Raw genomic sequence first — 71,526 nt, 5'->3', positions numbered from 1 at the left:
TGGGGCTTGAACTCTGGGCCTGGGCACTGTCCCTCAGCTCTTCAGCTCAAGGCGAGCGCTCTACCACTTGAGCTACAGCGCCACTTCCGGTTTTCTGGTGGTTTATTGGAGATAGGAGTCTCACGGTCTCTCCTGCCCGGGCTGGCTTTGAACCACGATCCTCAGATCTCAGCCTCCTGAGTAGCTAGGATTACAGGCATGAGCCACCAGCGCCCAGCTTTGTCTGACTTTTGTATAAACTTTCTACAGGGTTTCTGCAGAAATGGACCAAAAACCACAGGGGAGGGAATTTACAGAATTGAGTGACATGATATATTACAGGGATGTTAAAACCAGGGGGAGGCTGGGTACCAGTGGTTCATGCCTATAATCCTAGTTACTCAGGAAGACTAGATATGAGGATCGAGGTTCAAAGCCAGGCTAGACAGGAAAGTATGTGATACTCTTATTCTAGTTAATCAACAAAATGTTGGGAGTGGAACTGTGGCTCAAGAGGCACAGCACTGGGCTGGGAAGGTGGCTCAGTGGTAGAGTGCTTGCCTTGCATGCCTGAGGCCCTGGGTTCGACTCCTCAGCACCACATAAGCAAAAAGAAAAAAGCCGAAAGTGGCGCTGTGGCTCAAGTGGTAGAGCCCTAGCCTTGAGCTGAAGAGCTGAGGGACAGTGCCCAGGCCCAGAGTTCAGGCCCCACGACTAGACGCTCCCCCCCCCCAAAAAAAAGAGGCACAACACCAACTCTTAGATAATAAAGCTAAGGGAAAGCACCCAGTTCAAGCCCCAGAACTGGCATGAGTGTACACACACACACACACACACACACACACACACAGTAGAAAGAGTAGAGGGGCACTGACAATTTATTGCCTGTCTCATGGCTTTGTCTTAGTCTACCAGGTGGCTGCTGCTGAGCCCAACCCACTATTTTTGCCTTGAGTCCAAATCACATGATTAGGCAATGGAAGCTGTGGTTTTGTGCATCCTTGTGAAGCCAGTACTATAGAATTTGGGAGCCTCTGAACCCTGGAGCTCCCATCAGCTTTGCCTTCTGCAGTGGGTACACTGCAGAGGCTGCTTTAGACTTTACAGAGAGGGTAGGGCTGCTGTCTCTCTGCCCAGAGAGTATTACTCCCGGAGGAATCAAGGGAGGAGCCTCTTCTTCAACCCATTGAGAACTCAGACAACAAAACCAGCCTCTTGGCTGGGAATGTGGCTTAGCAGTAGCATGCATGAAACCCTGGGTTGTACCAAATAAACAGAAAAGCCTGGAAGTGGTGCTGTGGCTCAAGTGGTAGAGTGCTAGCTTTGAGCACAGAGAGGCTCAAGGACAATGCCCAACAAAAAAAACTCCAGCCTGTTTCTTTCCAACAGGCAGCATGGTGATAGAACTAGGCTGTCAAGCCACTTGTAAGCCTAGTGGCCCCACGAAAGTTATCTAGTCATTTAGGCTTCTGTTGCTTTATCTTTTTTTTCTTTCTTTCTTTTTCTGCCAGTCCTGGGGCTTAAACTCAGGGTCTAAGCACCATCCCTAATTCTTTTTGCTCAAGGCTAGCACTCTACCACTTGACAAAACTAACAACTGTAAGAATCTGAATGTTGAACTGTGAGGTCTCATAAAGAGAATCGGAATGCTATTCTCTGACTCTCAGAAAGCTGGGAGCGGTCCAAGAAAGATCCATCTCTCCTACCATTGCAGAGACTCAAGAGTCTGTCCTAACTGATTTAATCAGAACCCAAACTTTCTTGGACCTTGGAGTTAGGTAAAGACCTACACAAACTGTGTTTTTTTTGCTGCTTATCCCCATTTCCTAAGATAAGGAAGTCATTCATCCTAGGATTATTTCACATGCTAATGTCTGTAACTTCAAAGAGATTGCTACCTTGCTTTCTGGCATATTCCCCTGTCTGTTAATCAAGAAGGATCCTGTTAACAAGACCTTGGGCATCTGTTGCTGATGAAACACAGGTCCATTTGGTACCCCAAAACCAGTTTCATGGTCCAGATTCCATCACTGCCTTGATTCCAGTTAAGGCGCTAGTGGTAGTTTACAATAAACAACCAGAAGGCAGTGACTACATTATAGTGTTTAAGAGTAAGATAAAGGATGTAGCTCAGTGGTAGAACACTCGCCTATCAAGCTGAGGCTCTGGATTCAAACCACACACACACACACACACACACACACACACACACGCATGCACACACACATACCTTTTTCTGAACTTCTTTTCCTACTAAAAGAATTGCATAAATATGATTTTGTATGACATTTATAGGTATTTACTCAACATTAGTGAGCAGTATATTTGCTCAGAAAGCTGAACACACCTGAATGTTGGACTTCATTGAAGATAGATAGATAGATATTCCTGGGGATTGAACTCAGGACCTCGTGCTTCCTAAGCAGATACTCTACTATTTGAGTTACATGCCTCAGTCCCCTTTTGCCTTTTTTTTTTGTCAGTCATGGGGCTTGAACTCTGGACGTGGGTGCTGTCCCTGAACTCTTCAACTCAAGGTGAGCACTCTATCACTCGAGCCACAGCACCACTGCTGGTTTTCTGGAGATTAGAATCTTACGGATGTTCCTGCCTGGGCTGAGTTTGAACTGTGATCCTTTGATCTTTGCCTCCTCAGTAGCTAGGATTACAGGTATGAGCCACTGGCACCCAGCCTGTTTTGGTTATTTTTGAGGTAGGGTTTCATGTTATGTCTAGGCTGGTTTAGGCATGATTCTCACACTTGTGATTCCCCATGTCACTGGGTATGACAAGCATGCACACTGTGCTCAGCCATTGAATTTCATGGTAAATGAAATTCATGGGATAACACACATGCATTACCATGCCCAGCCATTAGTTTACATGGACCTTTTATGTTTAGGCTGGCCTCAACTGCCATTTCTCGATCTCTGCCTCCCAAGTAGCTAGAATTATAGGCTTGAGCCATCACATCCAGCTTGAATATACAGTATGTTAAATGTTCAAGGTTAAAAAAAGAGATAATTTTGGAGAGAACCTCTAATGAAAGTTGAAAGAACTAGGAAAAAGTATCTAGTAAAATGGAGCAAATGAACTTGGAAAAGGATGTTGCCACTTATATTTCTGAAAGATTTCATATATAAGAGGATTTTATTGTTCCCTATGTTCATAGGAGAGGAACTTGGTTCAATGCTTAGAAATGAAGGAAGGATATTTCATTCTAATATGGTTATTTCCAGCAGTTGACAAGTGAGCAGGGATGAGTTGTCAGTTATTCAAGCTGTTTAAACATAGTTTATGATGACCACTAGTGGGTGTATTATAGAAGAAAATAAAACATGATATGGATACTTGAGCTACAGAGACCATGATTTATGTGCAGTGATGGTAACATGAAGAAAAAAACAACCAAGCCGGGTGCTGGTGGCTCATGCCTGTAATCCTAACTACTCAGGAGGCTGAGGTCTGAGGTTCATGTTTCAAAGCCAGGCTGGGCAGGAAAGTCCGTGAGACTCTTAACCCCAATAAACCACCAGAAAAACTAGCAGTGGCACTGTGGCTCAAGTGGTAGAATGCTAGCCTTGATCTGAAGAGCTGAGGGATAGCACCTAGGCCCAGAATTCAAGCCCCAGGACCAACACAAAAGAAAAAAGAAAAAAAATAGAAAGAAAGAAACAAAGAAAGGAAGGAAGGAAGGAAGAAGGAAAAGAAAGAAAGAAATGAAGGAAGTAAGGAAGGAAGGAAGAAGGAAAAGAAAGAAAGAAAGAAAGAAAGAAGAAAGACAACCAATAAAACAAACTTTATAGGATAGCAAATGAAAATAACTTTTACAGGTTATAGAATAAGAAAAGTGTGGTGTTGCTGAAGAATCAGGTGTGGGAATACTTGTTACTACCTGCTTTTACTTCTATTAACTTTTTGGTTTGTTTAGTTTGGTTGGGTATAAATGAAAAGAACTTCTTTATTGCAAAGGTCTATTAACTTTAGACTCTAGAACTTATTGGACAAAGGAGTTCTGGTCCCAGAATCAGGAGATGAAGCAGCTATCTACAATTTTAACTTGAAGGTGGTCATTCTGCAGCTCACTTAGGGGATAAAACACTTGTATTTGTTGAGGATAGTAGGCTAAGTAGATGCACAGTCTAGGGGTAAAATAAGAGTACAGTAAGATTTTGATACTTGTTAAGCAAGGCCAAATAGCTTTGTGCTTCCTAGGCAGACAGTCTACCTACCATTTGATCCAGACTCTCAGCCCTTTCTGCTTTTGCTACTTTTTGAATACAGTCATGCCTTTTGCCCAGGCCAACCTGTACCTCAATCCTACTATTTGTGCTTCTTTCCCATCTAGCTAGGAAGACAAGTATGTGCTACTTTTATTGATTGAGATGAGGTCTGGGCTGACATTGAACCACTATCCTCTTGATTTCCACCTCTTGAGTAGAAATACTGTGCCCCACTTCTGGTCAGGCACTGTGCTAGGTAGTATGAAAAGCATAGGTGACAGAAATTATAGAAGAGGGAAGTTAGAGACACAAACCATGGTTAGTGCTTAATAAACAATAGCAATGTTTTAGTGTTAGACAATAACATTACCAGAAGTACCATATAAGCCAGAGGTGGGAATACAAACATCTGAGCCACAAGAATGTGGAAAACACAGGAAGGTCAATCCAAAAAGGAAGAAAAGCAAGCTCTAAGCAGAAAAAGAAAAAAAAAAGACAATCCTTACAGAGTAGCCAGTGGGTCTGGAACAGGAGTAGATGAAAGGTCATAGAGGAACAATGTATGGGAAACTGATCTAGACAGTTTTAGAGACAAGGAGAATGACTCTCTACTGCATTCACAAGAGAAAATGACTGCCTGGCTTTGTAAAACCCAGAAGTATGAGCACAAGCCTGAAAAGTATCCAGTGAAAGGAAGGAAGATGGCAGATTGCTTAGTCACCTGCAAAGAGAAAAGGGCTTACAAAATGAGAGGATTACATTACTTAAGTGAGCATTGATCCGCACACTTGGCAGCAAAGTGGAACTATTTTTCTTTTAAATAATTGAAGCCTGCAGGCTTCCAACTTAGTTTAATATCATAAGTCTGCTACAAATTGATGTGTGTAGTGTTCCAGTACTGAATGAGTAGAACTTAGAGAAGGAATAGGTAAAATTTGCTGTGTTCAACTAAGAGTAAATGAATAAAGGCTCAGATGGCAAATTCACGAGAAACTTCATTTCATGACATTGTATAAGGGAAAAGAAACCCCATAGCTTGACAACCTGTATTATAACATTCTCAAAACTCTACTGTGCAGTCACAATCAGAGGACAGACGTCAAACCTGATGATCCTAAGCCACTTCTTATCATGTGCTCTTTCTATAAAGTAGGCTTAACAAAATCCATGACAAATTTGTAATGGCGGTGGATCATGTTATCCTTAATCGTTCCCTTGATTTAATTAGCATAGAAAATGGCAGGGAGCCAAATGAAATAAAAAGAATATTGAAGCCTTGCCCTGGTGGTTCAGGCCTGTAATCCCAGCTACTTAGGAGGCTGAGATCTGAGGACTGAGGTTTGAAGCGAGCCAGACAGTTTGTGAGATTCTTTTTTTTTTTTTTGCCAGTTGTGGGCCCTGAACTCTGGGCCTGGGTGCTGTCCCTCAACTCTTCAGCTCAAGGCTAGTGCTCTACCACTTTGAGCCACAGTGCCACCTCCAGCTTATTCTGCTTATGTGGCGCTGAGGAATCGAACCCAGGGCCTCATGCATGGAAGGCAAGCGCTCTACCACTGAGCCACCTTCCCAGCCCCTGTGAGATTCTTTTTTTTTTTTTAAATTTAATTTTATTTTATTTGTGAACATACTGTACAGAGGGGTTACAATTACATGGGCAGGATAATGCGTACATTTCTTACCAAGCATTGCAGCCTCCTCCTTTGGTTTACCCTTCACATCCCTTCCCAGCCTCCCCCCTCCCCCCCAATCCCAATCCTTCTCCCCCCCCCCCCCCCCCCCCCCCCCCGCACTGACGTTGTAAAGCTCGTTTTGGACATGACAACTTGTACTTCTCATTGTTGCAACAGGTCCACCTGTATCCTTAAACAACTGGTTTTTCCCCCTATGAGATTCTTATCTCCAATGAAGCACCAAAAAGCCACAAGTGGAGCTAGAGGTCAAATGGTAGTACTCTAGTCTTAAGCACAAAAGCTGAGGGATAATGCCTAAGTCCTAAGTTCAAGCCCCAGGACCAGGAAAGGGGTGGAGGGAGGAAGGGGGAGGGAGGGAGGAAAGGAGAGACAGAATTGAAACTGTAAACATTTACTATAGAATGACATAATAATGATACTGTTTAACAATATTTCTATCCATTGGGAAACAGGGTTTTTATTTTATTGGAAACAACATGGAATAATAACAAAATCATAAGTTTTTCTTAAGTTCTAGACTTGATATATATATATATGTGTGTGTGTGTGTGTGTGTGTATATATATATATATATATATATATAGTTTTATATACCTTAGCTAGTTCTCTCTCCTCTTCCTCATTCTGCTACTGCTGTTGTTCCTTTTCTTTCTTCTCCCCCTTCCTTCTTTTCTTTCTCCTTCCACTTCCTTCTCCCTCAGCAAACTGTGTAGCTGGTAACATAGCATGGTATCACATGGCTTCTTTATCTTCCTTTATTATAAGATAATGTGCTGTTATGATTGCTTCAAGGATTAAATAAAAATTTGAAGCTATTATTATTATTATTATTTGCCGGTCATGGAGCCTGAACTCTGGGCCTGGGTGCTGTCCCTCAGCTCTTCAGCTCAAGGCTAGTGCTCTACCACTCAAGCCATAGCGTCACAGTTTATGTGGTGCTGAGGAATTGAACCCAGGGCTTCATGTATGCAAGGCAAGCTCTACCACTGAGCCACCTTCCCAGCCCTCTGAAGCTATTAATTTTATATCAAGCTTTAAAGTCCATAATTGTTATCTTTAGAAAATATTATGCTACTTACAATATGTCCAAAATAATTTAACAAACCATGTTATATTGGGGGCAAAAAAAAAAAGGATAAAACAAAAAGCAAGTCTGAAATAACTACAAGTTCAATGTCCAGCTCTTTGTATGGACTCATAGCTAATTTCATTTCTTTCCTACAACAATGTTACTCTTCTCAGAAAGTTTGGAAAGCTACTTTTGAGGTTTTCTGACACTGTAACATAGCTTCTATAAAAATCCTTAGTGTTGGAATTCAGGAATCTCTTATTCTCTCTGGTCAGTGTAGGTTTTACTTTTTTTTTTTGTCCTGGGGCAGAACTCTGGGCCTGGGTGCTATCCTCAGCCTTTCAGCTCAAGGTTAGTGCTCTACCACTTGAGCCTATCGACACTTCCGGTTTTCTGGTGGTTAATTGGAGATAAGAGTCTCAAAGACTTTCCTGTCTGGGCTGGCTTTGAACCATGAGTAGCTAGGATTACAGGCTTGAGCCACCAGTGCCCAGCTAGGTTTTACTATTGAAAGAAAGTTCATTCAAACTAAGTTAATGGTTGATCAGGTTGAAGATATTTACAAATAAAGTATGACAAAATAAAGTTTTACTAAGCTTTGATGCTATGACTTAATGACTTAAAGGGTATTTCTACCTTACACTGGCTTTATCTGGATCTACCTCCATGCTATTAAGAAGTATCTATAATTGGAATTCTTGTTTGAGTATAGATGGACACAAATAAACCTTGTCAAAGTTCCAAAAAGAAATGTTTTTAATGTTCCAGAAATATTTGAAATCGTTTTTTGTTTTTTGTGGGTTTTTTTTTGGTCGTGGGGCTTGAACTCTGGGCTTGGGTGCTGTCCCTCAGCTCTTCAGCTCAAGGCGAGCGCTCTACCGCTTGAGCCACAGGGCCACTTTGAAATCGTTTTTGGATAAGTTCTTGTAGCATTGTTGCTTTATAACCATATATCATTTTTTTGAAAGGATGATGTAAATCAAAACTGATAATGAAGACTAATGAGGAGTACGGTATTTTCACAATAAGAAAAAAAAGAAGTTAAAAGAAAAGAAAAAAAGACTAATGAGGAGGGTGAAGCAAAATAAAACTACAGAATATATGTAGAAACCATCTAACTGCAGAGCCTAATTAAAACATTTTTATTAAAATACTGAGTTTATTTCCTGTGTGTGTGTGTATATATATATATATATATATATATATATATTTTTTTTTTTTTTTTTTTTTTTTTTTTGCTTATGTGGTGCTGAGGAATCGACCCAGGGCCTCATGCATGCAAGGCAAGCACTCTACCACTAAGCCACCTTCCCAGCTCCAGCTTTTTTTCTTATGTGGTGCTGAGGAATCGAACCTTGGGCCCCAGGCATGCAAGCAAGTGCTCTACCACTGAGCCACCTTCCCAGCCCCAAGCCCAAAATCTTTCTAGGAATCATATTCTATACCGACCTCAATCCCCTACAGTGATTTATAAATATTACATCATCTGTAAAGAAATGGGAAGATCTGAGAAAAAAATTAATTGAAGTAAATCAAGAGAGACACAACTTTTATGTTTTACCTTATATGTAGAAAGCAGAGTTAGTCAACAAACTTATAATATTTATGTAGCGTTTTGGTGACCATGTACAGATGTGTTAACTAAAACTCTGTGGAGTCAAAGGAGAACTCAGATGCTGCAATTCCTTAGCAAGGCAGAGTCAAAGTTCAATAAAATTAATATCAGCAAAGGGGTCCTAGAAAGGACGGGGTGGGGTCCCAAAGAGAAGGGTAGATAATAAAAGGAAAGGGGAAGAACTAAGTCAAGAATTCAAGCTGGGCGCTGGTGGCCTACTCTGTAATCCTAGCTACTCAGGAGGCTGAGGTTCGAGGTTCAAAGCCAGCTCGGGCAGGAAAGTCCATGAGATTCTTATCTCCAATAAACCACTAGAAAACCGGAAGTGGCGCTGTGGCTCAAGCGGTAGAGCACTGGCCTTGAGCTGAAGAGCGAAGAGACAGTGCCGAAGCCCAGAGTTCAAGCCCACAACCAATCAAAAAAAAAAAATATTCAATGGCTGTCCCTCCCTTGCTCTATTCCAGTTTTTCCCTCCCATTTCCACCCTCAAGTTACCACACCTAGTGTTTAGTGAATTCCACTGCTGCATTTGTTTACTCTTTGTCCCTCCATTTCTGTGTCCTCCTTGCCCTTCCAAAGATAGATAAACAAATAAATAAGACAAAAAGAAAAGACTGGACCCCGGTGGCTCACACTTGTAATCCTAGCTACTTCAGAGGCTGAAATCTGAGGATCACAGTTCAAAGCCAGGCAGGATAGACCGTGAGACTCCAATAAACCACTCAGAAAACCGGAAGTGGTACTTGGGCTCAAGTGGTAGAGCACTAGCCTTGAGCTGAAGAGCTGAGGGACAGTGCCCAGGCCCAGAGTTCCAGCCTCATGACCGACAAAAAAAAAAAAAAAGAAAGGAAAGGAAAAGAACAAAGAAAAAACCTTTTTTCCAGGCTGGGAGGGTGGCTCAGTGGTAGAGCGCTTGCCTTGCATGCATGAGGCCCTGGGTTTGATTCCTCAGCACCACATAAGCAAAAAGAAAGGGAAACAAAAAGCCGGAAGTGGTGCTGTGGTTCAAGTGGTAGAGTGCTAGCCTTGAGCTGAAGAGCCGAGGGACAGTGCCTAGGCTCAGAGTTCAGGCCCCACAACCGGGGGGAAAAAAAAAATTCCATTTCCTGGAGTTCATTTCAATAATTTTTTTAAATGAGATCAGAGGCACATAGGCATTTTACCTTTGTGCTCCCTTCTTTAGTCTCACTGTGTGTGAATTTCTAGAATTCTATATAATTTATCATGACAGGATGTATTTTTAGATCTAGCTTCCATATATGAGAGAAAACATGTGCCCTTTTGATCTCTGAGCTTGGCTTACCTCACTTATCATGATGAGTCTGTTCTTTGAAGAAAGTTGTATGTTGTGATCCTTGAAATGTCATATATTTTACTTTTTTTTCTTTTGTCAGTCATGGGGCTTGAACTCTGGGCCTGGGCGCTGTCCCTCAGCTCTTCAGCTCAAGGCTAGATTTCTACCACTTGAGCCACAGAGCCACTTTCAATATACAATTTTTTTCCCCAGTCCTGGGGTTTGAACTCAGTGCCTGGGCACTGTCCTTGAGCTTCTTTTGTTCAAGGCTAGCACTCTACCACTTGAGCTATAACACCACTTCTATCTTTCTGTTTACATGGTACGGAGGAATTGAACCCAGGGCTTCATGCATGCTTGGCAAGCATTCTACTACTAAGCCACATTCCAAGCCCCAATTTATTATATAGTAAAATAAAAGTCCAGAAAATTGATCAGTTTATTGTTAGGTTTTTAAAAAGAGGTAGCCGAGTAAGAACAGCACCACGCACATGGTATTCAGATAAGGGGTAGGTTTATTCAGTAGACCTGCTGGGACCAGGCAAGGTTGGCACTCCACGCGGCTGGCAAAAGAGAGCGTTATATAGGGTAGGGGCAGGGAAAGGAGTGTCCAGGTAAAGGGAGGTGGGACCAGGTGGGAGAAAGGTGTGGCCACATCAGATTATGATGTGACCTCAGCGGATGCAGATGTGACCTCTTCCAGGTGTCCCGGTTGCCTAGGTAACGCAGGTACTGGGTGAGGTCTGTTCGCCATCCAGGAATGGACCTTACATTTATAAGTTGCTCATTATCAAGGGTCAAGCTCAAAAATCTTTCTATGAATCATATTCTATACTGACCTCAAGCATTTCTTCATTTCTTCTTTTTAAAACATTCATTTCCAAAGAAGAGATCTTATGCCCAGACCAACAAAAAGGTTCCAGGTTAGGCCATGCTTATAGACTACTTCCAGTGACCATCTTTGAGGCTTTTATTTTATTTTTTTATTTTTTGGGTCCGGTCGTGGGTCCTGAACTTTGGGCCTGGCTGTTGTCCCTCAGCTCTTCAGCTCAAGGCTAGCACTCTACTACTTGCCCCACAGCACCACTTCCGGCTTTTTTCTTTTTTTGTGTGGTGCTGAGGAATCGAACCCAGGGCCCCATGCATGCAAGGCAAGCGCTCTACCACTGAGCCACCTTCCCAGCCCCGCATCTTTGTTGCTTTTAATTGGAGTGAAGTGGCCAATTGTATAAGACTCATTGATCTGAAAACTGGTTTGAAGCCAGCCCGGGCAGAGAAAGGTCCCTGAGAGATCGTCATTGCTAATCGACCAGCAAAGTGCTGGAAAACTGGAATTGCGTTGGAGCTCAAAGTGACAGAGTGCTAGCCTTGAGCTGAAGAGCTGAGGGACAGTGCTCAAACACTGAGTTCAAGTCCAACAACTGACCAAGGAAAATGCCAAGGATACTCTTATCCCAGCATGGAGAAAGGCACTCCTGGGACCCTGGCAAATGATGGTGCATCCTGAGGCAGTAAGTCACTGCTCAGATGGCAGAAGTGGTGTCAGATCCTGGAGTCATTTGTGCATGGCCCTTCAAAAATTGGTCAGAGCCAGGAGGTCATGGGAAGATAGTCTGTAAGCATGCCTAATGTCCATGATTATCTACCTTGTAAAAGGACAGGAAATTGCTAGTCTCTGTGATAGTAGTAAAAAGCTAAGGTTGTAAAACATGATGTTGGGGTGAACCAAAACTAACTCCATTTTTAACATCCAGAAGCTTCCCCCCACCCCTGAGAATCAAAATACTGGTCTCTCACAAGCCCCTGGGGTCAGGAAATATGCTGTTTGTTGAGACCCCGAGAAATGTGGGAACTGTTTGGAAAGCCCTGATGATGGTTGTGATAAGGCTGTGGTATCTGAACCCTGTTTGGTTATCAATAGCCCAGACAAGATCTGTAGCCCTGTTTGGTTCACAACAGTAAAACAGGGCAGCCACCTTTGCCCTTCCAGGAAGGAACAGTCTTATCTCTGCCTCCAGGAGTAAGAATATCCACCTGCTTTGAATGGGGACCCCCAAATTCGCGTGCCAATTCAAACCAGAATGGTGGGTTCGTTCAAACAGATACTATGAGATGGACTGGAACCCCATTGGCCACTGACATAAATATGCAATCTTTATGTGTGTGTTACAATCCCGTTGGCCACCTGTGTGTGGCCAGGCTTGACCACATGGATTTTGCCTTTAAAAACTCTAGCTTGTGGGCCATTCGGGGTTGCAGTTTCACCTCCCCAGTCTGTGCTGCGTCCCTGGCTGGTCATCTTTTTACATGAGGCTGTCTCTGAGTGGTGGACTCTTTTCCTCATAACAGTAGGGGATAGTTTAAAATCCCAACTCCCTTGTATTTGCTAAAAGCTGTAATTGGCGGTAACTTTTGGGCTGGCGGCAGCCACCTAAATTCACCTATTCAGGAAAGAAGGTTGTGGATCTGTGTCCTTATTGCGATTTGTCTAAAGGCCTACACTGGTAACTTAGGCATGGTTAGGGTCACTAGAGATCACGTTCCTAAGCCAGCCAGAAAGATGCCTTTGCAAACTAGTATGCTAAACAAGCTACACTGCTATAGCCAGAGAAAAGGTCTGTGCATTTATTAAAAGTTAAATGTTGTATATAAAATCCAGTTTGGAGTAAAATAGTACTCCTAATAACTTCTCATCCTGGCAGCCCCTTGGTAAAATAGGCTAAGGCTATAGGTTCCTGATGAGGTAGTCTCAATGCCCCTGAGTCAGCTTGAAGAAGTTCTCTGGTTATTAAAAAGTTGTCACTGTGGTAGGAAGACCCCTACTCAGGCAGGCAAGCCCACCTAGTCGTCCAGAGTGACAGAGCCCACCGCAACAAAGTTGTTAATAAAGAAGCAACTTTATTGAGAAGGTTCCTATACTGACCAGCCAGGGCCGCAGCACAAGCTCGGGAGCTGATACTGCAACCCCGAGCTGCCCCTATTCTTTGGTTTTTAAAGAAAAAATCCATGAGGTCAAGCCTGGTCACACCCAGGTGACCAATGGGATCATAACATACACAAAGGACCGGGCCACATACAGGTAGCCAATAGGCAGAGTTTACCGTAAGCATGTGCAAAAGGCAGGGTTTACCATAAGCACGTGGTGTCGCCAGTTGAAGCCAGATCACAACCTATCTGTTTTATGGGTCAGTCCTTAACTGAACAATCAAGGTGGGTGAGGTTGTTAAGAGGAGGGGGACCTAGAGGCATTCTTTCCATTCCAAGAACTGGGCTGGTTGGAGCCAAGGTTGAGTTAACCTTGTTTAAAGATTTTTTTTTTCTAAAACCCCTAAAACAAAGGCAAAGCCTGGAAAGAAGCTGTACCAGCTCAAGTCTCCTCTCAGGGCCTACTTAGTCACCTTGGTAAACTACCCAGGAGGAGCCACTGCCTAAACTGCCTTAAAAACCAATGGGGCTCCAGCCTGCAAGAGTCAGTGTACAACCAGGCAGGAAGTGGGAAATTTCACTAAAGCCAGACCTTAGGTTAAGCTTCTTTAAGCAGTTTGTGCAGAAATGGCAGGTACCTCAGCAGGAGGTGTGACAATCTACGGGAGCCACTAGGAGCCATCGCTGCTGCTGTACAGCCCATCTCTTCTAATCTGAAGATTCCTGTTTGAGTGAAGCTCAAAATGGCCTGGCAGCACCTGGAGGAGACTACATTATCATCTTGACCACCTCCACTGTGGTCAAAGTGGACCGGACTCCTTGCCTGACTCCATCCCCTGCAGCTGATACCTGGCGAAAGACTGTTTGGATCTGCCTAACCTAAGACTTTGGTTGCAGGACATTCTTTTGTGGGTCATAGATTTGTAAAGCATAACCTGCCTGACATGGGAAAACAGTGCAAAGTCCCCTGACTGTATGGCTACCAACTATATGGAGCCAACTTTTAACTGCTGGAGACTCCATAAATTACAGGAGTAAACAGCCTAGGCAAAAATCCAGTCCTTTTTACAGAGAAATCAATGATTTGACTTCATGTACGTAAGAAAAAAAGGAGGGAATGAAGTAAGGAGGCCAGGTCTGGCTGGCACCATATTGGCCACATGTGGAAGGTAGGGTCTGGCATCTTGTCTTCACGCTGTGGGGAAGGACCCCCCCCCCCCAATCACCTGCCTTCCAGGTAATGGGCATGCCCAGACCCCTGGAGGCAGGGGCAGGCACTTGGCTGATAGGTTACTGAATCTGTCAGTCCAGTGCCTGGGACTGGGAATTTCCTGAGGATCTGCCCCCTGTGCTGACCTATTTAAGCCCAGACCAGCCTAGCTGCCAGGACTCCATGCCAAGTGTGTCTCTGTGATCGTGTCCTGTGTCCTGTTTCCTGGCTCGTCTCCAGTCATCATGGAGTCCCAATTCAGCTCTCCATTGAAGCTGAATTGGCTTGTTGGTTTTGTTTTTGTTCTTTTTCTTTCCTTTTTTTTTTTTTTTTTGTCAGTCATGGGGCTTGAACTCTGGGCCTGGTAGCTGTCTCTCAGCTTTTCAGCTCAAGGCGAGTGCTATACCACTTGAGCCACAGCGCCACTTCCGGTTTTCTAGTAGTTTATTGGAGATAAGATTCTCACGGAGTTTCCTGCCCGGCTGGTTTGAACCAAGATCCTCAGATCTCAGCCTCCTGAGTAGCTAGGATTACAGGCATGAGCCACCGCGCCCGCTCTTTTTTTCCTCTTTAACATGTTTCCTAGCTGTGTTATGTATATTTGCATGCTGCAGGCCTTTGTAACAACTGGCGGAAAGTCTCCAATATTCTATATTTTAAAATGTGGCTTCTGGGATGATTTAGGTGCCCGATGTGGGGCTCAAACCCACAACCCTGAGATTAAGAGTCTCATGCTCTACCCACTGATGAGAGTGCTAGCCTTGAACAAAAGAAGCTCAGAGACAGTGCTCCGGCCCTGAGTTCAAACCCTAGGACTGGCAAAGAAAAAAAAATCAATTAGTTGAACCCTTTCCTTTTCCAAATAGGAAAATAAAGCCCAGAACAGAATGATTTGTTCAAGGACCCAGAAAGAGGTATTTGCCAGAGCCAGCCAAGAATAGAGCTCTTTAGACTCCCAAGCCAGTGCTCGTCCTTCCTAAAAGCCTAGAAAAACACAAAGCTACATTGGGCTTCTTGCCAAGCCCCTGCAGAAGGTCACATAGCCCAGCAGCTCTCAGAGTTCCTTGTCTGTTCCTAGCCTGAACTTTGAGTGACAAATGAAGAAAAGAAGAAAGGGAGAAAATGTGCAGAAGAGTCCAATGTATAACCTTCAGATTTTTCCCTTTGCAATTGGCTTGTTATGTATATGTAATGTGTGTTTTAAATAAATGGTGTCCTAGAGCTGACCTCGCTGCTGCCTGTCATAGCTGCCAACATTAAGACTGAACCCCTCACCCAATTAGGAGGAAATTGCCAGAAGGAATTTGTAGGGATGAAAAATTGTTAGCATTGACCACAGAAACCTCATTTTGATGCAGATCAAAAACAGCTGCTTCTCACCTCTAAGTCATTTATCAATCAGCCACCAAACCTGAATTTTGTCACAATTCTAGCCTCTCTGAATCTACCCCTTTCTCTGCTTGAGCAAACATCTGTCCTGAATGAGAACACTGCTATGACCAATTGCTAGAAGAGGACAGGTGTTGCGGATGCCTCAGCAAGACCTGGGAATGTGTGTCTGGTAGGCAGAAAGTGAACCACACCATGTGGGAATGGACAAAGTTTATTAAAACATCATATGCTGGGGCTGGGAAGGTGGCTCAGTGGTAGAGCGCTTGCCTTGCATGCCTAAAGCCCTGGGTTTGATTCCTCAGCACCACATAAGAAAAAAAGCCAGAAGTGGCGCTGTGGCTCAAGTGGTAGAGTGCTAGCCTTGAGCTGAAGAGCTGAGGGACAGCGCCCAGGCCCAGAGTTCAGGGCCCACGACGGGACCAAAAAAAAAAACCATCATATGCTTATGTAGCATACGGGCCTAGAAAGTAAATCTGCAGTCCTGGGACAGAAAATTAACCTTAAACAATTTCTGGGGAATGCAAATTATGAGTGTTAATCTTTAATCAGTGAGCAAGAAGAGTTGTTAACAAAGGTGGAGAAGTTCCTTGTGATTAAAGAGAAAGCAAGCAAGGTGCAGGTGGGCTCCATTAAACACAAGAGGAATCTTGAGGCATTGTTCTATAGAATTATTTGGAGGAGCGCACCAAGGTCGTGGCTGGGCACCCAGACCTTCATCCAGATAGGGAAAGAGCTTCCTCTTTCCATCCTGGAGGCTGCAGCTGAGGACCCCGACCTTTGCCAGGATTATGGGGGAATTTTCTCCTCTTTCACCAGCAAACATAAGCCTCACACAGCACACCAGTCCTCAGGTGGGGTCATGTGAGTCTGTGTCTCCAACAGATAGGATGGAAGGTAATTTATTAGTGTTGCTAAGATGCATGTGAGAAGGGCAGATCTTCAAGGTCAATTGAAGCAGTTTACTCTGTGCAAGGAAAAGTCAAGGAAATTCACAGAAGCAATTTGAGCCTGGTTTTGTGTGTTATTTATTGCCGTGTAACATTTATTCCTACTTTGGCTATTAGTTGTCTAATACTGTATAACAAATTCCTTTAATATTTATTGGCTTTTAAGAAAAGAAATATGCATTCTCCAATGATTTCTGTGGTGTTTATCTAGGTATCTCTAAGACTTTGGAAAAGCGAGTTTCTCCAGGGTGAAAGATTTAAGAAACAGTAAGATTAATACATTTGTATACAATTGCATACCACTCAATGTATTTACTTCTGAGTTTGTAAGCTAAATCTAGCTTCTATATATAAGGGAAAACATGGATCATTTGTCATTTCTGAGCCTGACTTATTTCACCTGGCATCTGGTCTGACTTCATACCTTAGCTAAGTTCAGCAAAATAAAATACCAGGAAGCAGGGTTAGGGCGGGGTCAAGGGGAAAGGACTAGACAATGAAGAGGAGAATAGGGGAGAATATAGACAAGAATCCACTGTATATCCTACAAAATTAAGAGTTGCTGGGCACCAGTGGTTCACACCTGTGATCCTAGCTACTCAGGAGGCTGAGATCTGAGGATCATGGTTCAAAGCCAGCCTGGGCAGGGAAGTCCTCGAGACTCATATCCAATAAACCACTAGAAAATGAAGTGGTGCTGTGGCTCAAGTGGTAGAAGGCTTGCCTTGAGCTGAAGAGCTGAGGGACAGTGCCCAGACCCAGAGTTCAAGAGCTACAACTGGGGGGAAAAAAAAGTTAACAAGAGTGAAGGAAGGGTTGGATGGGGGGGGGGGGGATGGGTGAAACTGTTGAAAGGGGTGACACAGATCAAGATATGTGTTCATAAACTTATTTGTTAAATGACAACTCTTTTGTACAAATTTAAAGATAATTTCAGACAAAGAAAAGGCGAGGAGCAAGAATAAGAATGACCATGATCAACTCCACTGATTTTTGGCAATCTCATTTCAGAAGTAATATTGTATCACTTTTGCTACATAGACTTTAGAATGTTTCACTTTATGATGATGTGAAAGGATACCCATAAAAGCTTTCTGTTTTTCTCCTTCAGTACAGTGTTCTATATAGTATGTCCTGAGTTTATCAGGACATAATTTCACCATAATTGTAAGTCAAGTGGCATCTGTATGCATTTGTGTGTGTGTGTGTGTGTGTGTGTGTGTGTCTGTATGGGGTTTTGATCTCAGAGTCTTGCACTTGCTTGGCAAGAGCTCTACCACATGAGCCTCAAGTGGGGTTAGTTTTCTGATAATATCTTTCTACTCTAGGACCAGCCTTAGGCCACAATCCTCCTACCTAAAGCTTCCTGCCTCACTACAATGATAGACATGCACCATCACACTGGCTTCTTCTGTTGAGATGAGATCTTGCTAACTTTTTGGCTCAAACTATGTTGCTTCAGAGCTCCACTTCCCACATAGCTGGAATTACAGATTTGAGTCAACACATCTGTGTTTTTTAAAAATCAGAAGCAAGTCATTAAGTTTAGTCCACATACAAGGGTGTAAACAGCAAGAGATAGCATCTCTATATTAGAGACTCCCTATCAAATTTTGCCAAAAAGGATTGAGTTTTTAAAAAGGAGATATTCTAGGTATAGAACAGATATTAGGAAGATCTGACTGATGGTTATAGCCAGAAATCTGAATAGGGTTGAGGTAACTGGAAAGGTTGACTTTTCACCAATTGAACTGAGATGACATGCCTTGCCTTCCTCCCTCTCCCCTACCCCTCTCTTTCTTTATCTTTTCTTTTTTGGTGGCATTAGAATTTAAACTCAAGCCGGGTGCTGGTGGCTCACGCCTGTAATCCTAGCTACTCAGGAGGCTGAGATCTGAGGATCGCGGTTCAAAGCCAGCCCGGGCAGGAGAGACCGTGAGACTCCGATCTCCAATAAACCACCAGAAAACCAGAAGTGGCGCTGTAGCTCAAGTGGTAGAGCGCTCGCCTTGAGCTGAAGAGCTGAGGGACAGCGCCCAGGCCCAGAGTTCAAGTCCCACAGCCGACCAAAAAAAAAAAAGAATTTAAATTCAAGGACTTGAGCTTACTGGGAAGGTGCTCTACCACTTGAGCCAGGCACCCAGTCCTTCATAGGTTTGTTACTTTTCAAACAGTTTCACTTTTCGTTTGTCCAAATAGGCACTAACTGCCATCATCTGGATTTATGAGTTTACATTTAATGCAGAGTTTACATTTAATGCATGTATCACAGAATCCAGCTTTTTATTGGTTGAGAATGGTCTTGTGAATTGTACTGGTTGCAAACTGTCCAATCATTGCTTCCTGAGAAGCTAAGATTACATGGGCAAGCCACCATTCTCAACTAAACTGGGTATTCAAGACTAGGAAAAACAAAATCACCTTTAATCCTGAGGATTTTTGTCTCTGTTCTCTCATTCAACTATAAGACTTAGAAGAAGCAGGGCGTCAGTGGCTCATACTGTAATCCTAGCTATTTAGAAGGCTGAGATCTGAGGAACATATTCAAAGCCAGTCTGGGCAGGAATGTCTGTGGTTTGTGAGACCCTTATCTCCAATTAACCAGCACAAAGGTGGAAACTGGGAATGGGAGGGAAAAACTGGAAGAGAGAAAGGGAAGGGGTGACATTATCCAAAAAGAAATGTACTCTTGGGCTGGGAAGGTGGCTCAGTGGTAGAGTGCTTGCCTTGCATGCATGAGCCCTGGGTTCGATTCCTCAGCACCACATAAACAGAAAAAGCCAGAAGTGGTGCTGTGGCTCAAGTGGTAGAGCGCTAGCCTTGAGCTGAAGAGCTCTGGGACAGCGCCCAGGCCTAGAGTTCAGGTCCATGACTGGCAAAAAAAAATAAAGAAAAAAAGAAATGTACTCTTTACCTAACTTAAACTGTAACCCCTTTGTATATCACCTTTACAATAACAACAAAAAAAAGTTTTAAGAATTTTTTTAAGAAGGCAGGAGAGGTGTGGTTCAAGTGGTAGAGCACCGGCCTGGGGAGAAAAAGGTAAGGTAGGCACTGGTGGCTCACACCTATAATCCTAGCTACTCAGGAGGCTGAGATCTGAGGATTGAGGTTTGAAGCCACCTCGGGTAGGAAAGTCCATGAGACTCTTATCTCCAATTAATCATCAGAAAACCAGAAGTGGAGCTACGGTTCAAACTGGTATAGTGCTAGTAGCTTTGTGCAGAAAAACTCAGGAACAGCATCCAGACCTTGACTTCAAGCTCCATGATGGGAAAAAAGCAAGCTAAGGTATAGCACCCAGGCTTGAGTTCAAGCCTTAGTGTCTGCATACCCCCCCCCCCCACAAAAGGATAGATAAATAAATAGCATACAATGTACAATGTAATCTCATCATTTTACATTGGAAGAAATGAGAGCTAGCAGCGGCTCACCCCTAACATACTAGCTATGCTAGAGGCTGAGGTAGGAAGATCACATCTAAAGGATAGCCACAGAAAAAAGTGCACAAACCTCCATCTCATTCAACAAAAAACTGGGTACATTGGTGGTATACATCTATCTTGTGTACCTACACATGTAGGGGAAAGGCAAGATCCTATTTTAAAAATAACAAAAGCGCCAGGCACTGGTGGTTCAGGCCTGTAATCCTAGCTATTCAGGAGGCTGAGATCTGAGGGTCACGGTTCAAAGCCAGCCCGGGCAGGAAAGTCCATGAGACTCATCTCCAATAAATCACTAGAAAACCGGAAGTGACACTGTGGCTCAAGTGGTAGAGCACTCGCCTTGAGCTGAGGAGTAAAGGGACAGCTACCAGGCCCAGAGTTCAAGCCCCACGACCAAAAAAATAATAACAATAACAAAAGCAAAAAGGGCTGAGGACCCAGATCAGGTGGTAAAACTCCTGCTGAGCCAGCACAAACCTTAGAACAAAATTTTTTTAAAGTGGTTAAAAAAAAAATCCTGAAACTCATAGCAAGAAACTAGCCTTTATGAAGTCACATGAAGTTAGACACAGAGTTGACCTAAAGTTCTTGGCAAAACACTTAAATTTTAAAGGAAGAGTAATGCTTATTGCCTCCATTGTATGGATAACTGAGGTCCTGAGAGGTCCCATCATGAATGATGGGACCCAGCACAGCCAAGACCAGAACTAGAAGCCAGCTTTGACTCCTAGATCAGACCAGGCCTTCTCCAAAATTTCTCTTGTTCTATGTCCAATCCCACAGACAAATCTGTTATCCTGAAATAGTAAGGATCCCATCAGCCTTGCATCCAAAATTGTCTTTTTTTGTGTGCCAGTCCTGGGGCTTGAACTCAGGGTCTCGGTGCTGTCTCGGAGATTTTATGCTCAAGGCTATTACTCTACCACTCCAGCCACAGTTCCATTTCTAGCTTTTTGGTGGTTAATTGGAGATAAGAGTCTTAAGGACTTTCCTACCCAGGCTATATTTGAACTGTAATCCTCAAATCTCAACCTCCTGAGTAGCTAGGATTATAGGCATGAGCTACTGGGTTCTGGCTCAAAAAAAAAAAAAAAAACACCCCAAAACAAAAAACCCAGCATTTTTACAAAAGATGAACCATATTTTCAAAGTATGTCAAACAAGTATCTCATCTACAGTAACCCCTAATGGGCAGACATGGGCGTTTCATTGTCCCTAAGAGCTTTCAGTTTCATGACACCCTTCAGCCAGGGTAAGTCTGTGGTGTCTAGGAAGTTCAGGATCCCTAATTGGATTATTTGTAACAGGGTCAGAATGAAAGGTCCACAGGGGTCTGTCCTCAACATCCTCATGGAAAGGACCTCAGTTACCTACCAGTCCTCCCACATCTCTCCCAGCAAGCTGCTTCCTGCACCAGTTCCCTTATTTTGCTTGTGCTATTTGTGTCTGCTCCTAACAGCTGGCCCCAGCCTGGCAGCCCCCAGCTCTGAGGATTATCCAATTATCCCATTAGCCCAGCATGTCCTTCCTTCCTCCCAAGCTATTAGCTCCCCCATCTCCCTCTCCCTCTTTCAGGGCTTGTCCATAGCCTTGTGTCTTCCCTAGCCAGTCCTAAGCTGGGTCAGCAGTCCCTACTCATAGAGGAACATGGAACGGGAAGGGACCAGCACATCCATCCACTTCATTTAGCAAGGAAGGAAACTCACTTGCATGTGCACACACACACACACACACACACACACACACACACACACACACACACACACACAATGTTCTGTATTTCTACCACCAACACAACAAAGTCACATGACAGGCTAAGAGCAGAGAAGTAAAACCCAGGTCTCTTGACTGCATGGCCATGTTCTTTCTCACCAACAGCATGCCTTTTCAAGTGTTTACTTGGCTTAGCCCTGGGAAGAAGGTAGTGCTAACTCTGTCCCACTTTCTGGGACTCTTGGATTGAGATTAGAATGTAGGGTCTAGGATGGATCTTCAATACAATTGATGAAAAATCCGCACGTTATCCGAGAGCGAGGTTGTAATTTAGTGGCAAAGAGATATTACTGGAAGCAAGCCAGCAACAGACTTGGGGTGGGGGCAAGGCAGGTGTGTTTGCTAAAGGAGCTCCTCTAGAGTTCCTTTCAGATCCCTCTGAAAAGCAGAGGATCCTCAGGGCTCCTCCATCTTCATAGAGGACATAACTCCACACACAATACCTGTTGGCATGGTTTAAAGTGGAGCCAATTCAGTGAGACACCATCCCAAGAAAAGAGGCCTATCTAAAAGGAAATGTAAGCAATGGATTAAGAAGGTTGGTAGATGCTTCAGTTTGGCTCTACAAGGTAGGAGAAAAATCTGTGGTAAGAGACAAGACTAAGAGTAATACAGGGCCCCAGAAATGCCCATCCCAAAGAACGGAAACCTGATTCAAAACATTCAGGGCTCCCTTCATGTCTGGAATAGGAAGGACAGTTCTGAAGCTCTATGTGGGAAAGAATCACTTGTTCACTTAGGCTGAATAGATGGTGGCAAAAGCTAAGTGCACAGAGGCTGGTTTGGATCTTTTTTTTCTTTTTTAAAAAAATTATTATTTAGAGGCTGGGAATGTGGCTCAGTGGTAGTGCTTGCCTAGCATGCATGATGCCCTGGGTTCAATTCTTCAGTACCACATAAACAGAAAAGGCTGGAAGTGGTGCTGTGGCTCAAATGGTAGAGTGCTAACCTTGACAAAAGAAGCTCAGGGAGCTGGGGGCTGGTGGCTCATGCCTGTAATCCTGGCTACTCAGGAAGCTGAGATCTGAGGATCATGGTTCAAAGCCAGCCCGGGCAGGAAAGTCCGTGAGACTCTTATTGGGTGCCCCTCAGCCTCCAATATTGGGGTCTATGATCAAAGGAACGATACTGAAACAAAGAGAAAGTCAGACAAAGGTATATTTCTCACCAAGCATCAGAAACAGACTAACCTGTCCGGGCCACCTTGGCAGAAAGCGAACCCCGCTCAGCTGCACCGGCTAACTTTTATAGAGAACATGAGATGCCGTTAGGCTGGCCACATGCAGGTGGCCAATAGCATTGCAACATTCCCACAAAATTGCACAGTTATATAGGCCCCAGGCAGGTGACCAATGAGATTACAATGTATCCCTAAGCAGTTGTTTAAACTAGCCTACCACTTTGGTCAGTTTTGGCGCATGGGTTGGGGGGGGGGTGGGGGGGGCTCCATTCCTTGGTGGTGGCTTGGTACACATGTACTCATTGCTGATGTGTCCATCTGGCCTCTAGATTCTGTTATCAGAGACTTGCAATCCACATTTTTCCTAAACTTGTAAACAACAAGATGGATGTTTAACCAGGGTGGAGTCACATAGGCTCCCTGGGTCCTAACATTAAGATTGGGTCCCAACAATTTTTATTTTTTATTTTTTGGGTCCAGTCGTGGGGCCTGAACTCTGGGCCTAGGCGCTGTCCCTCAGCTCTTCAGCTCAAGGCTAGCGCTCTACCACTTGAGCCACAGTGCCACTTCTGGCTTTTTTCTTTTTTCTTATGTGGTGCTGAGGAATCAAACCCAGGGCCTCAGGCATGCAAGGTAAGCGCTCTACCACTGAGCCACTTTCCCAGCCCAAGGTCCCAACAATTCTTATCTCCAATAAACCACCAAAAAGCCAGAAGTGGAGCTGTGGCTCAAGTGGTAGGGCACTAGTCTTGAGCTGAAGAGCTGAGGGACAGCGCCCAGGCCCAGTGTTCAAGCCCCATGACTGACAAAGAAAAGAAAAAACAAAAAAAACAACAAACAAAAAACAAAGAAGCTCAGGGACAGTGCCCAGGCCCTGAGTTCAAGCCCCAGGACTGGAAAAAATTTTTTTTTCTTTTGTCGGTCGTGGTGCTTGAACTCTGGGCCTGGGCACTGTCCCTCAGCTCTTCAGCTCAAGGAGAGTGCTCTACCGCTTGAGCCAGAGCACCACTTCTGGTTTTCTGATGGTTATTGGAGATAAGAGTCTCACAGACTTTCCTGCCTGGGCTGGCTTTGAACCAGGATCCTCAACTCTTAGCCTCCTGAATAGCTAGGATTATAGGCATGAGCCGCTGGCACCCGGCTTGAAAAAAATTTTTTTTAATATTATTAAGCCAGGTACCAGTGGCTCAGGCCTGTAATCCTAGTTACTCAGGAGACTGAGATCTGAAGATTGCAGTCCAAAGCCAGCCTGGGCAAGGAAAGTCTGTGAGACTCATCTCCAATTAACCATCAGAAAGCTGGAAGTGGTACTGTGGCTCAAGTGGTAGAGCACTCACCTTGAGCTGAAAAGCTGAGGAACAGTGCCCAGGCCCAGAGTTCAAGACCCACGACTGACCAAAACTAACTAACTAAACACACACACACACACACACACAGAGATAATTAAAAGGTGATATACAGAGAGGTTGCAGTTACAAAAGTCAGATAAAGAGTATAATTCTTTTTTTTTGTCGGTTGTGGGGCCTGAACTCTGGGCCTGGGCACTGTCCCCCAGCTCTTCAGCTGTAGACCAGCAGTCTACCACCTGAGCCTTAGCTCCACTTCCAGCTTTTTCTGCTTATGTGGTGCTGAGGAATCGAACCCAGGGCCTCATGCATGCAAGGCCAGCACTCTACCACTGAGCTACCTTCTCAGCCCTAAGAGTATAATTCTTGAGATCCTCCTGTTACCTGTATAGGGACAGGTGCCATGTGCTCTCTCTTGGGGAAAATATAGCTCTTCTAATAAACCTTATAATAATCTTTCTCGTGCACCTGCCTGTCTCTGTGTGGTTCCCTGGGATGGATGTGTGGGCTCCTTCATTGCTGGCCTGTACAGGGATAGGCTCCCCGGTGGATTTGCTCCCTCCTCCACTTTGGAAGGGGGTTCGACCAGCTGCCCCGGGCGGGCCCTATCCTGAGATGCTACACTCTGGTTGGTCGCCAGAGGACTACCAAGGTAACTTTCTCCTGACCGAGCGCTCTACCTGCCCATGCAACACCGCTAATTAAGTCCTACCCAGGTTAGTAACCAGTACCGGAGTAACCCAGTACTGGGTTTCCAATTTCTGTAGTTCTGTCTGTAAGGCCTCCTGGGCCTTAGTGGGCTAACGGAGCCCTGCCATCTGACCAAAATCTTGGCCAATTGCCCAGAACTTGCCTCAAGGGCCTGCTGTGGCCAAAGCCCCTGTGGAGAAAACAAGACATTTCTCACTGGCACACCCCACCACCCCCACCACCCATTCTGAGCCAAATAGTACCACAGGGGACACTCTGTGGCAAGTGCTTGGCTCTGGTCACTATACCATGGGAAGGCCACTAAATTAATTTCTTTACATTAAGGCCACCTGGGCCTTGGAGGGTGCTGAGCTCCCAACAGAGTCAAATTTGGCCCCAAATGTAAAACTTTACTTCTGTGAGCGCTCAGGCAGGTAAAAGTCTCTCTCTCTCTCTCTCTCTCTCTCTCCTCCTCCTTCTCACTCTCCCTCTCCCTCCCTCCCACCCTCCCCCCCTTAAACTCTGCTGTTGCTGTTCCAAATTAGCTTCTGGTGACCTCTCCCTTCTTCCAGCTAAAGGTATTCAGAAGTATTTCATTTGTTAAATGCCCTGGTTTAGCCCAGGAAAAATCTAGCCAGCAGCATCTTGTGTTAATTACTCTTTGAGATTAAAAAAAAAAATCAACAAGTTTGGATATTTTTTTTTTTGGGTCCGGTCGTGGAGCCTGAACTCTGGGCCTGGGCGCTGTCCCTCAGCTCTTCAGCTCAAGGCTAGTGCTCTACCACTTGAGCCACAGCGCCACTTCCGGCTTTTTTCTTTTTGCTTATGTGGTGCTGAGGAATCGAACCCAGGGCCTCAGGCATGCAAGGCAAGCGCTCTACCACTGAGCCACCTTCCCAGCCCATGTTTGGATATTTTTTTTAAAAAAGAGAGTATAATTCTTTTTTGAATTTTCATTTCATTGTAAAGATGCTGTAAAGAAGGGTTCGTTTCCTGAGTAAGATAATGAGTACATTTCTTGTTGAACATTGTTCCCCCTCCTTTGTTTTTCTCCTACTATCCCTCCAAGAGTATAATTCTTTTGGACAATGTCATCCCGTCCATCCCTCTCTCCCAATTCTTCCCTCACATCCCACCCACAAATTGTATGGCTCATTTTCAACATAGTGACAAGTGAGTAACCCTGCTGCATTTGTTCACCCTTTGTCCCTCCATTTCCGTGTTCCCCTTTCCCTCCCAAAGTCAGATAAGTGAACAAACAAGACAGAAAAACAAAAACAGCATCCAAGAAAAAAACCCTCTTGTTTCCAGTTCCTGGATAGATCTTATCCGCATGAGTAAACACGATGAGCCTTCAACTAGAAGATGACATGGGTGGTGGTTGCCCACCATTACAGCAGCAGAACAGATCCCAAAGGTGTTTGTAGGAAGTCTGGGGTAGGATGGAAGAGGTAGTGAGAACCTTCTGTTATTCGCTGGTGACAGCAGTTTGTCACATTGGCAAAGTCTGCTTTAATGCTATGCTTAGGTGACCTTCTTCACGGCTTAACCAGATATTCACATGCTGATCCTACCCTCCTGCGGTCACACCAGAAAGCAGAGGTACTTGGAAAGACACTGGTGTCACTGAGTGAATTTCAGGTCTTGGAGTCAGTATCACGGATGCAAGACTCAGGTTTTCCTCTATTCCTTTATGCACACAAGATACCTTCTTTACACACATAAGCAAAATTCAGGTAGTGACAATAATTTGTCATTCCCTCTTCCCGATCTCTCATTGTCTCCTGCATGTTTCTTTTGAGCTTCCATGAACCAAAGATGGGACAATCTGTCTCTCAAAGATGAGCCATCCTTCCTGGCCCTGTGCCTTCAGATACAGGGCGATTTCTCAGGAAGCCGAGCCTCCTATAGGCCAGTGAGCACTGAATGTCCTTGGGGCACACTAAGCACCTAGCCTTGCGTCTCATGGTGGCCTAACAACAGGAAATAATTGTTCTACCAGAGCTTCTGTGAGCCCTGGAACTCTGGTACATCACCTACCACCAAACCTTCACTTTCCAGACTCTCCTGGTCTTGATCCCCTTCCTTTGGCCACTTGCTGATTCTGTTGGGCATAATCGTGAGACCATCATTTCACCTGTCAGGCTTGTCCTCTGCATTAGTCCATTTTGTGTATATGGAAATACCCGAATCCAAATGTTTTATATGTAAAGAGGTATATTTGACCCATAATTCTGATGCCTGGAAGGTCCAGACAGCATGGCACTGGTGTCCCAGCAAGGGCCTCTCCTTGGTTGTGTCATAAGATGGCAGAGAGGCAGGAGAGCCAAGCGTGGGGAGTAGCCTTGCTTTGTAACTCTCTCACGAGTCATCTAGACACATGACAGATGCATTCATCTCTTCCAAAGGTTACCTGACCATCTTTCTTTAGTCCTACCACACTGGGGAACAAGCTTACAGCACACAAACTCTTGGAGGACACACTCAAAAACATGTCCAACATTCAGAAATGGTATTTCAGTTTGTTTACCATCTGTGAGGTGCTGAGAACTGAGTAGCATCTCCTGCCTTGAGTGGGGGTCCCACATCCCTTTTTCTTGGGAGAATACTATTAACTGGACTACAAGTGCACCATGAGGCCACAGATGCTTCTTTCCCAGGCAAGCCACTGGAGTACAGTGCCATACTTGGCAACTGAAATGTCTGCTTTTTGTACCCATTCTGGAGTTTGAACTTAGGGCTTGGGTGCTGTCCCTGAGCTTTGCTCAAAGCTAGCACTCTACTATTTGAACCAAAGCTCCACTTTGGGCTTTTTGGTGGTTTAATGGAGATGAGTCTCAAGCACTTTCCTGTCCGGGCTGGTTTTGCATCCTGAATCTCAGATCTAAGACTCCCTGAGTAGTTAGGATTATACTATAGTTAGGATTGTGGCACCTGGCTCTGCCACATTGTTTTTGAAATGACTTTGTGACAGCCAGTTTTCTTTCCTCTACATCTTCCTGCACATTTGCCTTTTCAAACTTGTGTAGGAGTTTGTCTGTTTGCCCATTTTGTCTAGCCTGCTAAGGAAATTTGGAATCTCCTTTTCCTGTTTGCCTTTTCTATAAACTCCAGCTTCACTTGTTTCTAGACTTCCATTGAAGATAAAAATGATGCATAGGGCTGGGAATGTGGCTTAGCAGTAGACTGCTTGCCTAGCATGCATGAAGCCCTGGGTTCAATTCCTCGGTACCATATAAACAGAAAAAAAACAGAAGTCATGCCGTGGCTCAAGTGGTACAGTGCTAGCCTTGAGCACAGAGAGGCTCAAGGACAGTGCCCAGGCCCTGAGTTCAAGCAAAAAAAAAAAAAGAAAGAAAGAAAGAAAAGATGCATAATCAATGTTCCTTGTCTAAGTCATCTGCCAGTTACACGGTCATTTCTCAGAGGATTCCAGGTGTTGGCTTAAACTCACACCTATCACCTTTCTTCATCTGGCAATGTATGGGTATTTTCAATAATCTATAAAAACCAGGTCAGCAGCCCTCTGACTTATTACCCTTTCAGACTTTTTTCTACTCTGATATTAAGAAATGTGGAGTTGACACCGGTGAATCATGCCTGTAATTCTAGCTATTCAAGTGGAATCCAACCTGGGCAGAAAAATTCATTAGACTCTTATTTGTAATTAACTGCCAAAAAAGCTGGAAATGGAGCTGAGGCTCAAGTGGCAGAGCACTAGTAGTTAAGAAAAAAATCTCAGGGACAGTGTCCAGGCCTTGAGTTCAAACCCCAGGATTGGTATACACACACACACACACACACACACACACACACACACACACACACACACACACACACACACACACACACACACACACACACACACACACACACACACACACACACACACACACACACACACACACACACACACACACACACACACACACCAAAAGAAAAGCAGAGCTATTGATTGGCTTCTCTCTTGTGTTTTTTAATTGAAAATTGATTAGTTATTATAATAATTCTGGGCAATCATGTTACATGACATGTGTTCCATCTATTTCTGTATTTATTATCTGGTTTTATCTAAAATTAGCATGGCAATTCAGCTGATTTGCCAGGCGCCTGTGGCTCATGCCTGTAATCCTAGCTACTCAGGAGGCTGAGATCTGAGGATCACAGTTCAAAGCCAGCCTGGGCAGGAAAATCCATGAGATTCTTATCTCCAATAAACCACCAGAAAACTGGAAGTGGTGCTGTAGCTCAAGTGGTAGAGTGCTCGCCTTGAGCTGAAGAGCTGAGGGACAGCGTCCAGGCCCAGAGTTCAAGCCCCATGACCAACCAAAAAAAAAAAAAAGCCCTGACAAGGTCTTTTGACTCTATTCCAATGTGTGATGGTTGTTGGAAGGGAGGAGCGGTAGGATTATTTGGCATTTCTGAACTAGGCAGAAAGAAGAAGCAAGATAGAACCCTGTCAGCTAGCCTGGTCTCTCTCAACTCCCTACTAGTTCTGAAAGTGACACAAAAGAGCTATGACATTGAGTTCTGTGATTAAAGTTTCCTAAGAGAAAATTCAGTTTCTGAAAGTCTCACCTTTAACAATTCCACACAAAAAAAAAATTTTAAAAAATCTGACTCTAAACCAGGATCTCTCACCCTTCCTAACCTAACTAGAAAATGTGGGTGGATTAAGAAAGAAAAGAAAGATCAAAATGGTGACAACCCTTTGACAACAACTTAACTTGAAAATTGCCTCTAAATTGATGGCATAATTCTGTGTAGGCAGATGTAAATCAGGCACAGATTTATTCAGGTCCTTCTTGTTCTTATTTCCTAACCAACGTGTTGATAAGCCAGGTGACCACCACAAGCCTTGGAAGGTCAACTTGACATGGCCCCTTTCTGGGAAGCCTACTCTAAATGTCCAGTGGATGTGCCTTGTCCCCCTCATGGCCTTCACCAAACATTATCTGGCTCATTCTGCCTTTAATCTGCAGCTCAGTGTGCAACTAGCAGCTATTCATAAAGCTACTGCAGAAGGACAGAGGCTTAGGACCCAGACAATGTTCTTTCTCAGATGCCAGTCCAGATGTCTGATTCAACAGGATCTGTGCTCCCCCAGATCCCAGGAAAAAAAAAAAAGCAACTCAGTTCCTTGGACAAGGCAATGAAGTATTTATTGTCTGTGCAAAGCCTTTCTTACTGGTGGGCAGAAAATTCCTCCCTTTGGTGGACCCCGTGTAGATTATATGAGAGTTCCACTCTCTGTACTTCTTTACTCACAGTTATTTTCTGGGTTTTGCTGACACTAGCTATTCTAATGAGTGTTTGGTTTTATCTTTGATGTCTGGGTCTGCAATTCCCTCGTGATTAGTGATGGTATCTTCATAAACTTATCAGCTGTCTTCTTTAGAGAAATGTCCGAGTCCTCTGCCCAAGAACATATATTCATATTATGCATGTGTTTTCTCCCATTCTAAGCTGTTCCTTTTACTCTGTTCATAGTGTTGTTTGATGCACGAGATTCTTGATGTCCAGTTTGTATAATTTTTTGGTTATTTGGCACATGGCTGGCACACACACACACTCAAACTGGTCTTGAACTCAGAGCCTGTCCCCAAGCTTCTTTTGCTCAAGGCTAGCACTGTACCACTTGAGCCACAGCTCCACTTCTGTTGTGTGTGTGTGTGTTTTAATAGGTTATTGGAGATAAGTCTCATAGACTTTCCTGCTCTGGATGACTTTGAACAGCAATCCTCAGATCTCAGCCTCCTGAGTAGCTAGGATTACAGGGATGGCTACATTTACATTACTCCATTTGTGGTTATTTGTGTGTGTGTGTGTGTGTGTGTGTGTGTGTGTGTGTGTGTGTATGTGGTTTCTTCTTCCTTTTTTTGGGGGGGGGGGAGTAGTACTGGGTCTCACATTTTGCCTGGCCTCAGACCAGTCCTTTTTTATAGCCTCTTCATTTTGTGTTACCTTGCTTGGCTTTCTAGACAAGATCTTGCTAATTTTTTGCTTGGGCTAGCCTTGAACTTTGGTCCTTCCCATCTCTATTTCCTTCATAGCTGGGACTATATATGTAGTCTACCACATCCAGCATCTGACATCCTGCTTTCCTAACACCATTTTAAGAAGACTGTCTTTTCCTCATGGGATGATCTTGACACATATTGTGGTGTTGGGATTTGTACTCAGAGCCTCTTGCTTGCTAGTCAGTCACTCTAATACTTGAGCTACTTTGCCAGTCCTTTATTGCATTGCTTATTTTTTAATTCTTTCTTTATTCATCAGCTGGCCTCAAGCTATTATACTCCTGTTTCTGCCTCCAAATAGGATTACAGGCATGAAAAGCAGTGCCTGGCTTAGTTTTTCTTTTCTTTTCTGTTTTTTTTGGTTGGTTGTGGGGCTTGAACTCTGGGCCTGGCACTATCCTTGAGCTCTTCAGCTCAAGCTCTTCGGCTTTTTCCATTTATGTGGTGCTGAGGAATCGAACCTAGGGCCTCATGCATGCAAGGTAAGCACTCTACCACTGAGCCACCTTCCCAGCCCATGGCTGTTTTTCTATTTATGAAAAAAGGTCCTTTGTACAACTACTTAAAATTTTTTTAAAAAAAAAATCACTGGAATTTTTATAGCAATTGTGTTGAATCTATATAGTGCTTTGTGTACTATCCACTTTTCAAAAATATTAAGTTTTCCAACTCAAGAAAATGAGCTATTTAGATGATCTTTTCTTCAGTAATGTTTATCATCTTACTGGGTCAACTCCTAGGTATTATTCTTTTTTGATACTATTGTTATAGAAGTGTTTTAATTTCCTTTTGGATTTGTTAATGAATAGAAACACTAATATTTTTAAATGTTAATATTTTTGGTTTATTTTATTGAGATAGGATCTATATAACCCAGGCCAAGCTTCTTGCCTCTACTTCCTGGTGCTTGTTTGTGCTACCATACTTGGCTTTGTGTGTTCATTTTGTACCATGCCAATTTGTTGAGTTAACTTATTACTTCTAAAAGTTATTAGAGAGTGGAATCCTTGGCTTTCTATATGTGAGATTTTGTTCCTTGCAAACAGGGAACATTTTTAAAAAAATTTCATCTGGTCAACTGTTTTGTCTAGAATTTCCAAAACACAACGTTGATTAGAAATTGGAAACAATGATCCTTATGCCAGTCTCTCACACCTATAATCCTAGCTACTCAGAAGGCTGAAACCAAGAGGTTTGAGGGAAGCCTAGGCAGAAATTCACACATCACCAAAATAATCATCAAAAAGCTGTTCTGGCTGGGCACTGGTGGCTCATGCCTATAATCCTAATCACTCAAAAGGCTGAGAGCTGATGCCTGCAGTTTGAAGCCAGCCCAGGCAGAAAAGTACATATTTATCTCTAAATAACCACTCAGAAACTAGAAGTGAGCTGGGCGCTGATGGCTCACACCTGTAGTCCTAGATACTCAGGAGTGTGAGATCTGAGGATTGCAGTTCAAAGCCAGCCCAGGCAGAAAAGTCTGTGAGACTCTTATCTTCAATCAACCAATAGAAAACTGGAAGTGGTGCTGTGGCTCAAGTGGTAGAGCACTAGCCTTGAGCACAAAGAGGCTCAGGGATAGTTCCCAGGCCCTGAGGCCAAGCCCCACAACCAACCAAAGAAAAAAGCTGTTCTGGGGGCATAGCTCAATTGGTAGAGCACCAGTTGAATAAGCTGAAGGTCCTGATTTCAAGTCCCAGTACTGGAAAAAAGTGGCATTCTTTCTTTTTTTTTTTTAATTGTGAAACAGTCTTAGTATGTGGCCAATTTTCTAAATTAGATGATTAGTTCTAAAAGGTTTTCTTGGTTCCCTCCTTCAATTTTGCCAAATGTTCTTTAGCAATTACGATAGTCACATTAATGACCAGAATTAACAAAAATCATTCTGTTAATGTGATGTATTGGTTTCCCTACCAACTATAGTGAATCAGCTTTGTATTCCAAGAATAAATCCCACCTAGTCATGGTAAATGAACATCTTAATTGTTCAATTTGATTTGTTGGGAATCTGTTGGGGTTTTGCATCAATATTCACAAGGAAGCCAAGCTCAGTGGTACCTATCTATAGTCCAAGCAGGACAAATGAGCCCAACCTGGGCCACAAAGCAAGAATCCATCTAAAAAGCAGTACAAGGACTATCTATCTATAAATATTTGGGGTTGTTTTTTCTGTTTTTGTTTTGTATCAACCATGAGATTTGAACTCAAGGCTTGGGTGCTGTCCCTAAGGTGTTGTCTGCTTAGTTTTTCCCTCAAGGTTAGCATTCTACGCCTTGAGCCACAGCTCCACTTCTGGCTTTTGGAAGTTCAATAAAGAGTCTCATGGGGTTTCCTGCCCAGGCTGGCTTTGAACCTCTCTCTCCAGATCTCAGCCTTCTTAGTAGCAAGGATTACAGCATGAACCATGGGCACCTGGCTTGTCTTGTTTTTTGTAGTGTCTTCGACTTTGACATTAGTGTTGGCCTCATAGAGCAAGTTAGGAAGTATTCCTCCAATTTTTTGGAAGAGCTTGAAGAGTGTTACTAGTTCTTTAAATTTTTTGGTAGAATTCACTACCTGGTTCAAACGTTCTCTCAAAGTCTTTATTGATTAGTTCTCCTTGCTAGTCTAAATCTATTCAGATTTTCCTGTTCCTTCATGACTCAATCTTGGTAGGTTTTGTTTCTACAGCTTTGTCCATTTCACCTAGAGTATCCAGGTTGTTGGCATATATTGTCCATACGATTATCTTGACATTCTTTTTATTTCTGTAAAATCACTAGCAATGCTCCCTTTTTTTTTTTTGGTCGGTCGTGGGGCTTGAACTCTGGGCCTGGGCGCTGTCCTTCAGCTCTTCAGCTCAAGGTGAGCGCTCTACCACTTGAGCTACAGCGCCACTTCCGGTTTTGTGGTGGTTTATTGGAGATAGGAGTCTCATGGTCTCTCCTGCCTGGGCTGGCTTTGAACCGCGATCCTCAGATCTCAGCCTCCTGAGTAGCTACGATTACAGGCGTGAGCCACCAGTGCCCGGCTTAATGCTCCCATTTTTACTGCTAAATTTCCAGGTATTTTTTTTCTTAATATAAAGGCTGTCATTTCTCTAAGACAGGGTGCAGCCCAGACTGGCCTTGAACTCATGATCGATCCCCGTCTTCACCTCCTAAGTTACTGGGGTTACAGCTATGTATATGCCGCCTAGCTTTGTTTTCTTGAAAAATAAACATTTGGTTTCACTGACTGCCTGTCATTTTTCTCTTTTCTAGTTATTTCTCTAATCCTTTGGCCAGCACAGAATTTCATTTGCTCTTTTTTTATCCATTAACATGTGAATAATGCATGAAGTTTGGTTGTTGGTTTGGGTTTTGTTGTTTGGCTGCAGGAGGATTCGAATTCAGGGCCTTGTGTTGCAAGGCAGGTGATCTGACAGCCATGCCTCCCTGCCCTTTCTGCTTTATTAAATGGGGTCTCATGTTTATGCCTTTGAGCCTAGACTGTGATCTTTTTATGCTTCCTACGTAGCCAAGATGATAGGAGCATACTACCATGCCTAGCTTTGAAATGGAGTCTCACAAATTTTGTCTGGGCTGCTTCCAGAAATGCAATCCTCCCTATCTCTGCTCTGCCCTCCCCCATCTTCGTCCCCCTTCCCCTCCCCCAATTTCAACCTAGAAAAATCTATCTTTCAATACAAGTATTCATACTATATTCTTTCTTGGCATGGCTTTTTTTTTTTTTTTTGTAGGTCGTGGGGCTTGAACTCTGGGCTTGGACGCTGTCCCTCAGCTCTTCAGCTCAACAAGCGCTCTACTGCTTGAGCCACAGCACCACTTCCAGCTTTTTCTGCTTATGTGGTGCTGAGGAATCGAACCCAGGGCCTCATGCATGCAAGGCAAGCGCTCTACCACTGAGCCACCTTCCCAGCCCCTGGACTCGCAGTCTTATACTTGCTAGCCAGGTACTCTTACCACTTGAGCCATTCACCCAGCTCTCCCTGCCTTCACTGTTCTTCCTTCCCATGCAGCTGGGGTGACAAGTGTGCACCACTTCATCCAGCTTTATTGGTTAAAATGAAGTCTCGAACTTTTGCCAGGGCTAGTCTCAAACTAAGATCCTCCCTAATTCCATCTCCTCAGTAGCTATTCTGATAGTCAAGAGCCTCCACACTGGTGACACTGCTTTTTGTTTTTGTGTGTCTCAAGATATTTTCTAACTTCCTTGGTGTTTCAACAATGTTTTGTTGAGCTGGTGGCTCATGCCTGAAATCCTTTTTATTTTTGGTCCGGTCGTGGGGCCTGAACTCTGGGCCTGGGCGCTGTCCCTCAGCTCTTCAGCTCAAGGCTAGCACTCTACCACTTGAGCCACAGTGCCACTTCTGGCTTTTTTCTTATGTGGTGCTGGGGAATCGAACCCAGGGCCTCAGGCATGTAAGGCAAACGCTCTACCACTGAGCCACCTTCCCAGCCCCGATGCCTGGAATCCTAATCAGAAGGCTGAGCTCTGAAGATACAGGTTTAAAGTCAGCCCAGACAGAAAAGTCCCCATTAAACTTCTCAAAAAAAAAAAAAAAAATCCTGGAGTGGAACTGTGGCTCAAGTGGTAGAGTGCTAGCCTTCTGCATAAAGAGGCTCAGGGACAGTGTCTAGGCCCTGAGTTCAAACCCCAGGACTTGCCAAAAAAAAAAAAAAAAAGGAAAGAAAAGAAAAGAAGAATGTGTTGTTGGACAGAATATGTATCTCACTGCTGGAGTGCTTGCCTACCGTGGACAAGATTCTGAGTTTGTTTCCCAGCAGTGAAAAAAAATAAAGAATAGTCATTACTTCCCACCAATTTGTCAATTTCCCAGGTTTCTTTTCAATGTATTCAGATTTGTCTTAAGGTATAACATATAGTCTATTGTTGAAAATTCCATATGTGTTTATTATGTGTGAGGCCCAGGGTTCAATCACCAGCACCAAAATAATTCTGTGACCTGTCATGAAGGTTGCTTGCCAGAACTCGGGGATCTAAGAAAAGCTTTGCACCTCAGTCAGTCATCTTACAGATGTCACCTTCTCATAGCTGACAAAACTGAGGGATCCGAAGGTGTTCTCCAAGATTGCACAGGGGTCCTAGGGCAAGTAGGTCACAGATCAATGCAAGTTCTTGCCTAGGAGTCTGCCCCTGACACCTGTCCTAATCACAGGGCAGTCATTGAACAAACGTTTACTGAGCACGTTAAGTTCCAGGTAAGAGGCCAACCCTGAAATGACCACATCTATTCAGGGTCTGTCTCTAAGACAGGCATCTCCATTCTGTGTGGGTAATCAAAAAGTGTCTAATACATTAGTACTTATTTCCTAAAGGTACCAACTTGTCACTTATTAGGCCAACTATCTGCTTCTCCTGGGAAAACTGAAGCAGGAAGTTTTTGGATGCTGAAGGACCCCACAATCTGGTGGTATTTAATTTCTTTTTTTTTTTTTGGGGGGGGGGGGGAGTCTGGTCGTGGGGCCTGAACTCTGGGCCTAGATGCTGTCCCTCAGCTCTTCAGCTCAAGGCTAGCCCTCTATCACTTGAGCCACAGCGCCACTTCTGACTTTTTTTCTTTTTGCTTATGTGGTGCTGGGGAATCGAACCCAGGGCCTCATGCATGCAAGGCAAGCGTTCTACCACTGAGCCGCCTTCCCAGCCCCTGGTGGTATTTAATTTCGTTCGATCTAGTGTAATCATCACCTGAATCTAACACCAAAACTGTTCAATCGTCCCAGAAGGTAACTCTGCATCCATTATTAGCAGACACTCTCCATTGCACCTTCCCCCTGCAGGTACATTTAAAAACTCCTCTAGGTACTATGATATGAATCCACTAGGGACAGAGATCCCTGTTCTTCCCCATGTTGGTAGGCAGAGGCTGAAGTCAAGGACTCCATCATGATGGTGGGATGGTAGTTGGGTTTGACAGCTTCTGCAAGCTCCCGAGCATACATTTCATATCTGCCAGTCATCTGAAAGCAAAACACACACATTTGTAGTTTCCTGTTTACAAACACTTGCTTGCCTCTACCTCTTGCCACTGGGGGGCAGCCACGGGACAGGAATTCATCAGGCTGGCAGACAGGACAGTTCCAGACTAGAATAGAAAAGCACCTCCAGTGTGACCTCTCTGCCCGGATTCCCGTGAGGTTCACGAGTGCCAAGCTCACTCTCACAGTCCAGGACAGCCTGCTGAGACCTGCAACCAGCACCTTCCAGGTGCTGGAAGGCTATATGGCTTCCTCTGAGGCAGTCGGGAAGAATTTCAGAAGAGCAGCCTAAGTAAGACTCAGAAAAGGAAGTGACTTCTTCAGGTCACTAGAACCAGGAGCAGAGAACACTGGGAATTTAAACTTGACTTTCCTGGCAGAGTATGAAGTAGGTCTGCTCCATGTGGAAATTCCATATGGAAACAGCGACTAGGGATGAAAAGCCAGAAAGTCCACTTAGGTTACACATTCCCAGTTATACTCACCTCCCTGCCCCCTGCCTCTCTCCTCCACAAGTCAGCTCCTTCTAAAAACCTGGACATCAGCTCACACTCATCACAATTATGGGGAAGGCTCTGTTTTGAGCAAGTACCTAATGAGAAAATATTCTGCTTATTGCTTCTGGTGATACTTGTTAAAATAGGTAGTTGGCAGTATTGGCTGTGCCTTCTGAGTTACAAGAATCCTGCATTCATCTTAGCTGTCCAAAAAGAGACAGATTAGGGCAAAGCCTTGTTTGTCCGGCAAGGATTTGAGGTTGGAGGACATTTCCAATGCCCCATGCACAAGTAAGTGGAGAAGCAAGGCTTCTCAGTCTGTTTAAAAGCAGATCACAACCCCAGTGAAGTCTGATTCTCAGGACTCAGTGGTTTGGTTTGGTTTGATTAGGAGGAACCTAGAGTGGAAGTGGGACAAAATACTACGGGACTTGAGTATAGCAAACATTCAACCTCTAAGCTCTTCCAGATGACCCTAGTCTTGGCAGCCACTCTCCCACCTCAGATGATAGGCCCGAACAGTCCTCTCAGACTGTGGTGATGTTCTACCTCAAAGGCAGCAGAGAGGGGCTGGGAAGGTGGCTCAGTGGTAGAGCGCTTGCCTTGCATGCATGAGGCCCTGGGTTCGATTCCTCAGTACCACATAAGCAGAAAAAGCCGGAAGTGGCGCTGTGGCTCCAGTGGTAGAGCACTAGCTTTGAGCTGAAGAGCTGGGGGACAGCACCCGGGCCCAGAATTCAGGCCCCACAACTGGCAAAAAAAAAAAAAAAAAGCAGCAGAGAATCCTTGAGTTAGGCCTCTCATTTTATGATCAGTCCTCAAGCCTACAAGCAAAAGCTGCCTGCAAGGCCAAGGCAGAGCCAGAGCCAGGCCTGGATCCAGTTTCTCTACATGATCCATTTCTCACCATTGTCCAGGCCTACTTTGTGGAGCCTGGTCACAGACAGAACCAGACACACACATTTATCTTTCAACAAGTGCAAATGCCTGGAAAGGAAAAAAAAAGATTATAGAAGCCAATCCACTCTAGTCTCTGGACAAATGAAATTGGGATTAATTTGTGTGGAGGCGCTGCACTCTAAATCAGATGAGAGGAGGACTTGAGGCCTGCTGCAGGCGCATCCTTCATCCCAGTGGCTCATCCCTGCAGGCAGGAGGGAAGCAGAGGCCTGGCTCTCTGCACTCCTGGAACTCTCAGGTGAGAGTGGGCACCCTCTGCAGGTCATCTGAGTACAAACCGGGCAACTGCAATTTCTGGCCCAACAGGCAAGATGGTGAGGCAGGAGGCAGGGGACTTGGGCACCCACCTTAAAGTTCCACATGTCATTCATCTGCTGGCAGAGGTTGAGGTTGAGCTCAGCAACTAGTAGCCCATCCTGGTTACGTGACAACCCAGGAGTCCGGCTGCCATCAGGGGCTGCCACATAGCTCGAGCCATAAAAGTAGCCGAAGTCATGGTGAGCTTTAAGACACAAAGGGAAGCAATCACAAGCTTGTACACACACAATGTGGGCTCTGCAGAGGGGCAGGCACCCTGAGGGAAACCAGGACAAAGTGTCCATACCACCCTCCCCAGAGTCTGGAAAACACCTAAGCCCAAAGGACTTGCCCGCTTCCTCCTGCCTGAACATCCACCGAGAGGCTGCAAAGGTGACCATTGTGTCATTCCACTCTGACTCTGAGAAAGTTTCTAAATGTCACCCTTAAGCAATGTTGGCTTTTCACTATCAACACTGGCCACCCACACTCAGGGCTTCCTGTATGACCACTTCCTATGGTGTCCCACTTAGTAAACTGTCCTGTAAGCTCTGTCACTTTACCCCCCTCCTATGCCTTGGTCCTCTCACCAGTCATCAGAGGCCAAGAGATACCCCAGAGGCATGTGAAGAGTTTGTGGCTGTCAGGCTGGGATATGTAGCTAAAAACACTCATCTTTCTGCCTCTTTCGTATGTTAATTGATATTGAAGAATGCAGTAGGCTAATTGATATTGAAGAATGCAGGTCTGGGTGGCATCTGGGCACTCATGATGGGGGTGTGGAATCCCTTTAAGAAGTCTTTTCTTGGGAAGAAAATAGATCTCACCCTCCTGCTAACCCCTTAGGTTCTTAGGGAGGGACCCCACCTGCTACCTCCAGGAAATTGAGACACCTAAAGAAGGGAAGCCCCTCCTTTCCACATCCTAAGCCAGATGGGAACTGTGTAGGTTTCCTACAGAGGTGTTGTGGGGTGTCACAGATCAAAACAAGCTATGGGTTCCAGAAACCTAAGGCAGTCTTTGTTGACTGGGTGGTGGCAAGGAAAGGAAGGAGGGAGAATTCTCACACATTTTCACAGTTCTGGGAGGGGTGTGAAGCCAATCCCCCTTTGGCTGTCCATGCCATAGAAGCTCTCCCACCACAGGCAACAAAGCAGAAGAGTCAGTGTCTCCACTGAGCTGAGTCAGGCTGTGGGCAGACCCTGCCAGGAACAAGTAAATGGACAAGGGGAGGGTGGGACCCACCAAAACAAGAGTTGGCAGAACCTACCTTTCTTTCCATCTCCAGAAGTAAACTCATTGGGGAAGTGCTCCTATGAAGGAAAAGCAAGGTAAGAGAAGCCTATGGATGGCACCACTGTGACATGCATTCCAGATCACTTGGCCAGATCAACAACAGAGGGCATGCTGAGGGAAGTTAGCTAAGAAATGGTTGAAGGGAGGTGGAAGGGTCTGACTCTCTAGACAAACAAGACGTACTTGTTAAATGTTTCACTGAGCATTGAGCAATGGCTAGCCAGCAAGGAATTTGACAAGGGAGGTAAAAGCAGATTTTTATTTTTTTGTCTATGAGGAATTTGTAATCTGGGAGGGAAAAATCCTAGTCCTTAGGGTTGTGGAAAGCATATGAGGTTAGACTTTCTAAACTACTGAGACCCTGGACTGGCTAAAGTATGGAGGTTTTTATGTTGCCCAAAGTGCAAAGTCAGTCGACTTAGTGTGGATGTGTGCAAACCTTCGTTTTCTCAGACTTGTCAGACGTTCTAATGTGAGTTTAATATTTGATTATTAAGAAGAAGGAAGAGAGGGTGAAAGTGTGGCTAGTGTATAGTAGTCTTGCCTCAGATGTACAAGTCCCTGGGTTCAAATTGTGAGTCACACTCACACACACACACACACACACACACACAGAGAAACAGAGACAGAGACAGAGACAGAGGTGGGAGAATGCTAGTATGAAATAAACATAGTATCTGTCAAAGCTATTCAGTTCATAGGATCTATTCATGGGGTCAAAGAAGGAAATTTGGCAATGAGCAATTGAGAACTACAAAATCAAAGATCCTCTCAGAATGATTTTGGTTAAAAACAAAAAGTAGTACCACATGAAGCCAGTTACCCTCTTCTGAGACTGCAAACATGGAGAACAGGGAGACACCTGTGATGTGTCCCCACCAAGGCCAGAGCTCCTTTCCTCAACCAGAACTCAGAGACTTACCTCACCCACACGGTTAATGGCACAAGTGAAACAGTGGTTGGCAATGGCTGCATTTCTGGCTTCAATTGGCCACAGCGATTCACTGTAAGAGGAACAGGAGGGAGTAGGTTGGAGATTTTTCCGGCTAGACTCAGTGGATGATCAAACTGGGGCTGCAGCCGGGCTGCTGTGGTGGGGACAGTCAGGGAGAATCATTGTACCTGTGGGTCACCTCAAACCTGAGAGGGGAGCCAAGCATGGTAGCACTAGTCTGTACTGTATCAGGATTTGAGAGGCTGAGGGAAGACCATGAACTTGAGGTCAGACTAGACTACACACAACAAAATAACAAAAACAAAAAGACTGTACAAGCAGATCAGCTTGTTCTCAACAACTTGGTTGAGCCCAAGCAACTTTTGGGGGAGGATGGCTAGCTACAGGCTAAAACCAACTTCAGACCTGCTGTGGTCTATCAGGAGAGTCAACCAGCCATAGAGCAAACTCTCATTCTTAGTGTCTTCCTCCAAAACTTCCTCAAAACAAGACTGAAAACTAAATGAGTATGCAGATAAAGCTCCATATGGCGTGAATCCAATAATTGCCAGGTCTTCTACCTCCTCCCCATAGAGGCTGAACTCCGATTCCTGAGGGGAGCTGGGGGCGTAAGGAGCTAGTACCTGGCCCGTGAGCATTCAGTACCCTCCCTCTCAGCCCTTATGCTTACTCTCCTATCCTGCTGCGCTGCCTTGCACAGTCTCCAAAGGGCTAGATTTCAAAGTAAAACAGGAAAAGGAATTTAGATAGTGATATTGGGGCAGAAGTGTCACATGCTACAGAAAAGTGCCCACCTCTCAGTTGGGCCCTATTGCCCAACACTTTGCCATTCATTTCCTCCTCTGAACACTTATTCTCTAACCAAGGGCTCCTTGGTTCTCTTATTAGTCATCCCATAGGCACAGCTGAGCCGTGTGGGCCTTCTTCGATCTAGCACCCATCACAGAGAAAGTACGATGGGAGACTTGATTCCAAACTGCCTTGTCCTTCAGTCTACCAAATGAAGTGTGCCATGGAATTCAGTGAGCCTGCTGGTCATTATCTCTTAAGGAGCAACACCACTAATATTCTAGTCAGGCAGATGTAGTGCCCTCTTAGAAATACTTAGTGACTGGGAGCAAAATGTCCTGGAATCTTCCTGTCACCATGCACCTGGTTTCAACTAGGAAGTAGGTGGTCGGAGTGGGTGATTGTCACAGCCTACTGCTCAAAAAGATTCACAAGTCTGGAAAAAGAAATCTTGAGCTTGACTGAGGGGACTCATTTTGTTGGGATACTTTTCCCCCAGCTGCTAAGCCACAGCTGACAAAACTTTTAAGAAAGGAGTTTTATAGAAACACGCCCACAGATGACATTTTTCAGGAATTAAATAGGTATGTAGGGGGTAATTGCTATAAAATATCTTTCTTGCAATTCTCCAGGGAGGTGATCTGCACAGGACCCAAACTGCACAGCTGACAATGGAATGAAATGGTCTTAAGGAAGACCATTAAGGAAGAAAAGGAAGCAGAAGGCTTGAGAGAAGACTAGTGTGTAAATCAAGAATCTGATGGAATGGGAACATCTGTCATATTCCCAGTGTATCATGTTCACAATCCCCTAAAAATTGTAAGAGCAGGAAAGCAAAATGTAGTGAGGGGGTGGATGGTGACTTTTATACTGAACAAAAATGGTTAGCCACTTGGACAGTGCCAGATATATCCTGGGAAATGTCAGAATGCTTAATGAATGAAAAAGCACTGACAGTGTATTGTGGACTTAGAGCTGTGAGACTCACAATGAACAAGGACTCCTTGTTGACCCATACAGAGTACAGGTACAAGTATGTGTCTATCTCTGATAAAGGGGCTACATGTGCCAGAGATGTTGGATGGCTCTCAATCTATATTGAATATGGAGGTTTGCCTGACATTATATTTACAAACACTACCAGTTATGCAAATAATCATTTAAAGACATCATCCACCGTCCTAATAAACTACCCATTGTAATTTTTCTTTCTTTTTTTTTGTCAGTCGTGGGGCTTGAACTCTGGGCCTGGGCTCTTCAGTTCAACGCAGGCACTCTACCACTTGAGCCACAGCACCACTTCTGGTTTTCTGCAGATAAGAGTCTCACGGATTTTCCTGCCTGGGCTGGCTTTGAACCACAATCCTCAGATCTTAGCCTTCTGAGTAGCTAGGATTACAGGCGTGAGCCACCAGCACCTGGCTTCATTGTCATTTTTCTTTCTTTCTTTTTTTTTTTTTTGGTAGGCCGTGGGGCTTGAACTCTGGGCCTGGGCGCTGTCCCTCAGCTCTTCAGCTCAAGGCGAGCGCTCTACCACTTGAGCTACAGTGCCACTTCCAGTTTTCTGGTGGTTTATTGGAGATACGAGTCTCACGGTCTCTCCTGCCCGGGCTGGCTTCGAACCGAGATCCTCAGATCTCAGCCTCCTGAGCAGCTAGGATTACAGGCGTGAGCCACCAGCATCCAGCTTTCATTGTCATTTTTCTATAATCTTATGACCATCCTTGTCTATAAGCCAAAAAGAGGTATAGAAATTGGATCAGTCTTGATGCATTTATTAATTAATTTATTTATATTTTTTGTTGGTCATGGGGTTTGAACTCTGGGCCTGGGCACTGTCCCTCAGCTCTTTAGCTCAAGGCTAGCGCTCTACCACTGGAGCCACAGCACCACTTCTAGCTTTTTCTGCTTATATGTTGCTGAGGAACTGAACCCAGGGCCTCATGCATGCAAGGCAAACACTCTACCACTGAGCCACCTTCCCAGTCCCATTGATGCATTTTTTTTTTGTCAGTCGTGGGGTTTGAACTCTGGGCCTGAGCGCTGTCCCTCAGCTCTTCAGCTCAAGGCCAGCACTCTACCACTTGAGCTACAGCGCCACTTCTGGTTTTCTGGTGGTTTATTGGAGATCAGAGTTTCAAGGTCTTTCTTGACGGGCCGGCTTTGAACCGTGATCCTCAGATCTCAGCCTCCTGAGTAGCTAGGATTACAGGCGTGAGCCCAGCTCATCGCTGCATTTTTTAATTGTTCATAGGCTTTTGTTATGAACCTGCATTACCATTATAATATTTCTTTTTAGTGGCAATAACCCATGAAATTTACTGAACCATGACATCTCTCTCCCTGACAGATTTTCTATTATAAATATTGCTGTTACAAACACATTCACATACTCAGCCTCATCCTCCTATTTACATCAGTTTCTCAGGCTACCAACAGTTCTGGAAGTATCATTACCTGTTCAAGGGGCTTGACTATAGTAGGAGCTCAAGAACCATAGAGCTTTCCCAAAGATCTACTACAGTTTTTACTGCTGGCCCAGCCACACCCTTAAAAGCTGAGGGCTGGATGATTCTTGGCTAAGGAAGGAAAATCAATCATTTTTAATAAGTTTAATAGGTCGTGGAGAACAATCACAGACAGGCCTGGGTTGCTTCTGTTTGCTTAATTGGGCCTAATAAAAGCCTAAGACAGCAGGTCAGGGAGGGCTTCTGCAAGCATGCAGTGACGAGCCTGTCTGGGTTTGTAGTCACTTCAGGCTCAGGTGCCCAGGACCTGGGCTTCAGCCTCCTCTAGGACTACTTAGGGAAGATGGAGTTCTCAGAATGTTTACATATAGTTGGTAGAAAGGGGTTCCTTCTATCCAGGCCTGATGGGTAGATGATCACTAAGCAAATTGCTTTGCAACTGCCAATGGTTGCCATGCCTTATGTTCAAGTCACCAACCATAATGCCCTGGTATATTCACCGAGGGGAAAGTCCAAGGCCTGATTTTCTCCTCCTACCCAATAGCAAATTTTCTATACCCAGACGACATCTCTGGATACACAGACAGGGATGGACCTCAAGTAAGGAACTAGAGACCTACATACTGTTTCAGCTAAAGATGTTCTGCGCAAACTCTGAATGCAAAGGGATGCTACTTGAGAACAGGGCACTATGCTCAAATCAAAAGGTAACCTAAACATCACATTCTGACATTTAGAAGATATTTCCCAGGCCAGTTACCAGTGGCTCACACTCATAATCTTAGCTATTGAGGAAGCTGAGAACTGAGGATCCTGGCTTTCTCAGCTCAACAGAGAATTCTGTGAGCTTATATTTCTAATTAGCCAGCAAAATGCAGGACTGGATATGTGGCTCAAGTGGTAGAGTGACAGCTGTGAGTGAAAACAAAGCAAGACCACAAGACCTTCAGTATGAGCCTTGGTATTAGCACAAAAGAAGGAGATAGAGAAGGGGGAGGAGGAAGAGAGAAAAAAGGAAGGAAGGAAGGAAGGAAGGAAGGAAGGAAGGAAGGAAGGAAGGAAGGAAGGAAGGAAGGAAGGAAGGAAGGAAGGAAGGAAAGACAGACAAAGAAGGAAGAAACTAGTCTAAAATTTCAGTTAGGGAAGAGAAACAAGCATTGGACACCAGAGCACTCAGAGCTGTCCAACAAACCCCCACTGGCTGTCGCCACCTCAGCACTGGGAATGGCTCTGCCAAAACCTGGGCACCTCCCACACAGTGTGGAAGCCAGCCCCTCTTGCTATGGCATCATGCCTTAGAGGAAGTGAGTTGAGGAGAAAAATATTTGCATATGAATTCACAAAGCTCTGTTACTTGTTAGGAGGCAAAGCTGGAAACCACCCAAGTGCTCAGCCTCAAGGGAAGAACCAAGTGAACAAGCAAGGTCTTGTGGAGCTATCTCATCACTTGCTGCCCGTATTAAATGAGGAGCCCTGAAGCCCTGCCCAGGGGCACAGGGGTTGCCAGAGCCTAGGCTGATGATCCTCAGCTTCAAACTCCTGAGTGCTGGGATTACAGGTGTGTACTACCATGTCTGGCTCCAACTTATTTAATAACAAATCCACTCTTGAGACACTGAAATTAATCCACTATTAAGGTAGAATGTTCAGCTCTTAAAGCCCTACCTTATAACACCTACAATGGGGGTAGGGGTCAAATTTCTAACACCTCAGCTTTGGGGATTACATTCTTGGCAGGCACTAATCCCTTTGGTCTCAAGAACATCAGGAGCTAGTGACCATGAAGGTGAACAGTCCCAGCTGGTGTCCTCTATTCTAATTGGTCCATCATTGCCTCTAGCTTTAATGACAGAGGAGAAGGAAAGGTATCTTTGGATGGCAACACTAGGATCTCTGTGCTCATGGAGGCCTTGGCTCCCTTTTCCTGCTTAAAGCTGACAAGTGTCCTTTTAGTACCAGCTCTCATTTATACCCTCCTTCATAAGCCTTAGTTCAGGCTTATCAATGTCAATAACTTCCCATCCAATTTCCTATCTTCTTTCTCCATAGCAAAGACCTGAGGTGGTGTCTAGGTTCTAGGAAGCTCCCAAATCTTGTCTCCCAAGTAACCTGAGCTCTCCGATGGTTGCTGAAGGGTTGAAGATGATCTCTGCTCCATTGATGCTGTACATGAGCCAGTTGAGGGGGTGGTGCCGCCCATAGCAAATATTTACCGCAATCCTCCCATATTGGGTCTGGAACACAGGGTGACCTAGGTTTCCCTCCATGTAGTATGTTGACTGAAAAAAAACAACCAACAACAAGAGTTTTATATTTATGCCAATGAGCTGTAAGAATTTCCCTCTCCTTAAACACAGCAGAAAGTACACTTTGGATACAACTCAACTTTAAGTTCCAAAATCTGTGTGTGTGTATGTAGGTTGTAGGGCTTGAACTCAGGACTTGGGCACTGTTCCTGAGATTTTGTATTCAAGCCTAGTGCTCTGCCACTTTGAGGCACAGCTCCACTTCCGGTTTTCTGGTAGTTAATTGGAGAAAAGTGTGTCATGGGCTCTTCTGTTCGTGTTGGCTTTGAACCAGTGATCCTCAGATCTCAGCCTCCTGAGAAGCTAAGATTACAGGTGTATGCCACCAGTGCCTAGCTCCAAAATTTCACTATGATATACTCATTCTCTCTCCCTCTGTGTGTCCGTCTCTCTTTCTCTCTCTAATACACATCAACTCTGTGAGGAAATCAGTATGGCTTAAGCATTTCACCACAATCTTCCTTTTTGACATGTCCAAAAAATTCCTAAAGCAACTTTCTACCTTTCAAGAATTAAAAAGCTGGGCTGGGAAGGTGGCTCAGTGGTAGAGCACTTGCCTTGCATGCCTGAGGACCTGGGTTCGATTCCTCAGCACCACATAAGCAAAAAGAAAAAAGCCAGAAGTGGCGCTGTAGCTCAAGTGGTAGAGTGCTAGCCTTGAGCTGAAGAGCTGAGGGACAGTGCCCAGGCCCAGAGTTCAGGCCCCACAACCGGACCCCCTCCCCCCCCAAAAAAAGAATAAAAAAGCTGAAATGTGAGCAATATTAACATGAGTCAGTTGAGGTCTTCAGCAACCACATGACCTTATACAAATGTTATAGCTGATGGTAACAGACTCATCCAAGCAACCCCTGCCCTATCAGGAGGGGAAAAGAGAACTTTCTTTTCCCTGAGAAGGCATGGGGATTGCCTAGCTATTAAGACCAAATCTGTGGTGAAAACCAAACCACAAAGTGTCTTAAGCTGCATGTCTGGGTTAAGAATGCACCTGCAGAGCAAGCATAAACAAACCTCATTGTCCCAGCTCTACCTCTCTTGCCTACCCCCCTCAGGGTGCTGGCTGTGGGACATTATCAGGGAATGCACAGGAAGGATAGATGGAAAACTGGATGCCAAACAGATATGCACCTGAGCCTTTTACTGAGTCTCATCAATTTCAAAATTCACCCGGTCAGTCAGGAACAATGATGTGCACACATGGTGGACAATGAGCAAAGAGGTCTTCTGCTCTGTACTACCAACAGGGAGCTAAAGGTATACACATCATGAGACTTGAGTTTCCATAATCAGGGTAGGAGATTGAAGGATTGAGGACATCATATCTTCAACTGCCATAATTATTGGAAAAAACATGTCTAGATTTAGTATCTTAGGGATTAAATTCTTATCCCTCCTTCAAACATCCACTCTCCACCTCACACACCTATGAAGTGGCTTTACCCATTCAAAAAAGCCCCCCCCCATCTATGCCTTACTTACAGGCTTAAGGAGTTCCATGTAGGCATCATGTACACAGACAGGCACATTCACCTCCTCCTATTCACTTGCTATGTGGACATTGGACAGTTAAGACATGTGGGCCACGGACAAAGAACAGCATCCCTAAAGCTAACACTGGTGGGCCACAAGTAGTTAGGAGCTCAGAGCCCAGGAGGTCACAGGGATCATTATTATTTTGGTTTTAATTTATGTAGCAATTACTGAAAAGGAGAAAGCCATCTCAGGTTATGATGAAACACACTCACACTGACACACGCATGCACGCACGTGCACATATACACAAAACTTACCATGCAAAAAAGTCTGTGATTCACTTGAGAGTACCATTTGAATCTCAGTACAGGGCAAAGTCATGAGACCTTCTATGTTACACTGTGTAACACAGAACTTCCCCATAGGCCCACTTAAATTGGGCTGGCCATTTGACAGGCTGCTTACCTCATTGAAATCACCCACTCTGGGGATATGGTTCTTCCTGGTCTTTCCCAAGATTGCTCCAGAATTGGAGATTACCACAGCTGTGTTCCATAGAACGCCCCCTCTGTCTCGTTCCAGGATGGGAGATACTACCACCATTTCATTCTTCTTTGCCAACTGGAAAAATGGATATCAGAGTTCCATTTGAAAATATGTTTTCCGCCGGGCGCTGGTGGCTCACGCCTGTAATCCTAGCTACTCAGGAGGCTGAGATCTGAGGATCGCGGTTCAAAGCCAGCCCGGGCAGGAAAGACCGTGAGACTCCTATCTCCAATAAACCACCAGAAAACCGGAAGTGGCGCTGTAGCTCAAGTGGCAGAGCACTCGCCTTGAGCTGAAGAGCTGAGGGACAGCACCCAGGCCCAGAGTTCAAGCCCCACGACCGACAAAAAAAAAAAAAAAGAAAATATGTTTTCCTAGTTTTTTTTTTTATTGGAGACCTTTGATACTTCCAAATAATTAAAGCTTGGTTTGGAGCTATCACTTGCCATAGCTGTTATTGTAAAAATTACTTGCTAGCGTTGTCCTGAAATAGATTATATAGATATAGATATATTAAGAATCATTATCGGGCAGGGAAGGTGGCTCAGTGGTAGAGCGCTTGCCTTGCATACATGAGGCCCTGGGTTCGATTCCCCAGTACCACATAAGCAAAAAGAAAAAAAGCCGAAAGTGGCACTGTGGCTCAAGTGGTAGAGCGCTAGCCTTGAGCTGAAGAGCTGAGGGACAGCGCCCAGGCCCAGAGTTCAGACCCCATGACTGGATCCCCCCCCCCCCCCCAAAAAAAAAGAATCATTATCATCATCCTTGTGCCCTGCTAGTGAAAATGTAAAATGGTACAACCACCATGAAAAACTATATAGAGGTTTCTCAAATAGGAACAATATGAATTACATGATCACACATCTTGGTTTATATCCAAAGGAAAGGATAGACTAAAAGAGGTAATTCTACACCTATGTTCACTGAAGCCTTATTCAGAAGTGTCAAGATGTAGAAGAAAACCAGGTTTCCATTAACAAATGAATGGATAAACAAAATATTATATATGAAAATGGTAGAATTGTATTAATACTTTAAGTTTACAGTAAAGAAATCCTGTCACATTTGATAATATGAATGAATCTAAAGGACATTGCACCAAATGAAATCAGCCACTTATGTAAATTACCTAGAGTAATCAAATACAGCTACAGAATGTAGAATGCTGGTGTCAAGAGCTAGGGACAGAGAAGAATGAGGAGCTACTGTCCAACTGGTTCAGGTTTTTTTGTTTTGTTTTGTTTTTTGTCAGTCGTGGAGCTTGAACTCTGGGCCTGGGTACTGTCCCTGTGCTCTTCAGGTCAAGGCAAGCGCTCTACCTCTTGAGCCACAGCGTCACTTCCGGCTTTTCTCTTCTGGCTTATGTGGTGCTGAGGAATCGAACCCAGGGCCTCATGCATGCAAGGCAAGCACTCTATCACTGAGCCACCTTCCCAGCCCCAAGAACACTTTGATCTCTTATACTTCTGAGGGCTAGAGAGTTCTTCTTGAAGTAAGCCAACACTGGGTAAGGATCTTCCTATAACCTCATTGCGTAGTGGAAGGCAGAGGGTAAGAGAGCACTACAGAGCAGGAACCCCCAACCCCAATTTGCTTATATAACAAACCCATTTTTGAGATATTGATGTTAGTCCATTCATGAGGGCAGAGCCCTCTTGGCCTAATTACATTCACACTTTCACAGTGTTTGCATCAGGAATTCAGTTTCTAAAACTTCATCTTCTGTGGAATACATTCAAGTCTTAGCAGACACTAAATCCCTTTGGTCTCAAGGAGCTAGTGACCATGAAGGTGAGCAGCCCCAGCTGGTGTCCTCTATTCTAATTGGTCCATCATTGCCTCTAGCTTTAATGACAGAGGAGAAGGAAAGGTATCTTTGGATGGCAACACTAGGATCTCTGTGCTCATGGAGGCCTTGGCTCCCTTTTCCTGCTTAAAGCTGACAAGTGTCCTTCTAGTACCAGCTCTCATTCACACCCTCCTTCATAAGCCTTAGTTCAGGCTTATCAACTGCAATAGCTGCCCGTCCAGTGTCCTGCCTGCTTTATCCAGAGCAAAGAATCAACAATTTTATGAATAGTTTTTTCCCATTACCCTAAGAATACCAATGTTTAGAACAGAACTCAGTATTGACGAAAACACTATGATACAGCTCTGATCACCACCCCACCATTCCTAAGTGCATGTAAACAGTCTGAGAGAAAACACAGAGAAATAAAGTGAGTGGTTCCTTTCTTTGTTAGAACCGAGAATAAATATAAAATGCCATCCCTCAGCGTCCCTCACTTCTCTAAATGTGATATATTTTTTTAAAATAATAGCTTTGTTAAAATAATTCATGTAGGGCTGGGAAGGTGGCTCAGTGGTACAGTGCTTGCCTTGCATGCCTGAGGCCCTGGGTTCGATTCCTCAGCACCACATAAGCAAAAAGAAAAAAGCCAGAAGTGGCGCTGTGGCTCAGGTGGTAGAGTGCTAGCCTTGAGCTGAAGAGCTGAGGGACAGCTGGTTCAAGTGGTAGAGTGCTAGCCTTGAGCTGAAGAGCTGAGGGACAGCGCCCAGGCCCAGAGTTCAGGCCCCACAATCGGACCCCCCCCCAAAAAAATTCATGTAGCATAAAACTTTTTTGGTGGTACTGGGATTTGAACTCAAAGCCTTGAGCTTACTAGGATGATGCTCTACCACTTCAGCCACATCTCAAGCCCCGGTTTTTTGCCGGTTATTTTTGAGACAGAGTCTCACTTCCTAACTGGGCATAGCAACCACTTACTTTAGGCTACCTTATTTTTGCTGAGATTACAGGATCTTACTACTGTATCTGGATTTTCTCCACAGAATGGAGTCTCCCCTACTTTTCTATTCAGACTGGCCTGGAGCCAGCTGGCCTTCTGTGTTGCTTGAGATGAAAGAAGCACACCACTGCATCTGACTAAGAACTGAGAACGAGTCTTGGGAACGTGGCCTTAAATCATGATCCTCCTATTTTCAGCCCTTCAAGTAGCTAGGATTACAAGTGTGAGGTACCAGCACCTGGCAAAAATTAGTATAGAGTAGTGAGAACCTCACCAACAATCTAATATTGGAACATTTTCAAAATAAAAAACAGAAACCCTAACTCCTTCTTCCTTCACCTCTGCCCTGGCAACCTTGAATTTGTTTTATGTCTCTAGACATTTACTTCTCTGGATAATTCATACAAATAGGATACCACGAATATTATGAGGCTTTTTTTTTGTTTGGTAGGGGGCAGGAAGACAATTGAAACTTAGGGCTTTGTACTTGCTGGTTAAGTGTGTTATCATTTGAGCTATCCCTCCATCCCCTGTTGTTTTAGTCAAGAATCTTGTGCTTTCTGCAAGGGGCTGACCTCAGATCATATTTTTTCTACCTATGTGTCCTGAATACCCTGCATTACAGATGTGAACCACCACAAACCAGTTTGGTCTTTGAGATAGAATCTTGCTAACTTTTTTCCCAGGATGGACTTAGTCAAGTAGCTAGGATTATATAAACTACTGGGCACTGTTCATGTATTACAAGGTTTGAGTAAAAATTTTAAAAAATCTATACCAATGAAATGTCCTTGGGCCCTGAGTGCCAGGTCTGCTACTTGCCAGATTTACTATGGAAGTCACCTCTTGCCAGGTGCCTGTGGCTCACACCTGTAATCTTAGTTACTCGGGAAGCTAAGATCTGAAGATCCCAGATCAAAGCCAGCCAAGGCAGAAAAGTCCATGAGACTCTTATTTTTAATTAACCAGAAAAGTGGTTCAAGTGGTAGTAGGCCAGCCTTGCTCAATAAAAGCTAAGGGAGCCAGGCACCGGTGGTTTAGGCCTGTAATCCTAGCTACTCAGGAGGCTGAGATCTGAGGATCAAGGTTCAAAGCCAGCCTGGGCTGGAAAGTCTGTGAAACTCTTATCTCCAAAAAACCACTCGAAAACCAGAAGTGGCGCTGTGGCTCAAGCGGTAGAGTGCTAGCCTTGAGCTGAAGACAGCACCCAAGCCCAGAGTTCAAGCCCCATGACCAACCCCCCCCCCAAAAAAAAAAGCTAAGGAACAGTGCTTAGGCCCTGAGTTCCAGCCCCAGGTCCAGCACAAAAATTAAAAAAGAATTTAAAAAGCCACCTAAACACTATGTTTCTCTGGGCTGCAACAACCTCACCTAACAAAGGCGTCAACGGTTCTTTTAGCTCTGAAACTATCTATACATTTAAGTGAAAGTACAAATAGACACGGAGACACAAGACACACAGAGACACACACACACAAAGGTGGCACATGGTCTTATCTAATCGTATCTGTCAAAACAAGCACCAGGCAGGTTCATCTTCCGTGGTGGAAGGCTCCATCTGACAGCTGTGCACTGTGACCCACCAGGTCAGCAGCTGCTACCCCAGGAGCAGCTAATGTCTTACCATCTGACAGAACCTAGTGGTGAGCCCATCCTCTGCCGACTCAGCAAATTCTGTCCATGGGAGTTTCTCTCTTGTACAGAAGGCAAAGGGCATAGCTGCAAGCAGAGAGGTTCGAGTCACATCACACATGGCCTCTGCTTCTTGTCCTCAGCCCAGCAGCGTGAGGTTACCATTGGGACCCTCCCCCTCCCAGCATTGAGGTGGCTTCTTTCAGAAATAAGAAAAGCCATTTAAGAAGTTTGGGAAGCTGGGGGCCAGTGGCTCACGCCTGTAATCCTACCTACTCAGGAGGCTGAGATCTGAGGATGGAGGTTCAAAGCCAGCCCGGCAGGAAAGTCCCTGAGACTCTTATCTCCAATAAACCACCAGAAAACCAGAAGTGGCACTGTGGCTCAAGCGATAGCCTTGAGCTGAGGGACAACACCCAAGCCCAGAGTTCAAGCCCCAGGACTGACCAAAAAAAAAAAAAAGAAGTTTGGGAACAGGATGGGAAGGTGGCTCAGTGGTAGAGTGCTTGCCCTGGGTTCGATTCCTCAGCACCACATAAGCAGAAAAAGCCAGAAGTGGTGCTATGGGAAAAAAGGAGACCAGCTTGCAGTAACTAGGGATCATACAATGACACAAAAGTTTATTTAATGTTGACTTCTTTAGAGATAACACCACAAGGCAAGATAAGATATAATACAACATGGACTTTCAGACCAAAATACATCTTATTTATTCAAAATATGACAGCAGAAGTGAAAAAGATAAGAACTAAATGACAAAGTAAATGAAATCTATCAGAAAATTGTGCAAGATATAAGATAGGAAAAACAGAAGGAAACAGGTAAGAAAATTAGGTAACTTACCCAGATATCAGGAAGACTGAAGAAAAAGAAGTGCTAAATAAGATGTAAGAGGATTTAAAAAAAATGTTTCAGGCAGGTGCCAATGGCTCACGCCTGTAATCCTAGCTACTCAGGAAGCTGAGAACTGAGGATCGTGGTTCAAAGCCAGCTTGGGCAATGAAAGTCCAGTCCGAAAGTCCGTGAGACTCTTACCTCCAATTAACCACCAGAAAACTGGAAGTGGCTCTGTGGCTCAAGTGGTAGAGGGCTCACCTTCAGCTGAATAGCTCAGAGACAGTGCCCAGGCCCAGAGATCAAGCCACACAACTGACAAAAAAAAAAAAAAGTCCCACAACACTAGTGGCGCAAAGGGTCAACTAAAATCAAAATGACTCACTCACACTAAGCTTAAATGCTACCAGACAGAAACTGAGTTGAAAGAAATGATGGCCAGGCGCTGGTGGCTCACGCCTGTAATCCTAGCTACTCAGGAGGCTGAGATCTGAGGATCGCGGTTCAAAGCCAGCCTGGGCAGGAGAGAACATGAGACTCCTATCTCTAATAAACCACCAGAAAACCGGAAGTGGCGCTGTAGCTCAAGTGGTAGAGCGCTCGCCTTGAGCTGAAGAGCTGAGGGACAGCGCCCAGGCCCAGAGTTCAAGCCCCACGACCAACCAAAAAAAAAAAAGAAATGAATAGTCAAATCTCCCAGATAGGGCAGTTTCAACCAGCAGGATGTATTTCCTTTGTGCTTTAATTCTTTTTTTTTTTGTTTTTTTTGCTAGTTATGGTGCCTGAACCCTGGGCCTGGGCACTGTCCCTCAGCTCTTCAGGTCAAAGCTAGCGCTCTACCACTTGAGCCACAGCACCACTTCCAGCTTTTTCTGCTTATGTGGTGCTGAGGAATCGAACCCGGGGCCTCATGCATGCAAGGCAAGCACTCTACCACTGAGCCACCTTCCCAGCCCTGTGCTTTAATTCTTACACCAAAATTAATCTACAGTTAAATAATGTCAACCAGTCAGTTGTTTTGTTTCTTAATTGTTCTGTGTCCAGGTCCCTAGAAGGCTAGCAATTATTTACTTTACAAAGAAAATAATTTTCAAACAACCAGTCCTCTCTTCTTCATAAAACCAAACTCCTGCTCAGTTCATTGAAAGACCTATTTTATTTTATTTTTGCTGGTATTGGGCTTGAAAAAAGCATGAGCTACCAGTGACCTGCTGACATATTCTATTTTATGAAATGAAATGTTTTCCGATTCTAGAATCACAAATAAAGCCAACTAACAACCTTCAACTAATATTAATTTTGCCTTTTGACAGAGAAAAGAACTAATGAAACAATACAAGAAAATGTGGATTAATAGACCCAAGTGTCTAAGTTGAAATAATTTACGAAGTGCCTAAAGGTTCGAAAAAGGTATATGCAATGGAATTTTTTAAGTTAGCCTAAAAAACAAACAAGATCCTACAATCTTCTAGAGAAAAATAAACAAATTGTAGACAAATAAAAATGGATTTGAGTCAGTCAATGACACTTACTCAATGCTAGAATGGAGCAATGTGTCCAAACTTCTATAATGATTTCTAACCTATAATTTGATGCCAAATTGGGTTGGTAACCTAGAATTTGATATGTACTCAAACTATCAAAAAAAAAAACCAAAACATTGTAAGTGATCACCAGTGGCTCATGCCTGTAATCCTGTCTACTCAGGAGGCTGAAATCTAAGGATCAAGGTTTAAAGTCAGCCCAGGCAAGAAAGCTGGTGAGACTCTTATCTCCAATTAACCACCAAAAAGCTGGCAGCAGAGCTATGGCTCAAGTGGTAGAGCTCTAGCCTTGAGTGGCAAAGCTAAACAACAGCACCCAGATCTGAATTCAAGTCCCAATACTGACACACACGTACATGTACACGTACACACACACACAAATGCACAGATGACATATATTCCTTGGATACACATGGCTTCAAAACAATATCTCTGACATGCTCTTTCTCAAGAAATCATTCCATTAAAATGAGGGAGTAAAACCAGAAGGAAGAAGGAAGGAGGTCTCTACAGGAGAATGGTGAGGGGAGGTCCCCAGAGGATAGCTCTGTGGACAGCAGACAGGGCAACTAATTCAGACAGTAAGTCAGAAGGTTTGGCAGATTCCTTCAAAGGAACTGATAGACTGCTTGATGAGTCCAAACAGGTTAAAGGACCTTAGAGACTGGTAGAAAGGGTTCAACTTTCGGTAAGTATGTAGAAAACAAGGCAAACTGGAAGGAAAATAAAAAAGGACTCAAGAAAAGAAATAAACATGGACAAAAGGACTCAGCAGCAACTAGAATGGAGATAAACAGGAAGGATACACATATCTAGAGGGGCACAAGGAGGCCAAGGGTTTACTGTGGTAGGAAATACAGAGATGAGACAACAAAATAATGAGACGTAGCAACAGAAATGAATAAATTTCAAAAGAATTTGCTAGTTCAACAGCCAATTTTTTGGTAATAGAACGGTAGGCCTATTATGACTCTAAATCATGAGCATGTTTAACTTTGTAAGAAGTAAAAAGTTAACATAGAGCATAAGGTCCACACCTATAATCCCAGCTCTTCTACCTAGAAGTAGGAGAATCATAGTCTGAGACCAGTCTGTACAAAAGCACAAGACCTTATCTGTTAAACTGAAGGGAAAAGGGCTACAGGTATGGCCCAGATGAAAGGTTTACCTAGTAAGCTTGAGGCCCTACCTTCCAACCCCAATACACTCCCACCCCCCCCAAAAAAGACAAGATGCATTGTATTCATAAACTGCTTTGTTAAATGGCAACTTCTTTGTACAACTACTTAAAGATAATTTTAAAAAAATTAAAAAAATATAAAAAGGTACCAGATGGGCTGGTAATGTGGCTTAGTTGTAGAGTGTTTGCCTAGCATGCATGAAGCCCTGGTTTGATTCCTCAGTACCACCTAAACAGAAAAAGCCGGAAGTGGCACTGTGACTCAAGTGGTAGAGCACTAACCTTGAGCACAGAGAGGCGTAGGGACAGAGCCCAGGCCCTGAGTTCAAGCCCAAGGACTGGCAAAAATAAATAAATAATAAAGGTACCAGAAGTGTATAACAGAGAATGTTAGGGAGAGAGGCTGGCTGGCTTAGCCTAGATCAGAAGGTAAAGTAGGCTTAGGAGGGACCAGTGTCGAGGTGGCAAGGAGACCAGCTGGAGGTTATTAAAAAAGCCAAGATTGATAGACTGTGTGTACACGTATTATTTTTCCTTTTTTTTTTTTTTGGTCGGTTGTGGGATTTGAACTCAGGGCCTGGGTACTGTCCCTCAGCTCTTCAGCTCAAGGCCAGCGCTCTACCACTTGACCCACAGCGCCACTTCCAGCTTTTTCTGTACATGTGGTGCTGAGGAATCGACCCAGGGCCTCATGCATGCAAGACAAGCGCTCTACCACTGAGCCACCTTCCCAGCCCCCAGCCACCTTCCCAGCCCCCTATTTTTCCTTTGATTTATGTTTGCACCTGGGCACTGTCCTTCAGCTTTTCTGCTTAAAGCCAGCACTCTATCAATTGAGCAACAACTCCACTTCTGGCTTTTTGTTGGAGATAAGAGTATCATGGATTTTCTGTCCATGCTGGCTTTGAACTGTGATCCTCAGATCTCAGCCTCCTGAGTAGCTAGGATTATAGGCATGGGCCATCAGTTCCTGACTTTTTTCTTATTAAGTAATTATTCTTTGGAACTCAAAAGAGAGAGAGAAAAGAAAACCAATCAAGGAGGAGGACAGGGAGCATAGTTTGGAATGAATAAAGTTCTGGATTTGATATCCAATCTGAGAAGGAAAGAAAGAAAGAAAAAAAGAAAGAGAAAGAGAGAGAGAGGGAGGGAGGGAAGAAGGGAGAGAGAGAGAGAAAGGAAGGAAGGAAGGAAGGAAGGAAGGAAGGAAGGAAGGAAGGAAGAAAGAAAAAAAGAAAGAAAGAAAGAAAGAGAAAAGGAAAAAACTACTGGTAACCAGGGCAGAATTAGAGGTTTTCTGGTGTTACTTACAAATAGACTTTCTGTTGATGAGTAGAGTTTTTCTTAATCAGGTAGCATACATTCTAAGACACAATTGCTTAAAGATGCTGAGAAAGCACTGGAAGAGAGAGACTTACTCCATGCTTCTTGGAAACAAATGATGTTGACTCCGCACATTGCAGCAACCTCCACAATGGCCTCAATTCGTCTGTGGAGGGCAGAGACCTGGTGATTTTTAAAGAGTAAGGATTAGCTGGACTCTGGTGGCTCATGCCAATAATCCTAGCTACTCAGGAGGTTTGAGATATGAGGACTGAGGTTCAAAGCCAGCTGGAACAGCAAAGACATAAGACTCATCTCCAATTAAACACACACACACACGCGCACACACACACCCACACATACCTACACACAGAAGCCAGAAGTGAAGCTGTGGCTCAAGTGGTAGAACACTAGCCTTGAGCACAAAAGCTCAGGGACAGTACCCAAGCCCTAAGATCAAGTTCCAGGACCTGCACCAAAAAAAAAAAAGAAGAAGAAGAAGAAGAAGAGGAGGAGGAGGAGGAAGAGGAGGAGGAGGGGGAGGAGGGGGATTAGAATCCATTCATTTCTATTGGTAAGGAAGTCATTTTTAAGAACTCATCACTAGCTGGGCCCCGGTGGCTCACACCTGTAATCCTAGCTACTCAGAAGCTGAGATCTGAGAATAAAAGCCAGCCTCGGGAGCAAAGTCCATGAGACTCTTATCTCCAATATAGTACCAGAAAACCAGAAGTGGCACTGTGGCTCAAGTAATAGAGCACTAGCCTTGAGCTGAAGAGCTGAGGGGCAGCGCCCAGGCCCAGAGTTTAACCCACGACCGACAAAAAAAATAAAATAAAATAAAAAATAAAAAAATTCATCCCTGGCTTGGTAAAGGTGCTTACTTCTGTAATTTCAGATACTTGGCAGGTGGAGATTGGAAGGATCTGATTTGTGGCCAGCCCAGGCAAAAGCTAGCAAAATTCCATCTCAATAAATAAGCTGGGTATGGAGGCACATACCTGTGGTATGTGGAGGACCATGGTCTGAAGCTGGATCCAAGCAAAAGTACAGACCTTAACTTGAAAATAGCTAAAAGCATTATTCAAGTAATAAAGTGTGTGCTTAACAAATGTAAAGCCCTGAGTTCAAACTCTTGTACCACCAATAGATAAATAAAATAAAGAGTTTAGCCCAATGCAAATAGAACAATAAATTCTACCAGCCCGGTTACAAGAGAGAAAGTGGAGAGGTTTCTAATGTGTGGTTCTCTCATCTGCAAGATAAGTAGAGGTACAATTGTCCTGGGCTTCCACAGAAATAGACCTAGTCTCCCCACCCAGCAATGGAGAAAACTACTACCTTTCTTTCAGGGTTGCTAAGAGGTATGAATAATAATGGGTCTGTATACATATACACCTTAAGCCAGCTGTTCCTTCAGTCAAGAACAGTTTTCATTGCCTCATCCTGCATTCAAGGTTTGGAGCTTCTCATGCTGTGCCACTTTCATCGTACTGTGCAAATCTTCTGGCCTTTTGTATTGGTATGTTCCCTGCCCAGGAAATGTGCTTCTCTCTGGCTATCTGGTCTACCTGGATGGGTAATCCCTGTCTTGTGTCATCCCTTGGTGAGTCCTCTGCAGACTCTCTCGGCCTCCTTTGTGCCCCTGTGGCAGTGCTGTTCCCATTGTGCTGCCACTGTATGTCAGGAAAATATCCTTGTCACCTCTCTCCTTGGCAAAATATCTGGCACTTGGGAAAACAGAATGTTGGTTCAAAGAAAGCCTAAAGGAACCAAGCTGGAAGCCCAGAGTATATACTCTTGCCTGAGCTTTTATTCTCATCCCCTGTGAGGCTGTGTGTGTGTGTGTGTGTGTGTGTGTGTGTGTGTGTGTGCGCGCGCTACAGAGCTCCAATTATGCTTGCTGTCAGCCATGTGAATACCTTAATTCCACATTGACAGTATTCAAAGTCTACTTCGAGGTACGGTGGGAGCAAAAACATCTCTGGCCTTCCAACCTGACAATCTGGAATGAATGAGATAGTATGTTCACTAACAACAAGTCCAGAGATTAAACTGAGAATCAGACATTTGGGACAGGAGTATTTCGAATCAAACCCATGGGCTGGGAAGGTGGCTCAGTGGTTAAAAGCGCTTGCTTTGCATGCCTGAGGCCCTGGGTTCGATTCCTCAGCACCACATAAGCAAAAAGAAAAAAGCCGGAAGTGGCACTGTGGCTCAAGTGGTAGAGCGCTAGCCTTGAGCTGAAGAGCTGAGGGACAGCGTCCAGGCCTAGAGTTCAGGCCCCATGACCGGACCCAAAAAAAAAAAAAAAAAAGAAAACTCGAATCAAACCCATGGACAAGGGTCCATGCAAGAGAAAACCAAAGAAGCTATCAGAATTTCAGCAGTTGAAAAACTGATGTGAAGACATACACAAAATCATCTCCATCCAGGACATGTTTCTTTAAACCAGTAAAAAAGGAACTGGGTACTGGCAGCTCACTTCTCTAATCCAAACTACTCTGGTGGCTAAGATCTGAGGATCAGGGTTCAAAGCCAGACTAGGCAGGAAAGTCTATGAAACTCTTGTCTCCAATTAACCACTTAGAGAACCAGAAGTGGCTCAAGTGGTTTAGCCCTAGCCTTGAGCTGAAGAGCTCAGGGACAGCACCCAGGCCCAGAGTTCAAACCCCATGACTGGAAAAAAAATTCCAGAAGTGAAGCTGTGATTCAAGTGGTAGTGAGCCAAAAGGTAAATGACAGTCTCCAAGCCCAGAGTTCAAGTTCTGGTACTGGTACAAAAAATAAATAAATGAATACATGAAAATAAACAAAAAAGGCTATCAAATTGACCTGTTAGGTCATAAGCCTAGATCTGTGCCACAGATCTGTGGGCAGCAGAGAGACTTCTGGGTACAGTGAAACCTGCTCTGTACAGAGAAACATGAGATGATCCTGACCAATGTATGTTGGCAGGCAGGGAACTGAGAAAGAGCTTCTCATAGAGAGAGCTTGAACCAGCCAAAAGGACTCTACCTCCCAGTAGATAAATGGAACTTTGGACCAATAACTGGATAGGAAGGTTTGGAAAGGAATGAGAAGGAAGAACCAGAAGATAAAGAAGAGTGGAAACCAAGACTAGAAAGAAGCAGAGAGGATACGGCAGAAGCATTTTAGCTACATTTTGAGGTTCATAGTCCTGTGGACTCAGTGAGTTGCCAGCCAGGGTCTGCAATGTGTTCAAATGTGTTCAAAAGAAAGCCTAAGGATGGGTGATGGTGACACACACCTGTAGTCCCAGCCACTATAGGTATCAGTTCAAAGCTAATACATGGAGGATCATGATAGCTCGGAGATCACAGCTCAAAGCTGGCCCAGGTAGAAAAGGCTGCAATAATATATCTCTGAGTAACCAACAAAATGTTGAACAAGAAGCATAGCTCAAGTAGAAGAGCTTCAGCCATGAGCAAGCAAGAGAGCTGAGCTAGAGAGTGAGGCATAATTCAAGCAATACTACCAGCAAAAAAGAAAGGAAGGAAGAAAAGAAGGAAGGAAGGAAGGGAGGGAGGGAGAGAGGGAGGAAGGGAGGGAGAGAGGGAGGGAAGAAGGACTGTACCTGTTCTGTCACAGGGGTGGATGCAGGGAGGGGAGTTCTGTTTTGAACTAGTCCCACACGCACAATTCTGGGGCATCTCAGCTGCTCCTCAGCAGCCTCAAAGGCATATCCCTGCAGTTCAAAGCCTCTTTCTGAAGCAGCTTCAAAAGCTCTTCTGGGCAGGTTCAGCTTCCTATAAGTGCAAGAAACAACAGGGAAGTGGATTTGGATGATGTCTGCTGCATTTACTACAAAGCCCCCCCAGGGATGGGGGCGTAGCTCAGATCCAATACAGGCTTTAGCATGTACAAGAGCCTGGGCTCTATCGCCAGTATTACAAACATAAAATGAAGTAAAATAACCCCTTCCTCCCATCAGGTTGTTTATCAGGTAAAGAAGAGCTGGGAATGTTCTGGCAAGAAAACTAGTTCCAGAGTCCAAAGTGTTTCAGTCAAAGGAGACTGAGCCATGAATGGACACTGTAGTAAAGCTGGACTTTACCTGACAGTAGGTGAGGAGGCAGCATGCTTAGGTTTTGCAAATGGAGGCAGTGTAAATAGTCAAGAGATTAGTGTTTTGGAGTTTCTGACATTGGGGCAAGGATTAAAGTCCTAGCAGTACACACAGAAGGAGAGAAATGATTTCATTTTTGAAATCATTACTGGCTCAATCTATAATCCTAGCTACTTAGGAGGCAGAGATCTGAGGATGGTATTTCAAAGCCAGCCCAGGCATGAAAGTCCAAGAGATTCTTATCTCCAATCAACCACCAGAAAACCAGAAGTAGTAGAGCACTAGACTTGAGCAAAAGAGCTCAGGGATAGTACCCAGGCCCTGAGTTCAATCCCCATGGCCACCCCCCCCCCCAAAAAAAAAAGATTCGGAGGTCCATGAGGAGCCTAGGGGCTGGAGTATCCTGGGCATAAGGGTGCTCAGGAGACAGGCCTGATGGAGACCAAGAACTGACTATGAGGAAGGCCTACAGGAAGGACTCTAAGGAAGTTGAGTCTCAGGTGGGTGATCCCCAGAGCCCCGTCCTCTGCTGCTCCTGCTGAGGGGTCTGGTACATACCTGGTCCTAGCTGGGCTCCATGGGCTCAAGTATTCAAAGATCAAATACTCACCCAACATTGTAGTTTATTAACAAAACCTAAAGGCTTATTTAGAAAACCTTCCACCCAAGTGACCATTGGTCAGGCAGCAAATACCTCCTGACACCTGTTGCATGCCAGGGCTGGGGTAAAACCCCCAGAGGCACAGTTCATGGCCCCCAGCCAAGAAGGGCTTACCATTTAAGGATGAGAGGATTATGAAATGCTCAGAGAACACCTCAAAAAAGAACCTGACAGCCATTATCTAATAATAATATTTCTCTCCTACTTTAAATCGCTTTCTTAAAGACATTTCTTTCAAAATCACAGCCCTGTCAGTCCAAGCCCCCTGTTGCCGCCCCCTGCCAAGTGCTTTCCATGTGACAGCCCTGACAGCTGCGAGTTGGGTTCCACCCCTGACAAGCAGCCTGCTTTTCAAATAGTCAAGGTTCCCTTCCCTCTGGCAGTTAGAAATAGCAGCAGTGCCCACACCTCTCCTTCCCTGGCTGGGACTGTCAGTCCTCCCACCTTCCAGTAAGTAGAAGACTCTTCTTGTGGGTTACAGCCTTGGGAAAGCCATTTGTGGTGGACAGAGTCATACAGCTTTCTCTTCAGAAGCTACAACCAGGGGACTCAGAGCAGTCACAGGGAGAAAAAAGCAGGCTGATGGCCCATGGAACAGGATTCATCTGGGAGAGTCCTGTGTTCTCAATCCATGAAGACAGGGAGATCAAGATTGTAACCACCACTCTATAGACATTTCTCTTCATCCATCATTCTGTCCTACTACCATCAGCTCTATTGTTCCATAATTGCCTTTCCTTCTACCCTTCCTGTGCCCACTGCTGCCTCTATTCCTTCCAGGTCTGAAACTGTACTCATTCTTAGCATCTTGCAGACATTTATTCTCCTAGAGGTTGCTGCTGGCATAATATAGTATACTGTTTTACATTTATTCTCCTGGATTAAGGTACTTTTAGATCAGCTGTCTTTAAAATCTACCTTTCCTCAACACTTCGATCTATTTTCAAGATTACCACCTATAAATAATTTTCCTGCCCACCCGGTGCCTGTGGCTTACACCTGTAATCCTAACTACGGAGGAGGCTGAGATCCGAGGATGGTGATTTGAAGCCAGCTCAGGAAAAAAAAAAAGCACATGAGACTCTTATCTACAATTAATCAGCAAAATGCTAGAAGTGGAGCTGACACCCAAGTGATGGCATGACAGCCCTGAGCAAAAAAGTTAAGGGACAATGGCTAGGTACAGAATTTGAGCCCTATACCACTCAAGGGACACAGACCATGATTAATAAATAAACTGTGTCCATCAAAGGCTTGGCATGAGAGGTGGTGGTGATGTACTGCACCACCTCTCAGTCACATGGTGAACACCCTCAAGGGACAAGATCAGGTTATGAGGGTGGACCCTCACCATCAGGATTAGTAGCCTCGTAAAAGAGGACTGGAAGAGGTTCCTTGAGCCTTGGACAGAGCTATCAGGCACTATCTCTGAACCATGAACTGGCCTTCCCAGAACTGGTTAGCTTCTTCCTCTTGGCTCCCACTGCCTGCCTTCTTTGGTCCTTACTGTTGACTTTCAGTCTCTCACTCTGCTGAGGATCCTATCCCTCCTGCCCTCATCTCCAGCTTTAAGAAGAATAGCAAGAGTGGCACTGTGGCTCAAGTGGTAGAGCGCTCGCCTTGAGCTGAAGAGTGTAGGGACAGCGCCCAAGCCCAGAGTTCAAGCCCCACGACCAACCAAAAAAAAAAAAAAGAAGAAAAGCAAGTTACTTCTGGTTCTGCTGCCACACACCCCTGGGCCCTCTATCCTGTCCCTCCACTAGTTTAGGCCCAAGGACCCTAAGCATCTGCTTCTTCAGAAAGCTCTCACTTTAAGAACTTCATCTTTCCTCTGAGTCTTTCCCACGATCATTTAAAATTATAAAACTAGAGTTTTGTTACAAATGGAACATGGTCGTGGTGGGGAGCGGGGGAAGGAAATAGTAGAAAGGGTATAAAATTTAAAAAATTGGTTTTCTTTTCCCTATAAGTCCTAGTTCCCAAATCAGTGATAACACTCCAAAAATGTTGCATTCTTCCAAAACTTCTATACAAGGGCAGATGTCTCAAATATCATGGTTCTCTGCATTTTCTTCTCTTTACCTTGCCTTTTCATTTGACAGTAACACACCACATAAATTTCTTTCAGGGCTGAAACCCATGCATGTCTGTGGTCCCATGGGATATAATGACACCTTAATGGAGCTGAGAAATTTTTGTCACCTATTGACATCACAGCTGTCATATCATAATGTAACACATTACTTACATGTTTGTGGGAATCTTGGTATACACAAACTTACTGTAGTGCTAGTGATAAAAGTCTAGCACATAAAATTATACATAGTATGTAATACTTGATAATAATAACTGTATTATTGATTTTCTATATGTACTATACTTTTTTTTGGTGCCAGGTCTGGGGCTTATACTCAGGGCCACCGCTAAACTTTTTTGCTCAAGGCTAGTGCTCTACTGCTACAGCCACAGCTCTACTTCCAGCTTTTTTTGGTGCTTAATTGGAGGTAAGATTCTCATGGACTTTCATTCTCTGGCTGGCTCTGAACCACAAACTCAGTTATTAGCTTCCTGACTACATAGGATTATAGGCATGAACCACTGGCACCCAGTTATTTACTTTTTTGGTGATACCTGGAATGAAACTCAAGGTTTACTATCTCTAAAATGTTCTTTTAGAGTGTATTTTCTTAGTGGTCCTGAGGTTTGAACTCACAGCCTTGTGCTTGGTAGCCAGAGGCACTCTACCACTGAACCATGCCTCTACCATAGAAAATATTTTCTACAAATAATAAAGGTTAATGTAGCCAGGTGCCAGTAGCTTATAGCTATAATTCTAGCTACTAAGGGAGCTGAGATCTGAGGATAATGGTTCAAAGCCAGCTGGGGCAGGAAGGTCCATGAGACTCCTATCTCCAATAAACTACTCAGAAAAAGCCGGAAGTGGTGCTGTGGCTCAAGTGGTAGAGCACTAACCTTGAGCACAGAGGCACTCAGGGACAGAGCCCAGGCCCTGAGTTCAACCCCCAGGACCAGCAAAAAAAAAAAGGTTAATTTAAAACAGTTTACTATATTATGCCAGTAGCAACCTCTAACCGCTAACCTCCCATGTTTACTAGATCTGACTGCATCAAGAGGACATGTTGAGCCAGATGCTGGTGGCTCATGCTTGTAATGCTAGATACTAAAGAAGCTGAAATCCAGATTCAAAGCCAGCTCAGGTAGAGAAGTCTATAAGACTCCATCTCCAAAATAACCAGCAAGAAGTTGGGATGGAGGCATGGCTTAGGTGTTAAAGTGGCAGCAAGGGAAAGCACCAGATTTCAAACTTCCAACTGGTGGGAGGGAGGGGCACGTTAAAGAGCTGGGACAGCTTATAGCTCAACACTAGATTACTAGGCTAGCATGTGAAATTAAAACAATCCAAAAAACCCACTTTAAGTCATTGATTTAAACTGAAAGTTTGTGTCAGTATGCTTAGTATTTACTATTATGTTCAAACTACCAAAAAAAAATCACCTAAAGATGAAAGTATTGCTACTGTTAAATGATATATGTCTATGTGGCTCAGGTATCTTTCCCTATATTTAGCATATGTAAACTTACACATTCACCATTACAAGCTGATTGATTTTCCCTATTAAAAAAGAAGAGACTGGGCTGGGAAGGTGGCTCAGTGGTAGAGCGCTTGCCTTGCATGCAGGAGGCCCTGGGTTCGATTCCTCAGCACCACATAAGCAGAAAAAAAAAGCCGGAAGTGGTGCTGTAGCTCAAGTGGTAGAGCGCTAGCCTTGAGCTGAAGAGCTGAGGAACAGCGCCCAGGCCCAGAGTTCAGGCCCCACGACTGGACCAAAAAAAAAAAGAAGAAGAAGAGACTATTTCACACATTCTCTCCTACTTCAGTCTCTCTCTCTTCCACCTAAACTTCCCTTTGCTCCTCTCTCATCTCTAATTCTCTCCTCGTTTCTCTCTTTTCTGGCCCCCACTTCCCATCTTTGGACTGCCCCTGCTTTTTTGTCATTTAAGCCAGAGATTCCTCACCTATCAGACATCTCTGTATCAACTTATTTCTTTCCAGTCCTGCCTTGGAGCCTTACCTCATCACTTCTAGAGTTTCTGTCCTGAGACTCCTTTAATATGCCCATTCCCCAGCATTCCCTCCTGGCCTCTCCCACAAATACACACTTCTTCTCCAGCCTGCAGGAGCCATTTCTAGCACTAGGCTGCCTCCAGCCTCATCTCCATAAAGCAAATAACCTCAAGATATTTCACCTAGAGGTGACAAAGATACCTGCAGCTAGCAGAAACATAGCTAGGACTTAATATGGCCTTATTTAGAGAAAAATGTTTTCACAGTTGTAGAGGTAACAATCTAATGCTAAGGTCATCTGGATTAGCCAGATAAGCCCTAAATCCAAGGGTAAGGATTCCTACAAGACAAAGACACACCCAGAGGAGATACACAAGGCTAATAGGAGAAAATCAAGGCTGGTTGACTATAGGTTGCTACAGGCCAGGAATGCCAAAAGTCATCATAGAGTAGAAAAGAAATGGAAGCATTCTCCCAACACCCACATACATAGTGTTTGGGAGGAAGACAGATACCTTGGTCTTATACTTTTAGTGTTTTAAACTATCTAGTTTGTGGTGATTGTGACAACCCTAGGAATGAAACAGCACACTCCAAACTCAATTAACCCAAAACTAAACCCATCATTCTTCCAAGACTAGTTCTCATCACTTGAACTTATCTGTGAGTCCAAGCCAAAAGCCAGACATAATCCTCACTACCTCTGACACCTCCCCATCCTGTTTACCATCTCTCTGAGACCTCAGGACTCCCACCTCTACACTTCTCATCCTTCATTGTCCTATAGACAGGACTAAGGAATATTTTTAAAGGCTTCTTCCGTTACGTGCAGACAGAGCCCTCAGGATCTACAACAGCCAGTCCTCCTCTCTGCAAATGAATCCCTCTGTCTCCAAGATGCAGCTCAAAATAGCAGCCACTGGAAAGTTTTCTTGACTTCCCCAAACAAGTGAATTTCTTTAGGTCCTTCCTCTATCCTTCTATCAAGATGTAATACAACCATCAAAAGATGAAAACACTGCCAGGTACTGGTGGCTCATACCTGAAATCCTAGCTACTCAGGAGGCTGAGATCTGAAGACTGTTGTTCAAAGCCACCCAGCGTAGGAAAAGTCCATGAGATTCTTATCTCCAATAAACTACTCAGAAAAAGCTGGAAGTGGCCCTATGGCTCAAATGGTAGAACACTTGTTTTGAACAACAAAAAAATTCAGGGACAGTGTTCAGGTCCTGAGTTCAGGCCCCAGGACCAGCAAAAAAAAAAGAGATGAAAATAGAAGGCTGAAGCTATAGCTCAGTGGTATAGTGCTTGCCAAGCATGCATAGGACTCTAGATTTGATCCTCAGCAACCACCAGAAACAAAATACAACCACCACCATCAAAAAGCTATAGTGCTCAACACAAAAATAGTGATCAATAAATCTTTGTTGGATCAGTGAATGCTTCTTGCTTCTGGCTATCTTAAAATTGGAAGTCTGATCCCTGGGGATTTTATCTGTCTGGCACAGGCAAAGCCCATTTAGTTCATTCACTTAGTAAACATTTTCTCTATATTGGGAAAGGCAAGTAACTTGAAGAGAAAGTGGTCTTTGTGTAGAGCACAGTTGAGAAGCTAAGAGAAAGGACTGAGAACTCTAGGCTTATCAGGCCTTTGCCAAGTGGCCAAGTCCAAAGTTGACTGAAGTGTGAACCAGAGTTTTAGTGGGAAGTAAATTTTTAAAAGTAGTTAAGAATAATTTTCTATTCAGGCAGGAAACCTGCTCATAAGATAGCCCATCCAGTCACAAAGACTGAGCAAGTACAAAGCTTACAATTTGAAAGACAAAACCTGGAAGGGCTATGTGGTAAATACAAAAGAACAAAGAAGAGCAACTTCAGTTATTGTGGGCCAGATCTGAGGATGAAGCCTAAGAAATCACTGGTCAACAGAGGTTGGCTGCATTTTACCTCCCACTCTACAATTTCATCCCATTCCACTCTATAATTCTCCAAATGTTAATAAAATTCCTTTACCTACTCAGCCTGCTATCAGTCATTTCTTTGGGAAACATATTTCTCTTTTCCTAAACCCTTCAACTTTACTTCCTTCTAACACCCACTAACTCATTCCATCATTTTCTCCAGAACGTGCCTACTAAAAACAAGCTAATTCCACTGGGTGCCAGTAGCTCAGGCCTGTAATCCTAGCTACTCAGGAGGCTGAGATCTGAGGATCACAGTTCAAAGCCAGCCCGGGCAGGAGTGCCTGGGAGACTCTTATCTGCAATTAACCACCAGAAAACTGAAAATGGCACTGTGGCTCCAGTGGTAAAGTGCTCGCCTTGAGCCCAAGCCCAGAGTTCAAGCCCAATAACAACAATAACAACAATGCAAGCTAATTCCCTTTAATAGAATCTAGCTTGAGGCTGGCTGCCATGCCTGTAATCCTAAACCAGGAGGCTGAGATCTGAGGACCAAGGTTCAAATCCAGCCCAGGCAGGAAAGTCTATGAGACTCTTATCTCCAATTAACCACCAAAAAGGCAGAAGTAAAAGTATAGCTCAACTCAAGAGTGCTAGCCTTGAGGACAGAGACAGCATCTAGGCTCTGAGTTCAAGTCCCAGTACTGGTGCAAGACAAAAAAAAAGAATCTAGCCTACCAAGACAAGAGCCTCAAATTAAACCCTTCCTAAGTGACTAGTCTTTACAGGTGCAGTAGAAAATAGAGCAGGAATGGATATACTGGGAATGGACTTGAGAATCATCCAACCCCTGCTTAGGTGTGAAGAAAAAAAAAATGCCAATCACTATCTGCTAAGCCATTTTTGCATTTGGCCTCCCTGCACTAAATTGCACACAGTGTCTGGGAACTTTTCACTCAATCATTACCCCCGCCCCCCCCCCCCCCCCCCCCCCCAGTTAGAAGTGAGCTGCTCAAATTCCTGATGCAAAACCACTACACGTGGAGCAAGCAGTCTTGCTGTACGGAGTAAGGCCCGGAGCCCACAAATTGGCAGGGAAGTAGAAGGAATTTAGTCAGTCTCTAATTTGAGAGTCAGAGTTTGTACTTTATTCCAATAGCCCAAGAAATCCCTTAGAGAGTTTTAAGTGAGCTAGCTAGCCACAGGATGTAATTTACATTTTAAAGACATCTTTTTGGTTGTGGCAAAGAAGGATGGACTGAAAGAAATAACAGTGGAAGAGCTTTGAAAGTCCAATGTCCAGCAGGTCACTGCCCTCAGAAAGCCCTAGTGATGCACACACAGTTGCTGATGAGTAGAAAATCATTTGCACTGTACATGGTAACTAATTTTTGTGGCTCAACACAACTGAAAAGGTTTCCTTTGCCAATAATATTCAGAGGCCTCTAATTCCAAGGCATGGTCACTGTAGAGAGGTGAGGTACAGCAATCAAGAGTAGCTGCTGGGTGCAGGAGGCGTGCCCTGGTTAAAGGTATTGAACTGACAAAACACACAGAATTCACCTGGGAAAAGGGGATCAAAGGGGAGAAGAGAAGCCAGGTGGCCAGGAGAGAGCCCTAGAGAGTAACTCCCCCTTACCCGTCGTTACCCTCCATTTTGGGACAACACTGGGGGGGGCACATGATTAGAAGGTTCACCCCAGAATCCTGTAACCCATGAAGGCCACAAGATCACATCTAGACATTCTGCCTAGATAGACAGGGCTTCATCCTCGCTGAGAGGCCTTCAGACCTTAAGTGTCTCTTCTTGGACCCCCAAACATACACTTGGTGGTCCCAGAACCTCGCAACTGAGCCTCCATGCCCCGCACCTGGTCTCCTTGCCATACAGAATGCGCTTCACTTCCCGTAAGTCTGCCGACGGCACGTGAGCCTCCAAGCACTGTTCCAGCGACTGCCACTCGGATCCCGCCATTGGCTGAAAGCCACAAGCTCTGGAGTCTGATCCGAAATGCCTGCCTTTGGGGCCCAGCAGAAAGAAGCGGTAACGCGTGGCTCCCTGCGGTCTATTTGAGCGCCCAGAGGGCCAGCGCGGACACCACGTGACACACCTCTCGGTCGAGAGCAGCCAATCAGCGCTGCGGAGCCTCGAGGGTGGGACCGCCGCCCCCTTGCCCTTCGCGCCTCTTTTGCCAGGCGCCAGACACGCCCCCTCGGGTCTCAGGCCAGGGAGAGCCCTGGCTCCTGAGGCGCCCGCCGGCCAGGTCCACCTTCGCTCGGTCTCCACCGGGTCGGAGGGGACTGTCCTCTTCCAACAGTTACCCTTCCTGGCCCGGCGGCTGGAGGCGGGGCCCTGGAGGCTGGTTGAGCGGGGAGGGGCTGGGCGTGGCCTGGCGGAGCCCCGGGCGCGGGGTGAAGGTAAATCGTCTCGTGGTGGAGGCGTCCTGGGGCGCTTTGGTCCCGGAGGCGAGTAGTTCTCGAGGCCCCAAAGGGCCCGAAGCTAAGTGGGTCCGCCCCACCCGCCAGGACCGCCCAGTGTCTCTAGGGAAGGAAGAAGCACCTGTTATGAGAGTTTCGATCTGCCTGAAGCCAAGCCTGGAGTCCTGGTCACTGAGGCCAGAGCCTGGGCAACAAGACTTCCAGCCCCAGGTCAAAGCTACAGCCCCATGCTCCTTGGAATGGGGGTGCTCCGGGGTACAGGTGCAGGCTGCGCGCCGGGTCCTCCTCAGCCCTGCTTTTTGTAATGGGTGCGCCCATGGAGGCACTTGGCGGGTGTCAGGGGCCGGCAGCTTTGGAGATTTCACAGCCAGTAGGAGGGAGAGCATCCAGGGGATGTCACTTGCTGGGAAGCCAGAAAGGGGATCTCTTTGTAACCCTCTGACTAATGGAATAGCAAGACCAGCCTCTCTTCACATTGTCCAAACAAATCTTTGTTTAGCCTCTTGCAAACCTTTCGACCTCAAGGAAAGTGATCAGTCACCTGGGCCTCTGCTGCTTTATCTGTAAAAGTGGTATGCAGTTGACTACCTAGCAGTATTTAAAAGTAAGATAAGGGTTGTAGGGTAGCCAAGGAAATTAATTGTAGCAAAAGGATGATATGGCTTAGGACATATTCAC

General features: G+C 44.7%; 1 protein-coding gene across 2 annotated transcripts; it reads right to left on the bottom strand.

Moving 5' to 3' along the window:
* Positions 1–36,454: 36,454 nt before the first annotated feature.
* Upb1 (beta-ureidopropionase 1) lies at positions 36,455–70,449 on the bottom strand. 2 transcript variants are annotated; one of them, XM_042666270.1, is made up of 10 exons: positions 70,281–70,449; positions 61,269–61,440; positions 57,766–57,853; positions 52,782–52,876; positions 48,288–48,443; positions 46,153–46,322; positions 40,754–40,835; positions 39,806–39,848; positions 38,586–38,740; positions 36,455–36,763 (listed from the first exon to the last, which is right to left on the bottom strand). In XM_042666270.1, the coding sequence occupies exons 1-10, from the start codon at positions 70,382–70,384 to the stop codon at positions 36,602–36,604; spliced, it is 1,227 nt and encodes a 408-aa protein (XP_042522204.1). In that variant the 5' UTR covers positions 70,385–70,449; the 3' UTR covers positions 36,455–36,601. The 2 variants fall into 2 exon arrangements, with proteins under 2 accessions (XP_042522204.1, XP_042522205.1); XM_042666271.1 differs by lacking the exon at positions 48,288–48,443.
* Positions 70,450–71,526: the final 1,077 nt, after the last annotated feature.

The sequence above is a fragment of the Dipodomys spectabilis genome, unplaced genomic scaffold (genome assembly GCF_019054845.1).
Source record: "Dipodomys spectabilis isolate Male_0828 unplaced genomic scaffold, ASM1905484v1 ptg000363l, whole genome shotgun sequence".
NCBI lineage: Eukaryota > Metazoa > Chordata > Mammalia > Rodentia > Heteromyidae > Dipodomys > Dipodomys spectabilis.
This window is presented reverse-complemented; position numbering and strand designations above follow the sequence as displayed.

Coding starts and splice junctions, on each gene's coding strand:
- Upb1 (XM_042666270.1), bottom strand. CDS start 70,384: ATGGCGGGATCCGAGTGGCAGTCGCTGGAACAGTGCTTGGAGGCTCAC. Junction 57,854..61,268: donor CCACCCCTGTGACAGAACAG/GTACAGTCCTTC, acceptor AAAAATCACCAG/GTCTCTGCCCTCCACAGACG. Junction 52,877..57,765: donor TTGTTTCCAAGAAGCATGGA/GTAAGTCTCTCT, acceptor CTCTGCTTGCAG/CTATGCCCTTTGCCTTCTGT.